Genomic DNA, 70,021 nt, shown 5'->3' with positions numbered 1-70,021 from the left:
AAATGTGTATGTGTCTGCTTATTTGTGTGTGTGCTTTCTATGCATTATTGAAGTTTTTATTGTTAGTGTGTTTATGGGCTTGTATTGTTTCCAGTTATGACTTTATTTGTATGTCTTGATCCTGCTTGTGCATCATAGATATGACACAGAGGCCACCATCTACTTTGACGAAGGTGCAAGGAACTCAAAACGACAACTGTTGGAGTCAAAAGCGTTGGATGTATGGCTACTCTCTTCGTCTCTCTAATTTAACAGAGATTTTGGTTAGGTTTTCAGTTGGTTAGACAATGTTTGGAAATAAGGAGGTCGAGACTAGTAGTGGTTTTTAAGTTTTAGGAGCCTCCAAATTATTTTCAATACCACATTACTCGTGTCCCTAATCTCAAAATGAAGGGCATGATAATTAAGCCTGAACTTTCTCCCTCAGGCCCCCTATCAAAAAGTTCTATAATGTGCACCAAAACATCATTCCCGAAGCACGACTCCATGTAATTAGTTACCAAAACCTGAAAGAGACAAAGATCACTATGAGAAACTGAATTGACAAGTGGAGCTTGCTTGTTATGCAATAATCGAAAGTAGCATTGCCTGATCTTTATAGTTCATTTTGTCTTTAGACCCAACTGATTAAACAGTGGGTTGGATTCGGTGAGCTTGATTTGAGGATTCATAGCAGCGCCACGTACTGATGCAAATTATCATACTTCTAATCTCGCTTTGCTCTTAATTTTCCAGTTTGTTTACCGTGCATACACGACCATGTTGGGACATGTACGTTCCAAAGCGCTTGAAGCTTTTAAAGTGAGGCTGGAGCAATCATTAAACAAAGGAAGAGGATTTGCTACATATGCTCGTATCTGTACTCACTCTTCCATGCTTGAGTTTGACAAAGGATGTGCAGGTAATTAACATGCTTGTCCACCAAACAGAACCTTTGTTATTAGTACAACTTAACATGTTTCTCCTTTCAGATGCTTCCGTAATACAAGCTAATTGGGATGCTTCAAGAGTTCGCGAAAAACTTCAACGTGATATAGATGCACATGCATCATCCGTTTGTAGTGCAAAGTTGTCAGAATTGAATGTCAACTATGAGGTAATGTTACGATAATCTATTAAAATCTTGGTTATTATATGACTGAGAATACTTTTAAAGTCAAGTCGATAATTTGTTGTCGCTCAAATTTCTCAACGAAAATAACTTTTAAATTTTCAGCAACAACTGTCTGCATCTTTAACTGGAACAGTAAAGACTCTACTTGAAACTGGTGGAAAAGACACTTGGGCTTCAATAAGAAAACTTCTTAATCATGAAACTGAAGTTGCAATATCAAAATTTTCAACTGTAGTTGCCGATTTTGAGTTGGACAAAGCAACAATTGCCAAAATGTTGCAACATTTAAGGGTTACTCAAGGAATGTGGTGGAGAAAAAAACAAGGGAAGAGGCTACGAAAATTATGATCCACATGAAGGATCGGTAAAGGACTTGTTGTCAATATATTTTCGCTTCTTTCTTTGTTGTCATTTTGATTGCTTATCATTTCTGTTAAAATGTCTCAGGTTTTCAACAGTCTTGAATTATTACAGTGATTCAATGCTTCGGGTTTGGACTGGTAAAGAAGAAATTAGAAGTATTACCAAGGATGCTCGCTCTGCGGTAATCATTGGGAACTTTTATGGAAGATTAGTTATCTGTCCGTTTGTGTTAACGTTTTGTTTTAGTTTATGAAGCTTTTGTCTTGCTTGCAGTCTATGAAGCTTTTGTCTGTCATGGCTGCCATCCGCTTGGATGAGAAGCCAGATAATATTGAAAAAGTTCTCTTTTCTTCTCTAATGGATGGAGCTGTTATTGTTTCATTTTCACAAGATAGGGAAATCGGAGCTTCCGTAGACCCTCTTGCCTCAAGCAATTGGGAAGAGGTACCATTTAATGTGTTTTGCATTATCTGTAAACTTTTTATCTGATCAAACTGGTTCCTTATTAAAGGTTAAATTTGAACTAGGTTTCTGCAATGAATACCTTAATTACTCCAGTGCAGTGCCATTCCTTGTGGAGACAGTTCATAGCAGAGATTGAGAATAGTGTCAGTCAAGCTATTTCAGCACATGTACGTTTTATAACTTCTCTTACCTTACACTTAACTTCAGTATGTTTTCATTTTCATTTCAGCCGTGCTCCTTCAAGAATAAATGGATTTTGTTTTTCCTAAAACTCTTGCTTGGATTTAAATTTTGGAGATATGAAATATTGGTGTATTTTCTTGCAAATGCAACGGTAACTAGTAGTATAAACTTGGGAATAGAATGTGTGCATTGCGTATGACATTTGGGACGAAGTTCTTATTGATGCTGATTGGATTTGGTTAGTAGTGAAAATAAAAGAAACATCGTATATATATGAGGTTCTGGAACATATGGAAACACTTACGTCTTGTTTGGAACTTCTTCTCTAGGAAGTACTTCTGCTCATAAGAGCTTTTAAATAAAAATTCCAAGTGCTTACTGCAAAAGCACTTAAAGCGCTTCCTGCAAAAGCACTTAAAGCGCTTCTAAACTTTTTGCCAAACACTGTCAGAAGCACTTTTAGCCCTTCTAGATGCACTCCCAAGTAGGTCCTTAATATTGAAAAATGAGCTAAGTCATGTATGGTGTTTTTCCTTCTAAATGAATATTGATTATTTTTTAACTATATTATGTTTTATGGTATTTTTCACTGGAATATATTTTTTCACATATTTTTAGTACGCCTTGAAATGCATAAAATGCTTACATCTCAGGTTTCTCACGGGATGTAAAACACCTCTGCTTAGGCCTTAGTGTTTTCAAACTTTGCTTCTCATATGCATAGAACATATACATAAGTAATTATGTTAATGATTTAATTAGGTTATGTCTGCTACTGTTCGGTGTGAAGAGATAGCCAACCAGAAATTCAGTCGGTTGATCTTCGATGAGGTATGTACTCATTTATCTCTGGTTTTTTAGATGCTTATATTTAATATGATCGAGAAGGTTTTATCGTTTATTCCTTGAATGAACATGATTTAGGATTGGTTGGCATTGGAAGAAGCTGTCCAAATTGGCCCCATACAAGGTTTTGGGAAAAGGCTCAGCTCCATTTTAAGCACCTATCTTTCTAAGTATGTTTCACTCTGGTTTAAATATGTGAGTTCAAAATTCCAAAAATGAACAAGGATTGGTTGTAACTATCTATGTTCGTGATTTTCGTATAATTAAATTATGAGAGGGGGATTTGGTGGAACATCTACATAGAAGGAGAAAAACTATGTTTCCTTTCTTCTTCCCTTTAGCTAGCGTTGTACTTTGCACCAGTTTTGTTTTGTTTAATCTTTTCTTTAACGTATGAAGTATTGTTCATCATTTGTTTCATTTTAAAAGAAGGAGGTTTGGAAAACCATATACTAGTTAAGTATAGGGTAAGTCCATTTTACGTTTCTAAAATGAATCATATGCTATTAGAGCCCATATATCTACTATTACCGTAGTCATAGTAGTTTTACATTGTCTGTTGGATTGACCACTTATTCAAATAAGTTTCAATTCACTTTTTTGCATGCTACGTACTATGTCCACTTTTTTTTGTCTAACCACTAAAACCAGCAAGTACGTACATAGTTTTTCCTGTTAGAGTATAGTGCTTTAGATTGTGACACATGTCATAATCTTACTGTAGTAGTTAATTTGTTTGTTATCTGTAACTATATAGAAGACTTTCTCATGTAATTACTGATTGATAAAGTGAATATATCAGATTGTTCTCTCTAGCTTCTCTCTCTAGCTTCTCTCTCTCTCTCTCTGCTCTTGATTCAATATACAAGATTATAGTATATGTTTGATCTGCTGATATAGATTAACATGGCATCAATCGCCATTGTTGCTTACGCTTGAAGTTTTTCGATCCTCTGTTGCTTCCGCATTCTCTGATTCGGCTCATTGTCTTTCTCCGATTCAATACTTCGTCTTCTCCACTTTCTGCTTTCTGAAATTTCTAGGGTTTCGTGTTTATATTCCTTTCTTGATCGGTCCTTTCTGAATCTTGCACAGCAAGTGTTCGTTGTATTGTCTCACTCAAGTGTTGATCTTGCAATCCCGATGGTGACTACTTCGCAGCTTCAGTTGCTTCAATCTCCAATTACGGCCCTTATTTCCTCCATTTCTACGTCTGTTAATGTCAGGCTGGATGATTCGAACTACCTCAATTGGAACTTTCATATGCAACTTTTGCTTGATAGCAATGGAATCATGGGGTATGTTGATGGTTCGATCCCTTGCCCATCTCAACACGATTCGACCTCTGATGAATCTGGTATCATTTCTTCTTCTCCAACTGATGAATATATCGTATGGAAAATGCATGATAGAGCTATTATGCAATTGATCACTGCAACATTGTCACCTATTGCTATGTCATGTGCGATTGGTAGCACTAGCTCCAAGGATATGTGGATTAGGCTAAAAGAATAATTTTCCACTGTATCTCGGACTAGCATTTTTCAGATGAAATATAATTTGCAAACAATTAAAAAGGGTTCTGATTCAATATCTCAATATCTTCATCGCATTAAAGAAGCTAGGGACTATCTTTCTGCTGCTGGGGTATACTTTGCGGATGAGGACATTGTCATTCTTGCCTTGAATGGACTACCTGCTGAGTATAACACTTTCAGATGTGTTTTCAGATGTGTTATACGGGGGCGTGAAAGTGTGATTTCCCTGAAAGATTTTCGCTCACAGTCACTTGCAGAGGAAATCATTGTTGAACATTCAGTTCATCCTCCTCTTTTGACAGCTATGGTTGCTAATACAAGTTCTACTTCCACAAAAGGGCCTCCTTTTCAGCCTTAGAATTTCTCCTCGACTCTTGGTCCATCTCAGGTGGCCACTAGAGGTTTTACACCTTATAATGGGAACATGAACAAGGGTAGAGGCAGATTCACTCAGGGATCTAGATTTTATAATTCTAGACCAGTGTTTTCCCCTATGGCACATGTGCTTCCCAACTCTAATCCTGGAGTTCTTGGTCAATCACCTGGTCAACAATTTGGAAGTCTTTCTGCACCCATGATTCAAATCTGTCAATTATGCAACTCTGAGGGACACACTGCACCATTTTGTGGGGCTTCTCATGAGAAACCCAATTGTCACATCTGTGGTAGAAGTAATCATCCCACCTGGTATTGCTTCTATAATGATAAGGGTCCAAACTATATTGGACTGCATACCACTGCTTCATATTCTCCACGGTCATCCTATCCTGTGCAACCACAGAATTTGCAGTATACTACATATCAAGCTCCTCCTCAGCATTCATCATTCACACCTTCACAGTTTCGGGCTCCGGAACCTTCTCTGCAAGCCATGCACACAGTGCTCAATTCTGCTTCTCAGTCATCCTGTTCTTCAGGTTCCTCTCCGGTGTGGCTCACTGATTCCGGTGCCACCAATCATATGACGGCTGATTTGACTAATTTGTCATTGGCCTCACCGTATCCCACAAATGAAACAATTCATACTGCAAATGGTGAAGGTTTGAATGTGTCTCATGTTGGTCATTCTACTATTCATACATCAGTTTCCCCAATAAAATTGAACTTTGTGCTCTATGTTCCTCAATTAACTCAGAACCTGTTGTCAGTACATCGACTTTGTCTTGACAATAATTGTTGGCTTATATTTGATGCCTTTTGTTTTTGGATTCAGAGCAAAGCCACAGGGAGGATCCTTTACAGAGGCTTGTGCAGTAATGGACTATATCCTATCCACTCCTTGTCCACTTCAACCTCACAGACGCCTTCTCAAGCTAAGGCATTTCTTGGCCAACTTGTTCAGTCTAATCTGTGGCACCATAGGTTAGGTCATCCTACCAATACTGTTGTTTCTCTGATGTTGAATAAAGCTAATGTCCATGTCCCCAAAACCTCATCCCCTATGATGTGTCATACATGTCTAGAAGGGAAATTTAGCAAACTACCTTTTCCACAACATCTCAATCAGTCTGTAACTCCCTTTGAAACTATTCATACTGATTTGTGGGGTCCTGCACCTTGTATATCAGTTGATGGTTATCGATACTACACCATCTTTGTCGATGAATGTACCAGATATTGCTGGATCTTTCCATTAATAAACAAGTCTGATTTGTTCTCTACCTTTGTTGCCTTTTATTCCTTTGTTGTTACTCAATTTTCTGCTCCAATTAAAATTCTTCAAACTGATGAGGGGGGAGAGTATACCAGCAACAAATTGAAAAAATTTCTTCTTGAAAAAGGCATTTCACATCACCTCTCTTGTCCATATACTCCTGAACAAAATGGGGTTGCTGAGAGGAAACATAGGCATATCATTGAAACCACTATCACCTTATTACAAACAGCCAAATTGCCATCTCAGTTTTGGTCCTATGCTTGTCAAACAGCCACATATCTAATCAATCGTATGCCTACTGCTGTTCTTTATAACAAATCTCCTTTTGAGATGTTATTTGGGACATATCCACCACTTACTCACCTTAGAATTTTTGGATGTGCCTGTTTTCCTCTACTCAAACCATATAATAGCACCAAATTACAGGCCAAAACTACAAAGTGTGTGTTTATTGGGTATGCCACCAAATATAAAGGCTATTTGTGCTATCATGTGCCTACAAAGAGAGTGTTTGTCTCTAGGCATGTTATCTTTGATGAACACCATTTTCCCTACACAGACTTATTGCCTACACATTCAAACACATTCACATCACCACAATCATGTCCACGTTCCAATTGTCCTGTGCCTATTGTTACTACCGAGAATGTCGTTGTCACATCCTTTCCAGATTCTACTCCTCCAACTTCTAGTGTCCCTACACCTGCACCATCAGATATACCTGCCTCAATATCCTTAACACATTCTGCCTCCGATTTTCCTGAAGTTTATCCAAGTTCTCAGTCCATTGCTGCTCCAATTCTAGCCTCTTCTCAGATCCCTGTGGCCCATGACATCAGATCTAGTTCTGGATCCAAAACATATGATTTTACACCTGATACTTTACAAGTTGTGTTGTCCATTCCTCCATTCAATCTGCATCCCATGCAAACTAGAAGCAAGAGTGGGATTATTAGAAAAAAGGCTCTCTTAGCAAGTGTTCAGGACTTTGGGGGAACTGATATGTCCTTGGTTGAACCAGTTAGTTACAAGTCTGCAATCAAAGTCCCTGTGTGGTTACAGGCCATGCAAGAAGAAGTTAATGCTTTACATACTCAAGGCACTTGGAGTCTAGTTCCATTGCCAGCAAATAAGAACCTCGTTGGATGTAAATGGATTTTCAAGATTAAGAGACACTCAGATGGGTCTATTGCCAGACACAAAGCATGGTTGGTTGCTAAGGGTTTCAGTCAAGAACCTGGATTGGATTATGGGGAGACTTTTAGCCCTGTGGTGAAGCCTACCACAGTGAGGTTAGTTCTTGCTCTTGTTGCCCATTTCAATTGGCCTCTTCGACAATTAGATGTCAAAAATGCATTTTTGCATGGCATCCTACAAGAGGAGGTCTACATGTCTCAACCTCCTGGTTTTGAAGATCCATCTCATCCTTATCTTGTGTGTAAACTACTTCAATCCCTATATGGGCTAAAACAAGCTCCTAGGGCCTGGAATGAACGGTTTACTCAGTTTCTTCCTTCTTTGGGTTTTGAAAACACATACTCTGACTCCTCATTGTTTGTTAAGCATGTTGGTCACGAGATTGTGGTTCTGCTTCTCTATGTGGATGACATCATTATAACTGGCAGTGCTTCTGGTGCAATTACACAAGTTATTAGTGCTCTTACTACTGAGTTTGATATCAAGGATTTAGGGTTGCTCCACTATTTCTTAGGGATTCAAATCACTAAAACTGCCACTGGTTTGTTTTTGTCACAAACCAAATATGTGGCAGATCTATTGGTTAAATCTGAAATGTTTGATGCTAAACCCTGTGATACCCCATGTCTTCCTTACAACCGGTTACTCAAAGAGGATGGGGATCCTTATTCCAATCCTAAGTTGTATAGAAGTATTGTAGGGGCTCTACAATACTTAACTTTCACAAGGCCAGATATTGCCTTTTCTGTGCATCAAGTCTGTCAGTTTATGCAGAATCCAATGGTATCCCATTTTACTGCAGTTAAACGTATATTACGATATCTCAAGGGCACAATGCAATTTGGTATCTCATATACTATGGGAGATTTGCAGTTAAAGGCTTTTAGTGATGCTGATTGGGCAGGGGACCCTAATGACAGAAGATCTACTACTGGTTTGGTGGTGTTTTTGGGTAACAATCCAATTTGTGGTCCTCTANAGAAGCAACAAACTGTTTCCAGATCATCAACCGAAGCTGAATATCGTGCTTTATCATTTACCTCAGCTGAATTGGATTGGATCAAACAATTATTAGCATTTCTGCACATTCCACTACCTCGTGTGCCTGTCCTCTTTTGTGACAATCTCTCAGCCATTGCCTTATCTTTTAATCCTGTTCAGCATCAAAAGACCAAACACATAGAAATCGACGTGCATTTTGTTCGCGAAAGAGTATCACTGAAACAACTTTCTTTGCAGTTTGTGTCTTCCCAAGAGCAGTTTGCTGATATTCTTACAAAGGGGTTGAGTGGTCCTCTTTTCAGAACTCATTGCTGCAATCTCATGCTTGGTTCTTCACCGCATGCTCTTGAGGGGGGATGTTAGAGTATAGTGCTTTAGATTGTGACACATGTCATAATCTTACTGTAGTAGTTAATTTGTTTGTTATCTGTAACTATATAGAAGACTTTCTCATGTAATTACTGATTGATAAAGTGAATATATCAGATTGTTCTCTCTAGCTTCTCTCTCTCTCTCTCTGCTCTTGATTCAATATACAAGATTATAGTATATGTTTGATCTGCTGATATAGATTAACATTTCCTTGTGAACAGATTCTTAAATGTGTATGTGTCTGCTTATTTGTTAGTGCTGTATGGGCTTGTATTGTTTTTATTGAAGTTTTACATTGTCGGTTAGTTTTGACTTTATTTGTATGTCCTGATCCTGCTTATGCATCGTAGATATGACATAGAGGCCATCTACTTTGAGGAAGGTGCAAGGAACTCAAAACGACAACTGTTGGAGTCAAAAGCATTGGATGTATGGCTACTATCTTCGTCTTTTTAATTTAACAGAGATTTTAGTTAGGTTTTCAGTTGCTTAGACAGTCCTTGGAAATAAGAAGGTCGTGATTAGTAGTGGTTTTTGAAGTTTTAGAAGCCTCCAAATCATTTTCAATACCACATTACTCATTCGTGTCTCGGGACCCCATCGCAAAATGAAAGGCATGATAATGAAAATTGGCTACCTAAACTTTCTCCCTCAGGTAGCCCTATCAAAAAGTTGTAAAATGTGCAGAAAAACATCATGAACGAAGCAGGACTCCTTCTAATTAGTTATCAAAAGCTTAGATTGACAAAGCTCACTCTGAGAACTTGAATTGTCAAATGGAGTTTCCTTGTTATGTAATACTTGAAAGTGGCATTGCCTGATGTTTATAGTTCAGATTGTCTTCAAACCTGAACTTATTAAAGGGTGGCTTGGATTTAGTGTGGTGGGTTTTGAGAATTCATAACAGCCACTAATGTCAGTTATCATGCTTATTTTAGTTTAAATCTCCCTTTACTCTTAATTTTCCAGTTTGTTTACCCTGCGTACACGACCATGCTGGGACATTTACATTCTAAAGCGCTTGAAGATTTTAAAGTGAGGCTGGAACAATTGTTAAACAAAGGAGAAGGATTTACTTTATCTGTTCGTACATGTACTCAGTCTTCTATGCTTGAGTTTGACAAAGGATGTGCAGGTAATTAACATGTTTGTCCACCAAACAGAACCTTTGTTATTAGTACTACTTAACATGTTTCTCCTTTCAGATGCTGCCATACAACAAGCTAATTGGGATGCTTCAAGAGTTCGCGAAAAACTTCAATGTGATATAGATGCACATGCATTATCCGTTTGTAGTGCAAAGTTGTCAGAATTGAATTTCAATTATGAGGTAATCTTATAATAATCTATTAAAGTCTTGGGTATTATATGACTTAGAATACTTTTAAAGTTATGTTGATAATTTTGCAGAGACAGCTGTTTGCATCTTTAACTGGACCAGTAGAGGCTCTACTTGAAACTGGTGGAAAAGACACTTGGGGTTCAATAAGAAAACTACTTAATCGTGAAACTGAAGTTGCAATATCAAAGTTTTCAACTGCAATTTCCGATTTTGAGTTGGACAAAGAAACAATTGCCAAAATGTTGCAACATTTAAGGGATTACTCAAAGAAGGTGGTGGAGAAAGTTGCAAGAGAAGAGGCTACAAAAATTATGATCCACATGAAGGATCGGTAGAGGACTTGTTGTCAATATATTTTCTCTTCTTTTTTCCTTGTCATTTTGGTTGCTTATCATCTATGTTAACATTTCTCAGGTTTTTCAAAGTCTTCAATTGTGACAGTGATTCAATGCCCCGGGTTTGGACTGAGAAAGAAGACATCAGAAGTATTACCAAGGATGCTCGCTCTGCAGTAATCATTGGGAACTTTTGTGAAAGAATATTATCTGTCTTTTTGTGTTAAAGTGATATTTTAATGTCTTTTATTATATATTTATTGCAGGCTTTGAACCTTTTGTCAATCATGGCTGCCATCCGCTTGGATGAGAAGTCAGATAATATTGAAAAAGTTCTCTTTTCTTCTCTGATGGATGGAACTGTTATTGTTTCATCATCACAAGATAGGAGAATAGGAGCTTCTGCATACCTTCTTGCTTCAAGAACTTGGGAAGAGGTACCATTTTATGGATTTTGGTTCATTTGTATAAGTTTTCTATCATCAAACTGGTTTCTTATTAAAGGTTAACTCTGAACTAGGTTTCTTCAAAAGATACCTTAATTACTCCAGTGCAGTGCAAGTCCTTGTGGGGAGAGTTCAAAACCGAGACTGAGTTTAGTGTCACTGAAGCTATTTTAGCGCAGGTATATTTCATAACTTCTTTTGTATGGATTTGAATTATAGAGATCTAACTAGTGATGTATATGTACTTGGAAATGTAATGGGCAAGTAGTTGTAGAAAGTTTGAAATATGATGTGTGCATTGTGCATGACATTTGGGATGGAGTTCTTATTCATGTAGATTGGATTTGGTTTAGTAGTGAAAAAAAGAAACATTGTATATATGAAGTTCCGGAACGAAATACTTAATATTGGAAAATTTATGCATGCTAATATTTTCAACCTATCTTTATGCATGCTAACTCTTGACTTAGTAACGGCAAGTTTATGCATGCTAATATTTTCAACCTATCTTTATGTTTAGAAGCTCAATCCAATCCTGCAAACATAATGTATATGATTCTGTTTGCTTTTGTATTCTTAGGAGGCTTACAAGCGGAGTAACAACTGGTTGCCTCCTCCGTGGGCTATTATGGTGATGGTCGTTCATGGTTTCAACCAATTTATGCTCCTTTTAAAGTAATTATGGCCGTTCAGAGTACTAAGTTTGTGCACATTGTTTAATTATTTGGAATTCCCAACTTGCTTGTCCATACTGTTCCTTTTCTCTTGAAATGAAACAGTGGTTATATTTGTTGCGTCTTTTTTTAGAATAAACGAAAGCTTTTTATTGACAAACAAACAAAAGTATAAAGTAACGTTGTGTCTAATACGGGTAAATCTTGTGGAGTCACCAAAACACATCAACATGTTTAATTGATCTAGAGAGAATCAGGGACAACCCAAATATGACGAAAATCCCCGATTAAGCAACTAGAAGCACATGTACTCAAACTTGCAATCCAAATGAGCCGTGCAACCACATTAACAAAAAATTCCACCCCCATAATATACGTAATAATATCCCAACCAGCAACATGCTTCCAACAAACAACAATACATACTAAAATGGCCTCCGACCTCTAAGTAAAACCTAACATGGGCTATAACAGAGCATCTAACAGATTTAATTTACGACAACAGTTGAGTATAAAGAAATTACTCAAATCCTAATCTACTGATGTACGGTTCGGCCCTTGAACACCGCTTGCAAACTTCCTAAAGCGACTACTGTCTGGGGGGCGCAAAACAAAAAACATGTGAGTGGACAAAACAAAGTTTGCATTTAAGACAACATAATAACCCCACCGTGTAAAAATAATGCTCAAGACATGCAGGTTCATAATTCATAATCAAATGCTCAAAAACATTTTTCTCTGAAACCCATTGAACCTAAAAATCACTCAAACCACAAACTTCATTCCCAAAATTTGTACTGCTCTTACCAACCCACTATGTATACTCTAATTGCTTTACACTCACACCTATATATAGATATAAATATATAAATATAAATATACAATATAATCATCACACTACCTAGGTACCAGGGAAACAATCCAACTAGGGGATTGTTTGGCTAGCTCGCAGGATTTCCTGGTGCTATCCCGCGTCTAGGGATGAGCGGTCCAACCAGGGGACGAAACTCCATAGCTCACGCACCGTAAATACCAACGCCACATGTAGCACCAATACTAAGTCCTACGCGTGCAGACTACATCATCACACACCGGAACTACCAACGCCATGTGTGATGATTCCAAGCAATGTACATAGTCTTACCATACGCTGGAACTACCAACGCCAAGTATGGGAAGTGTCTCACACGCCGGAACTACCAATGTCACGTGTGAGACTAATAATCAAGGGATGGTACTTATATAGTGTAATCATACATCTTCTCTCAACAACCCCTCATACTCAAATTCTTCCACAATCTCACCTCAACAGCCCAAGTACCCCACATATAGACAATATAGCTAGAATTTCCCAAAATCCATATAAACATACTCACGATACTCAAATATGTCTAAACCCAAAATATATTTTCAAAGCTTATAAGGATATCAAATTCAACAACCGAATATATATTATATCCCATATACCATTTAAAACATATGCATAAATATTTCATCAATAAAACCATTCGTATTATTGAAAACAAAGTCCGCACACAAATAGTCCCAAGCTGCCCGCCCTTAAGAGGGTCCCACCTGCTGTGTACGATCGATCGGAGCACCTATTTCCAGATATGAACCCTTAATTAATAAAAAATCACTTTGAAACGGGAGTCAAAAAATAACATTTAAATCCCCAAGTTCCCGGTGCGTGTACTTAAAATGAGATATCCTAAGGTTCGACTCCAGGTTAGGAATTACGACTTGCAGGTGTGATCCGAAAGGTACGGTTGGATCGCTTACAATTTGACGGTTATCGTTAACCCACAACTTCAAATTATTGAATCGGAACATCCGGGGCTCCGATTCATGATCCATGAATTCCTACACGATTCTAAGAGTTCCTTGATTAACATATTTTAATTTGGAAACGATCCAACGGTCAGAACCTATCAAACCCAGATGACGCACAATATGCGAAATCCGTTCGATAGTCAAATGACGTCCGAATTGAAATCCGAGCACACCTACGCGCTTGTGATAACACAAGGATTACAACAGATCAAAATGTGGCTTCACCACCCTTGCCCACGCGCCGCCACACGCGCCGGCTGCGCATGGGTGTGTAGAGTAATTTTCGACGATGGAAAAAATCCACACCACCACTCACCCTTCCTATCCTAGATACTTCTAGAAGAATCACTTTATTCAACTACGAGGAGGTCCAATTTGGATGGCAATCGCCCAGAATTTCACTTTGAAATCCTGCCAAAACCTAGGTTTCAAAATCGGTTTCATAAACTCAAAATCGATCCAATCCATGTAATAGACAGCTAGAACTCGGAAAAAGAGTAAGAACCCACACATGTTTCACCGAGATTTGGGTAGCGGAGGCGGCGGCGCAATGACGGAGAAAATCTTCGATTGAACCAGTCGATATTGTCGGTGAGATTCGAGTTTTTCAATCGGGAAACTGGGGGTTCGGGTTCTGGTTCGGGGCTTTGAGAGGAGTCGATAGGGACCGGTCCAGGCCCTTGTCGTGGTCGGAGCTGAGAGAATTGAAGAGAGAGAGAGTGATCGGGTCGGGGAGAGAGAAAGAGAGGAGAGAGAGAGAGAGAGAGAGAGAGAGAGAGAGAGAGAGACGTGCGCAAGCGAGGAGAGAGAAGAGAGTGTAAAAATCAGATTTTTACCAAACTTTTTCAAAATATTTACAAGTTTGCCACTGGACTTATTTTGGTCGCGAAATCTTTTTTACAACTCCGATTCAAGCCTACCGTGTGTCTACGAACTCGTCTCAATACAACCTACGCAACCATACCCCTTGTTGTCTCAAAATCCTTTCAGATAAGAAAATGATCAAATTACCCCTACCCCAAGGGTAAATTCGTAATTTCACTTAAATAATTTAAATAAGGAATTAAATTTGGAGTCGGGTGTTACAATTTCCACATCAGAAAATAAAAGAATAAAGAAGGCAGTTGTAACATCCCACATTGACCAACGGAGAGGGGGTGATGTGCTTTATATGTACATGCCTGCCTCCATTTAGCATGAGGCCTTTTGGGAGCTCACAGGCTTCGGAGTCATAGAAACTCCGAAGTTAAGCGACTTGGGGGCTAGAGCAATCCCAGGATGGGTGACCTACTGGGAAGTTGCTCGTGAGTTCCTAGAAACAAAATCGTGAAGGCAGAGGGGAGGCCCAAAGCGAACAATATTGTGCTACGGTGGAGCCGATCCTGGGATATGACAATTTGGTATCAGAGCCACTCTGCCGTGTTGTGCGAGTGTGCCAACAAGGACATCTGGCCCCTAAGGGGGTAAATTATAACATCCCACATCGACCAATGGAGAGGGGGTGATGTGCCTTATATGTACATGCCCGCCTCCATCTAGCATGAGGCCTTTTGGGAGCTCACTAGCTTTGGAGTCATGGGAACTTTGAAGTTAAGCGAGTTGGGGGCTAGAGCAATCCCAGGATGGGTGACCCACTGGGAAGTTGCTGGTGAGTTCCCATAAAAAAAATCGTGAGGACAGAGAGCGATGCCCAAAGCATACAATATAGTGCTACGGGGGAGCCGATCCCGGGATGTGACGGCAGTGAATGGAGGGGAGAAGAAGAAAGGGGATGAGAAGATATTGGGAATTTCGACTATACTGTTGCGTAGAGTATGCAGAGATGAGTCCGTTGACACGTGGTGGGCTTGAATCGGAGTTGTAACGGGAGAGATACGATCAAAATACCCTCAATGACATAACCGTAATTTTGGGAAAAATGGTTGGATAAAAATCAGATTTTTCTCTCTCTCTTCGAAACTCCGGCCACCGGCCACGGCTGCGGACCGGATCGGTGCCAAAAGGACCAGCTCGGCCTCGGCGTCACGACCCGGCCCTTCCCTGACATTGGCCGCCGAAAAAAGATGACTTTTGGCCGGTTTTCGCTCGAACTTCGCTGGCTCCGATCTCCCTCCTCCGGCTGCCATTGTTGGCGATCAAGGTATGGTTTCTCACCTACTTTTCATGCTCTAGCTGCTTGTTGGATAGGATTTGATCAGTTCCTAGCGTAGGTAATTCGATTTACGAATTGAAATTCGGCCGATTTTGGGATCGTAATTCCGGTCACTTTGGGTCAATTTTTGAGGTAGGTCTAAGAACAAAAGTGGTTCCAAATAGGGTGTTATACCTAGGGTAGGAGTCTTGAGCCGTGGTTTTGAGATTTTTCGGCGATACGAAATCGCTTTGGGCACCCAAGCGCTGCCGGCGCGTGCAGCGGCCCGTGGGCACTATGGAAAAAGGGTACTAGGTCCCGATGTATGCTCCTGGTTCTCACGAGTGCATAGGTATGCTCAGATTTCAATTTGGATACCGTTTGAGTCTCGAACGGATATCGCCTATTGGGCGTTATCGGTTTGATAGGTTGGGACCGTTGGATGGTCTTGAATTTAATATATGTTATTCTAGGCATTTCTAGGATTGTGTAGGAATTCATGGATCTTGAAGTGGAGCCCCGGATGTTCCGATTTAATAATTTAAAGCTTATGTTTATATTAACCGTCAGATTGCGTGATCGTGAGCGATCTGACTATCCGATCTAGACCAAACTTGCAGGACGAGTGTCCTGAACCTTGTAGAACCCATAGGAAACTTTTGGGATATTATTCTAATAATTGAAGTTATGAAATTTATGTTATGTGCGTGATCGTTGGTCTAAAAATAGTATTATTTTTCAGATTAAATTACTTTGCAGTCTACTATAGATTGGTATCACTAAATTGGGATTACCTTTAGTATTAGTTTAGATAAGTGGAAGTATGTTAGTTTGAAGTGCTATACGCACTATCCTAAGTACCACCCTGTGATTGTTAGGTCTCACGTGGCGTAGGTTATCCTGCTTGCGGACAAGCCCCATACGTGGCGTTGGTAGTTTCTGCGTATAAGGAGATATTGTGATATTATGTTGAGGTCCACGTGGCATAGGTTATTCGGCGTGAGGACAGACCCCATACGCGGCGTTGGAATTTTCGGTGTATGGGGAGATACTATGATTGTTAGGTCACACGTTGCTTAAGTTATCCGGCGTGCTGACATACTCCATATGTGGCGTTGGAATTTTCGGCATATGGGGAGATTATGTGATATTTAGGTCTCGCGTGGCATAGGATTTTCCGGCATTGAGACAGACCCCATACATGACGTTGGAATCTTCGGCATATGGGGAGATGATATGATTGTTAGGTCACACATGGCGTAGGATTTTACAGCATGATGAACAACCCCATACGTGGCGTTGGAATTTCTGTTGTATGGGGAGATTATATGATTAACAAAGAGATGAATATAGTATGAAGAACTACGTGTGGCTTGATCCCTCAGTGAGGGTACGTTGGCAGGACCCGATCCCAATTTCGCTTTGGAATTCGAGCCGGATCCTGTGCGTGTCCGACACCTGGCGTATGTTGGGCACAAAAGACCTTTTTACCCTTCCTGTTACAAATATGTTTAAAACTTCCTTTAGACTTCTGCCGAAAATTCGGCAGAGTCTCCCCTGTAATTTGTCCAAACCCAAAATCTTCCACCTGTTAAACAAGCAAATAATTCTACACCAATTGCCAGAATAACTCAAATAAACATTTCTCAACTCTGGTTCTCAGTTCCAACCAAATATCAGAGCAATTGCTACAAATTTACAGAACTTTAAGTACTTTACAACAAAATCCTACGTGTTTTGGGTGGCGCGAAGGCTAGGGGTGGCCCGTGGTGGATTCCTTCGCACTTCTACAGCCTGGGGGCGAAAAACAAGTTTGAAGGTGTGAGTGGACAAAAATAATGTTCTTAAAAACAATTTATAAGATAGTAACCCCGTTTAAAAATAAATAGGGATGTAAATCTAAAGTTCGTCTGTATTCAAATATAAGGCAGTCAAATCAACATGTATAAGTATTGGTATGTATGCAAATATGGAACGGGCACGAATATCAAGAAACTGATATAAAATGACTGAAAGCAATAATGATATAAAAATACTGAAATTCCTTGAAAACTACCACCTAGGTGTACCCCTGTAAAATCCGTCAACTCCCCTGGCAGGTCTCGGCGACACACAATTTATCCGAGCCGCAAACTGGCAGGATCCAGGGGACTATGGTCAGCCTGATCCGCCGGCAGGTCTCGATCACACAAAGTCGACTCGAGCCGCTCTGGCAGGATGCAGGGGACCGTAGTCAGCCTGATCCGCAATCCTGGCAGGTCTCAGGAACACGAAGTCAGCCGAGCCGCAAATCCTGGCAGGTCTCGGGACACCAAGTTTGTCGAGCCGCAAATCCTGGCACTCACGGTCCGAGCGTCCCCGAAACTCGTGAGGCGATGTCAAGTGCACTGACAGAACTGTAAATAGACTAGATGTCCGTAGGCATCGGTCCATCTGAGGGTAATCACCAAAAAGGGTACATGGTGGTTTTAAAATAAATTATTTTAGGAAAGTTTGATCAATAACTGAAATCTAAAATTATGCTGCTATCTCATCTGACATAAGTCTCAATCTCTGTTTTCTATAATTGTTTAACATGTGCAACTAAGCAGCATAGGATTTTAGAAATATTGCTAAATAAATCGTACTCGGAAAACATGCAATAACACTTATTGAAGATCAAATATGAAATTTAATCCTAAAAATAGTTTAGAAAAGAAAAGTCCACTCACTGCTAGCTGAACCTTTTGAAGGTCCCTCCTGTGGCTCAGTCGGGCTTCTAGTGCCTGATTAACCATGAATATTAAATTAATAAACTGCTCAATAAAAGAATTAAATTAAACACCCTGACCCCCGGCACCTAGAAATGTGTGCAATCATTTTCAAGTCCCTCCTATGCCCACTTCGCTTTTCAGACAATTAGAACGGCTTAAAAGACCCGAAGCTTTACTAAGCGATCAACTGTCAGACCGGCCGATCCGGAATCCCGTGGGGTCCACGATCTTCGATGGCCAATCTGGGATTCTCTAAAGGTTCCTCACAGAGAAAGACCCATATCCTGCGAGTTTGGTCCGAAACGGACGGTCGAATTAGCCAAAATCGCGTTATCGCTTAAAATCGAAACCCTAGCCACAGGGTTCGCGATTTCGGAGTATCCGGGACTCCGATTCGCAATCCGTCGAATCCTACACGATCCTAAAATCGTGTAGAACGACATATCCAAAGTTGAGTGCGATCCAACGGCTCGACGACATTGCACCCAGGAATCGCGCAATATGGAAAATCCGTTCGGGGCTCAAACGGACTCCAAATCAAGATCCACGAAATCCTACGCGCTCGTGACAACACGAGGATAGCAAAACTACACAGAATTGCTACTGTACCCTCACCCACGGGCTGCCACACGCGCCGGCAGCTTGGGTGTCCAAAGCGATAATGGGTCGCCGGAAAAACTCAAAACCGAGACTCCAAACTCCTATCCTAGGTAAAACACCCCATTTGGAGTCAGTTTTGTTCTTGGACATACCCCAAAAAGTGGCCGGAAATGGCCGATCACGGCGGCCGAAGTTCGGTCGATTTTCAATTCGAAAATCGAGTGTTCTACAGCCAAAATCGATCAAAACCCAGGCAACCATCAGTTAGAGCACGAAAAATAGGTGAGAATCCATACCTTACTCGAACGATTTGGTTGAGAAACGAAGGAGAACGAAGAGCTTGAAGAATCGAATGAAAACCGGCAGTTTTCGCCTGATTCCGGCGAGCTCCGGTCGGTGCAGGGGCTGAGACCGGTCGGGATGAGACGGCGGCGGCGAGACGGAGCTATTGGTACCGGTGTCGAAGGTCACCGTGCCCTGTGGCGGCGGCTGGACGAATGGAAAGAGAGAGGGGTGGCGACGGTGTCGCGAGCGGGAGGAGGAGAGAGAGAGAGGAGAGAGAACTGAGGAGAGAGAAGGGAGAAAGGGATAAAAATTTGACTTTTTCCAATTTACCGTTTTGCCATTCGCAGTATTTTGACCGTATTTTCTTCGTTACAACTTCGATTCGAGTCAACTCCGTGTCTACGGACTCGTTTCGTCGTGCTCTACGCAACGGCGTAAGCGGAATTGCCAAATTCCTTCTCGGTCAAAAAGTTAACTTTATTAATTAATGCGAGGACAAAATCGTCTTTTTCTTATAATAAATTAATACTAATTTTTAGATATTTTGTTTTGGGTTATTACATACGTAGGTAGCCTAAGATAACTAGGTGCAGCCGCAGACATAGATGTGATTGTGTTAGGAGGTTAAAACCTCGTATGTTGGAATTGGAGAAGTTAAAGGATGTATGTTGTATTTAGTATTCATAATTCATATTATTTAAGTGAAATTATAAATTTACCCTTGGGGTAGAGGTATTCTGGTCATTTTCTTACCCGAAAAGAGTTTGGGGCAGTGACTAGTATTTTTGGGTAGATTGTACTGAGATGAGTCTGTAGACACATAGTGGGCTCGATTCGGAGTTATAACGAAGAAGTTATGGTCAAAACATCACCAGTGGCAAAATCATAAATATTTCAAAATGGGTTTTTAATTAAAAAAAAACTGAAAAACCCTATCTCTCTCTCTCTCCCGTCGCGAACAGCCCCCCTTTCCTTTCGTTTTTCACATCGGCCACCTTCCAAGGCTGTCGCCGCCGCCACAGTCTACGACCGCCTCGTGACTGGTTTCTAACCGCCACCTCTCCCTCGTCCTTTCCCGACGGGTCTCAGCCATCCCCGTCCACTGTGCTCGCCGGAATCCGTTGAAAACGAGCCGATTTTGACAAAACATCTCACCGCTAGATCTCTCTCCTCTGGCCATCAATTCAGACGAGTAAGGTATGGATTTCTACCTATTTTCCATGCTCTAGCTGATGGTTGGGTAGGATTGCATTGATTTTTAGCTTAAGTCGTTCGATTTTGGATTTGGGTTTGGCTGGTTTTGGGATCACGATTCCATCCACTTCCGGCAGTTTTTGGGGTAGGTCCAAGAACAAAAGTGGTTCCAAATAGGGTGTTATACCTAGGGTAGAAGTTTGGAGCCGTGGTTTTGAGATTTTCCAGCAATGCGTAATCTCTTTGGGCACCCAAGCGCTGCTAGGGCGTGCGGCGGCCCGTGGGCATTGTAGAAAAGGGCACTATGTCCCGACGAAATCTCCTGGTTCTCACGAGTGCGTAGGTGTGCTCGGATGTCAATTTGGATATCGTTTGAGTCTCGAACAGATATCTCCTATTGCGCGTTATCCGGGTTCAATAAGTTGGGACCTTTGGATGGTCTCGAATTTAATATATGTTAATTTAGGTATTTCTAGGATCGTGTAGGAATTCACGGATCGTGAATTGGAGCCCTGGATGTTTCGATTTAATAATTTAAAGTTTATGTTTATAATAACCGTCAGATCGTGCGATCGTGAGCGATCTGACCGTCCGATCTTGACCAAACTTGTAGGACGAGTATCCTATACTTTGTAGAACTCAGAAACTTTTGGATCATAATTTGGAGGTCGTGGGCCCCGTGGACCCGTTTGACCAAGTGGGGGTAGTTTGACCCTTGATTGACCTTGAGTCTTCTGAGGTAGTTTTACCTTCCTAGAAGGATTATAATGACCCTAATGATAGGTCTTGAGCATTGTTGAGTCATGTTGAGTAGGTTGGAATTTTTAGGCATATGAATTTAATGGTTTATGGAAATCCATTTTTAGAATTAATAGTTAATTTAGCATTTTTGATAAAGTATTGATGATGGGTGGGTACTTGGAATGTTGTTGAGGTTTATATAATATTAGAGTTTAACTTATATAATTAAATATAGGTATAATTGTATGAAAAGAGTTTAGAATGTCAGTTTGAAGTGCTATACGCACTACCCTAGGTACCTCCCCGAATTTTGATTACACTATACGTACCACCCTGTGATTGTTAAGTCCCACGTGTCGTAGGTTGTCCGGCGTTCGGACAGACCCCATACGTGACGTTGGTAGTACCGGCATATGGGGAGATATTGTGATATTATGTTGAGGTAGCGTGTGAGATCCCACATCGACCAAACGGAGAGGGGGTGATGTGCCTTATATGGCACACCTCGCATCCTCATAGCGTGAGGCCTCTTGGGAGCTCACTGGCTTCGGGTTCGTAGGAACTCCGAAGTTAAGCGAGTTGGAGGCTGGAGCAATCCCAGGATGGGTGACCACCCTGGGAAGTTGCTTCGTGAGCTCCCAGAAACAAAACCGTGCGGGCTGGTGAGAATGTAGCCAGGCCCAAAGCGGACAATATCGCGCTACGGCGGAGCCGGTCCGGGGTGTGACAATTTGGTATCAGAGCCACTCTGCCGTGTGGTGCGAGTGTGCCGACGAGGACGTCGGATCCCTTAAGGGGGGTGGATTGTGAGATCCCACATCGACCAAACGGAGAGGGGGTGATGTGCTTTATATGGCACACCTCGCATCCTCATAGCGGGAGGCCTTTTGGGAGCTCACTGGCTTTGGGTTCGTAGGAACTCCGAAGTTAAGCGAGTTGGAGGCTGGAGCAATCCCAGGATGGGTGACCCCCTTGGGAAGTTGCTCCGTGAGCTCCCAGGAACAAATCCTTGCGGGCTGGTGAGAATGTAGCCAGGCCCAAAGAGGACAATATCATGCTTGGTAGAGTTTGGGTAGTCCGATGCGCCACTCTGACCTTGGTGAGGCCTTTTGGGAGCTCACTGGCTTTGGGTTCGTAGGAACTCCAAAGTTAAGCGAGTTGGAGGCTGGAGCAATCCCAGGCTGGGTGACCACCCTGGGAAGTTGCTTCGTGAGCTCCCAGAAACAAAACCGTGCGGGCTGGTGAGAATGTAGCCAGACCCAAAGCGGACAATATCGCGCTACGGCGGAGCCGGTCCGGGGTGTGACATAGCGCGTGGTGTAGGTTATCCGGCGTGTTAACAAACCCCATACGTGGCGTTGGTTGTAACGACGTATGGGGAGATATTGTGATATTATGTTGAGGTCGTACGTTGCGTAGGTTATCCGGCGTGTTGACAGATCCCATACGTGGCGTTGGTTGTTCCGGCGTATGGGGAGATTATGTGATAATATGTTGAGGTCGCATGTGGCGTAGGTTATCCAGCGTGTTGATAAACCCCATACGTGGCGTTGGTAGTACCGGTGTATGGGGAGATATTGTGATATTATGTTGAGGTCGCACGTGGCGTAGGTTATCCGGCGTGTTGACAGACCCCATACGTGGCGTTGGTTGTACCGGCGTATGGGGAGATTATGTGATAATATATTGAGGTCGCACGTGGCGTAAATTATGTGATAATATGTGATAATATGGGAGATTTTTAATAAATGGGCCGGGCATCGGAGTGATGTCGGGAATTCCGCAAGATTCGTTTCGAGTTTTGAAAAATTCAGGGTGAGTCTTGTCAGCAGACTTGGCAGATTAAATTAGCTAGCTAGCATTAATCAACATGTCAAAACTTTTATTTATTAAATTCTTTTAATCATGCATGCATCAACAGTACCTTTTCACAAAAGTAATTCCTTTGTTTTACTACTAAATTAAAATTACTAATATGAACAACCATGCTCGACCAAAAAAAAGTTTAAAATAAAAAATAGTTATATTAATTATAAGGTAGTAAACACGAAGCTTTCAGTGTAGAGTAGGGAGAGAGAGAGAGAGAGAGAGAGTAGGTGGCGAATCCTAACTCCAGTTCCTCTGTCTACATTTTTTTTCATTTACTCTGTTTATTTGCTCTTCAAGCAAGAAGCTTCACTTCTCTTTTCTTTTTTTTTCTTTCTTTTTTGTCAAAAAGCAAGAAGCTTTACTTACTGAGAAGAATAATGCTTGAGTTTCAAAGGAAGCATAGAATCTGGGTCGTCCTGCTCTTCAAGTTTGTATAAGTCGGTGCTTGAAAGTTGGAGCCTTTAAGGCTGCCATATTTGGGCTCTCAGAGTTGGAGATTTTGAGAGTATTGTATTGATGGAGGAAGATTGCTGCGCCACGCAACTCATCTATGGAGATGGTAAGTTTAATGCTGATGGGCTCGACAGGTTCGTCAAGGAAGTGAAGCTTGCTGAGTGTGGAGTCTCCTATGGTGTTGTAGCTATCGTGGGTCCTCAGAGCAGCGGTAATTAAAATGAAGCTTTTTTACTTTAATCAATTTAATTGATTGAGCTTGAGCAATATGGCGCAATTAATTGCCTATGAAATCACAGGGAAGAGCGCTTTACAGAACCATCTGTTCACTACAAAGTTTAAGGAGATGAATGCAAACAGTGGAAGGTTAGTTTCTGAGCTTTTCAGTTGATCATATACTCAATTTTCTATTTTTGTTTTTAGATTAGGTGCTATATATGTGTGTCTCTGTTTACTTCAGGAACCAAACTACGAAGGGTATATGGATAGCAAAGTGTGTTGGCATTGAGCCTTGCACGATTGCCATGGATTTGGAGGGTACTGATGGCAGGGAGAGAGGCCAGGTAATCAGCTTTTTGTTAAAACCCCATTTATAAAAAATCAGATTTAATCGCTCTTTGTGCTTCCTGCAATTATATTATCTTCCAGGATGATACATTCAAGAAGCAAAGCACCCTATTTGCTCTGGCAGTTTCAGACATTGTGCTGATAAATATGTAAGCTTACTTTGCGTAGTTTGTTTTAGCAAGACAAAGTTGGTTTGAAATTGGTTTTCAACATCTATAATCCTTGGAAAGAAGCTTTTGATATCATTATTGCTTATTGAGTGTTTAATTAGGACTTTGCCTTTCATGAATACAGCAAAGGCTATTCAAATTATGCACCCATAATTAATGGTCCTCAATCACAGCTGACGAGGCAGGAAATGTTCAAAAGGTGGGCTAGCTAAAATGTACATTAAATCATATCAATCATATCATATGCATGCTTGTTCATAGCTCTATTAATTAATTTTCAATAAGCTTTAATGTAAAATACATATTAAATGCAATCGAAAAACACATACTATCAAAATGAAAATGTACTCATAATTGAAAGTGTAACTATGTTAGAGGTATGCTTCATGCGACTATAACTAGCTCCCTTTGTTGCATGCCACGTGGTGATAGAATTTCAAGAACATATAAAATCAACAAAAATAATTCTTTTCCCGTTTTACCCTCTCACACAATTAATGCATGAATTTTCTCAACTACTTCTGCCCTTTCGTTTCTCTTCCCGTTTAATACTCGTATCACTTCCGTATATATATATTTTCATAATACTTCCGTTTCTCATACATGTCTTAATGACTCGGTAAAATACCATTTTTAAAAAAAGCAAATGTACAATACACGTATATACATATTTTTCACTTTAATACACTTGTTTTTACAAAATTTTGAATAATACAGACAAAATTCATGTATTATACCCATATTTTTTTCACATATTATTGAATTAAAATAATATATATTAAAAGCTTTAAATAAATTATATTAAAATATTATATAGTGGGCGAACTTTACAGTTGTATCTTGCAAAAGTTTTACTGAACAAAACACGTGTGTATGTTATTCTTACTTTTCTCGTTCCATATTTTACTAACTAGGCTATCCACCACAAGAACAAAAATCCTGCATTGATCCCATCTTCTTTCTCAGATTCCATCTTCTAGAAATTGATTCTTCTACCAACAAATAATAAAACAGGGAATCCACCCCTTTTGGTAACACTGTTGGCGCTCGATTTGTTTTTTTTCATAAATAATAAGTTATATGGTTGTGTTGGAGTTTTTACCCCTGGTTCAATAAAAAAACCGAATAAAAAAAGATCTATGTTTGGTTGAGGCGAAAAATAATGAAAAAAAACAAATTATGACTAAGCAAAACCCAGTTTTAATCTTTTCATTTTCCGATTGTCTTTTCCTTGAGCAATTACCAACTTTCACTGTTAAAAAAAAACTGAGGCTAAAGAGAAAGAGGGTGGAGACAGAAAAAGGTTTAGGAATTTTATGGGTTTAGAAGGAGAGAGTTGTGCTCAATATTTTCTTGGACTGGGTGTTCGACCTGGAGCAACTGGTTCTGGATTTTTGGCTCTCGAAGAAGAGAAAGAAAGAGAACAGCGTGGTGAGAGAGAAAAGGAGAAAGGAAAAAGACAAACCTTTACTTGAAACATGACTTTTTATCAGGAAATCAAGTCAATATGATATCACACGTATATATGTATTTTGAAATTAATTTAAGATATTAATTGGAGATTTGGATTATATATGTATATATAGGTCTCTTGACGGGCAAGACAAACCTTTTCTTGAAACATTTTTTCAGGTACTCTAGAACCATGTCTATATCTCTACTGTCTATCCAGCATTGAATGTCGGTTATTGAAATTCTGGTTTCGAATTTATATAGGTTGTGATGAGCTTTGGCATCCCCCGTAAAACGACGTTATTGTTTGTAATACACGATGATTCAAAGGTCTGGGGCATACTTTTTGAGCTTATTAACGGATTATGTTGTCCTCTATAATTTTCTTGTTCCATATTAAATTTTACTTGTTTGTGGGTGTTTGTACTTTAGACCCCGTTTCAACATTGGCACCCTGGTTCGAGGAAATTTATACTGAATGTATTATTCGGTAAAGCGCTAGAGGAGGTAATTTTGTCTTCCGCGCTATGTTGTTTTTATACCTTAGTTGTTCTCTTCGTATCTCTCATATATTGTAAATTCTGCAGATATGGAATGGAGTTCCGAAGCCCCAAGCCCATAAAAGTACCCGCTTCAGTGATCTCTTTAGTGTGAGATCTCTTATATCCTTCTCTACTCTCTGACAGCTTGTGTTCTTTTTAATGTCTTCATTAGAGCTTGTGTTCTTATTGACATTGATAACAACATTCTTTGACGTGAAGGAAGAAGTAGTTGTTATGTCTAGTTATGAAGAGAAGGAGAAGTTTAAGGAGGAGGTAACCTCTCTACTATCAGAAGGGTTGTATATGTTTATTCATTCACGCGTGTGGTAGCATCCACTACAGGGTTGTATATGAAGCTTGTTTCCTAAGTATATGAAGAATTGATAGACGTCCTTCCTATCAGAGAAAACACAGTTCTTATATTTCCTAAGTAAATCCATTCATTGTAAAAGTTTACTATGATACTTACGGGTTATGTCCCGTATCCTGCAGGTTGCTCAACTGAGGCTGCGGTTGTCCCATTCTATTTCTCCAGGTGGGTTTGCTGGTGATAGAAGGGGTCTTGTCCCTGCCTCAGGATTTTCCTTTAGTGCACAACAGATTTGGAAAGTAATCAAAGAGAACAAGGACCTGGATCTTCCCGCTCACAAGGTTAATTTCTTAGTTTCTTTTCTTTCCGTTAGAAAATAATTTGTGGTCTTCACTTAACATATACTGTTGATGATTTAATTAGGTTATGGTTGCCACTGTTCGGTGTGAAGAGATTGCAAACCAGATATTCAATCAATTGATATATGATAAGGTATGTACTCATTTATCTCCATTTTTGAGATGCTTGTATAATATCAGGAAGGTTTTATTGGTCATTTCTTGGATGAACATGAATTAGGGTTGGTTGGCATTGGAAGAAGCTGTCCAAACTGGTCCTGTACAAGGTTTTGGTAAAAGGCTCAGCTCCATTCTAGGCACCTATCTTTCTAAGTAAGTTTCACCCTTGTTTAAATATGTTAATTTAAAATTCCAAAGGTGAACTGTCTGTGTTTGTGATATTCTTATAATTAAATGATGAAAGGAGAGGGATTTGTTAGAACATCTAAGTAGGAGAAGAAACACGCTATGTATCCTTTATTTTCTCTTTAGACGGAATTTATGTACTCTACACCACTTTTGTTTTTAACTTATGAAATATATTGCTCTTCATTTGTTTCATTGTAAATTGGTGGCATAAGATGTGAGGAAGTGCGTACACTAATAATATGCTTTAAAATTCTTTTTTCCCCCTCTAGTTGTAGTAGTTTCAGGTGATCTGATTGTTTCTCTCTCTCTCTCTCTCTCTCTCTCTCTCTCTCTCTCTCTAAAGTAGTCATTCCACACTTTTTATATCGTTGTGCCTACTACAAGAAAAAACTTCTTTTTGCTACCAAATGTTTGGCCACCAACACAACTTTGGTCACCCAATAGGGTTATTAGCGAGGAACTTCTGTGATTTCGTGCCAAAATTTTTGTCAGATTTAGGCATGGGTTAAGAATTCAACCAACAGATTGGTGACAAAATCTTTTTGAAGGGCGTCGAAAGGATTTGGTCGCTTAAAGGTGTTTGCGACGAAAATCAATTTTCCTCGCCTGTTACTTTCGGCCATGAGTCTTCAGTGACAGCCTGGCGATGAAATGTGTTGGTCGCCAAAAGGTTTTTTTCTTTCTTGTTTGTTCTAATTAACCAAACATATATCCTTATGTAAGAGGAAATATTTTTGCTCACCACTTTAACCCAAGGTATATACTAAGCACCCTTCTTAATACTTGATATGTGTCCTTAAGTATAACAATGGTTGACTTTTACTTTGATTTATGTAATCATGGTTATGCTTATAGACACGTGTCAAGTGTTGAGAAGGGTGGTGATTATACACCTTGCGTTAAAGTGGTGAGAAAAAATACTCCCTATGTAAGGGTTCCTTTTTTTGTATTCCTCCAGGTGGAAATAATTATGTCAAAAAATAAAACTTTATCCACTCAAAGTTCTCAGGAACCATACTAAACACGGGGACTAGGGATTAATACTTATGGCCCGATCGACACTCTTCCTTGCCAAAGTAGGAACAAAATCATTTATTATCCATATAAACTGCTTTCAAATAATCCTTTTATCTGAAATTTTTTTTTTTTGGGTCATGCTTTTTGTCTGTAGTTTTGGGTAGTAAGTTAAAATGAAATCATTGTACTGTATATAATAGTCGAAATGTTGAATTAGTGTATTTCTGTTTTATACTTCTGAAATATCAATATCAGATCCTATTAGAGCCCATATATCTACTATTACCTTATAGTTATAGTAGTTTTACATTGTCAATTGGATTGACCACATATTCAAATAGGTTTGAATGCATTTTTCATATGTTACCTAGCAAGCACCAAGCAGCGTTGCCGAGGTGACAGATTATTAAACGTGTATGTGTCTGCTATTATTTGAGTGTGCGTTTTCTATGCATTGGAAGTTTTATTGTTAATGTTGTATGGGCTTTTGTGCTTTCTAGTTCTGACCTTATTTTGTATGTCTTGATCTTGCTTGTGCATCATAGATATGACATAGAGGCCATCTACTTTGACGGAGGTGCAAGGAACTCAAAACGACAACTTTTGGAGTCAAAAATGTTGGATGTATGGCTACTCTCTTCGTCTCTCTAATTTAACAGAGATTTTAGTTAGGTTTTCAGTTGGTTAGACAATCCTTGGAAATAAGGAGGTCGAGACTAGTAGTGGTTTTTAAGTTTTAGAAGCCTCCAAATTATTTTCAATACCACATTACTCGTGTCCCTAATCTCAAAATGAAGGGCATGATAATTAAGCCTGAACTTTCTCCCTCAGGCCCCCTATCAAAAAGTTCTATAATGTGCACCAAAACATCATTCCCGAAGCACGACTCCATGTAATTAGTTACCAAAACCTGAAAGAGACAAAGATCACTATGAGAAACTGAATTGACAAGTGGAGCTTGCTTGTTATGCAATAATCGAAAGTAGCATTGCCTGATCTTTATAGTTCATTTTGTCTTTAGACCCAACTGATTAAACAGTGGGTTGGATTCGGTGAGCTTGATTTGAGGATTCATAGCAGCGCCACGTACTGATGCAAATTATCATACTTCTAATCTCGCTTTGCTCTTAATTTTCCAGTTTGTTTACCGTGCATACACGACCATGTTGGGACATGTACGTTCCAAAGCGCTTGAAGCTTTTAAAGTGAGGCTGGAGCAATCATTAAACAAAGGAAGAGGATTTGCTACATATGCTCGTATCTGTACTCACTCTTCCATGCTTGAGTTTGACAAAGGATGTGCAGGTAATTAACTCGCTTGTCCACCAAACAGAACCTTTGTTTATTTGTACTACTTAACATGTTTCTCCTTTCAGATGCTTCCGTAATACAAGCTAATTGGGATGCTTCAAGAGTTCGCGAAAAACTTCAACGTGATATAGATGCACATGCATCATCCGTTTGTAGTGCAAAGTTGTCAGAATTGAATGTCAACTATGAGGTAATGTTACGATAATCTATTAAAATCTTGGTTATTATATGACTGAGAATACTTTTAAAGTCAAGTCGATAATTTGTTGTCGCTCAAATTTCTCAACGAAAATAACTTTTAAATTTTCAGCAACAACTGTCTGCATCTTTAACTGGACCAGTAAAGACTCTACTTGAAACTGGTGGAAAAGACACTTGGGCTTCAATAAGAAAACTTCTTAATCGTGAAACTGTAGTTGCTATATCAGAGTTTTCAACTGTAGTTGCCGATTTTGAGTTGGACGAAGCAACAATTGCCGAAATGTTGCAACATTTAAGGGATTACTCAAGGAATGTGGTGGAGAAAAAAGCAAGGGAAGAGGCAACGAAAATTATGATCCACATGAAGGATCGGTAAAGGACTTGTTGTCAATATATTTTCGCTTCTTTTTTCGTTGTCATTTTGATTGCTTATCATTTCTGTTAAAATGTCTCAGGTTTTCCACAGTCTTCAATTATGACAGCGATTCAACGCTTCGGGTTTGGACTGGTAAAGAAGACATTACAAGTATTACCAAGGATGCTCGCTCTGCGGTAATCATTGGGAACTTTTATGGAAGAATAGTTATCTGTCCGTTTGTGTTAACGTTTTACTTTAGTTTATTTGATTCTATCTTTCTTGCAGTCTATGAAGCTTTTGTCCGTCATGGCTGCCATCCGCTTGGATGAGAAGCCAGATCATATTGAAAAAGTTCTCTTTTCCTCTCTAATGGAAGGAGCTGTTACTGTTTCATCTTCACAAGATAGGGAAATCGGAGCCTCTGTAGACCCTCTCGCCTCAAGCAATTGGGAAGAGGTACCATTTAATGTGTTTTGCGTTATCTGTAAACTTTTTATCTGATCAAACTGGTTCCTTATTAAAGGTTAATTTGAACTAGGTTTCTTCAAAGAATACCTTAATTACACCAGTGCAGTGCCAGTCCTTGTGGAGACAGTTCATAGCGGAGACTGAGAATAGTGTCACTCAAGCTATTTCAGCACATGTACGTTTTATAACTTCTCTTACCTTACGCTTAACTTCAGTATGTTTTCATTTTCATTTAAGCAGTGCTCCTTCAAGAATAAATGGATTTTGTTTTTCCTAAAACTCTTGCATGGATATAAATTTTGGAGATATGAAATATTGGTGTATTTTCTTGCAAATGCAACGGCAACTAGTAGTGTAAACTTGGGAATAGGTTGGTTGCATTGTGTATGACATTTGGGATGGAGTTCTTATTGATGTAGATTGGATTTGGTTGGTAGTGAAAATAAAAGAAACTTCGTTTATATATGAGGTTATGGAACATATGGAAACACTTACGGCTCATTTGGAACTGCTTCTCTATGCTCATAAGCGCTTTAAAAAAAAAAAAAATATCCAAGTGCTTCTTGGAAAAGCACTTAAAGAACTTCCAAAATTTTTGCCAACCACTGTCAGAAGCGCTTTTAGCCTTTCTAGATGCATTCCCACATAAGTCCTTAATATTGACAAATGAGCTAAGTCTTGTCTGGTGTTTTTCCTTCTAAATGAAAATTGATTATTTTTTAACTATATATTTTTTTTTCATGGTATTTTTCACTAGAATATGTATTTTTCACATATTTTTAGTACGCCTTGAAAGGCATAAAAGGCTTACATCCTATGTTTCTCACGAGAGGTAAAACGCCTCTGCTTAGGCCTTAGCGTTTTCAAACTTTGCTTCTCATACGCATAGAACATATACATAAGTAATTCTGTTACCGATTTAACTAGGTTATGGCTGCTACTGCTCGGTGTGAAGAGATAGCCAACCAGAAATTCAGTCAATTGATCCTCGATGAGGTACTCATTTATCTCCATTTTTTAGATGCTTATGCTTAATATGACCGAGAAGGTTTCATTGCTCATTCCTTATTCCTTGGATGAACATGATTTAGGATTGGTTGGCACTGGAAGAAGCTGTCCAAATTGGCCCCGTACAAGGTTTTGGTAAAAGGCTCAGCTCCATTTTAAGCACCTATCTTTCTAAGTAAGTTACACTCTGGTTTAAATATGTGAGTTCAAAATTCTAAAAATGAACAGGGAGTGGTTGTAACTATCTATGTTCATGATTTTCATATAAATGAAATTATGAAGGGAGGGGGATTTGGTGGAACATCTAAGTAGAAGAGGAAAAACTATGTTTCCTTTCTTTTTCCCTTTAGCAAGCATTGTACTTTGCACCAATTTTGTTTTGTTTAATCTTGCTCTTTAAGAAAAAAAACTTATGAAGTATTGTTCATCATTTGTTTCATTGTAAAAAAAGGAGATTTGGAAAACCAAATACCAGTTAAGCATAGGGTATGTCAATTTTATGTTTCCAAAATGTATGCTATTAGAGCCCATACATCTACTATTACCATATAGTCATAGTGGTTTTACATTGTCTGTTGGATTGACCACTTATTCAAATAGGTTCAATTCACTCTTTCGCATGCTACGTGCTATGTGCATTGTTTTTTGCCTAACCACTAAAACGAGCAAGTACGTAGTGTTTCCTTGTGAACAGATTCTTAAATGTGTATGTGTCTGCTTATTTGTGTGTGTGCTTTCTATGCATTATTGAAGTTTTTATTGTTAGTGTGTTTATGGGCTTGTATTGTTTCCAGTTATGACTTTATTTGTATGTCTTGATCCTGCTTGTGCATCATAGATATGACACAGAGGCCACCATCTACTTTGACGAAGGTGCAAGGAACTCAAAACGACAACTGTTGGAGTCAAAAGCGTTGGATGTATGGCTACTCTCTTCGTCTCTCTAATTTAACAGAGATTTTGGTTAGGTTTTCAGTTGGTTAGACAATGTTTGGAAATAAGGAGGTCGAGACTAGTAGTGGTTTTTAAGTTTTAGGAGCCTCCAAATTATTTTCAATACCACATTACTCGTGTCCCTAATCTCAAAATGAAGGGCATGATAATTAAGCCTGAACTTTCTCCCTCAGGCCCCCTATCAAAAAGTTCTATAATGTGCACCAAAACATCATTCCCGAAGCACGACTCCATGTAATTAGTTACCAAAACCTGAAAGAGACAAAGATCACTCTGAGAAACTGAATTGACAAGTGGAGCTTGCTTGTTATGCAATAATCGAAAGTAGCATTGCCTGATCTTTATAGTTCATTTTGTCTTTAGACCCAACTGATTAAACAGTGGGTTGGATTCGGTGAGCTTGATTTGAGGATTCATAGCAGCGCCACGTACTGATGCAAATTATCATACTTCTAATCTCGCTTTGCTCTTAATTTTCCAGTTTGTTTACCGTGCATACACGACCATGTTGGGACATGTACGTTCCAAAGCGCTTGAAGCTTTTAAAGTGAGGCTGGAGCAATCATTAAACAAAGGAAGAGGATTTGCTACATATGCTCGTATCTGTACTCACTCTTCCATGCTTGAGTTTGACAAAGGATGTGCAGGTAATTAACACGCTTGTCCACCAAACAGAACCTTTGTTTATTTGTACTACTTAACATGTTTCTCCTTTCAGATGCTTCCGTAATACAAGCTAATTGGGATGCTTCAAGAGTTCGCGAAAAACTTCAACGTGATATAGATGCACATGCATCATCCGTTTGTAGTGCAAAGTTGTCAGAATTGAATGTCAACTATGAGGTAATGTTACGATAATCTATTAAAATCTTGGTTATTATATGACTGAGAATACTTTTAAAGTCAAGTCGATAATTTGTTGTCGCTCAAATTTCTCAACGAAAATAACTTTTAAATTTTCAGCAACAACTGTCTGCATCTTTAACTGGACCAGTAAAGACTCTACTTGAAACTGGTGGAAAAGACACTTGGGCTTCAATAAGAAAACTTCTTAATCGTGAAACTGTAGTTGCTATATCAGAGTTTTCAACTGTAGTTGCCGATTTTGAGTTGGACGAAGCAACAATTGCCGAAATGTTGCAACATTTAAGGGATTACTCAAGGAATGTGGTGGAGAAAAAAGCAAGGGAAGAGGCAACGAAAATTATGATCCACATGAAGGATCGGTAAAGGACTTGTTGTCAATATATTTTCGCTTCTTTTTTCGTTGTCATTTTGATTGCTTATCATTTCTGTTAAAATGTCTCAGGTTTTCCACAGTCTTCAATTATGACAGCGATTCAACGCTTCGGGTTTGGACTGGTAAAGAAGACATTACAAGTATTACCAAGGATGCTCGCTCTGCGGTAATCATTGGGAACTTTTATGGAAGAATAGTTATCTGTCCGTTTGTGTTAACGTTTTACTTTAGTTTATTTGATTCTATCTTTCTTGCAGTCTATGAAGCTTTTGTCCGTCATGGCTGCCATCCGCTTGGATGAGAAGCCAGATCATATTGAAAAAGTTCTCTTTTCCTCTCTAATGGAAGGAGCTGTTACTGTTTCATCTTCACAAGATAGGGAAATCGGAGCCTCTGTAGACCCTCTCGCCTCAAGCAATTGGGAAGAGGTACCATTTAATGTGTTTTGCGTTATCTGTAAACTTTTTATCTGATCAAACTGGTTCCTTATTAAAGGTTAATTTGAACTAGGTTTCTTCAAAGAATACCTTAATTACACCAGTGCAGTGCCAGTCCTTGTGGAGACAGTTCATAGCGGAGACTGAGAATAGTGTCACTCAAGCTATTTCAGCACATGTACGTTTTATAACTTCTCTTACCTTACGCTTAACTTCAGTATGTTTTCATTTTCATTTAAGCAGTGCTCCTTCAAGAATAAATGGATTTTGTTTTTCCTAAAACTCTTGCATGGATATAAATTTTGGAGATATGAAATATTGGTGTATTTTCTTGCAAATGCAACGGCAACTAGTAGTGTAAACTTGGGAATAGGTTGGTTGCATTGTGTATGACATTTGGGATGGAGTTCTTATTGATGTAGATTGGATTTGGTTGGTAGTGAAAATAAAAGAAACTTCGTTTATATATGAGGTTATGGAACATATGGAAACACTTACGGCTCATTTGGAACTGCTTCTCTATGCTCATAAGCGCTTTAAAAAAAAAAAAAATATCCAAGTGCTTCTTGGAAAAGCACTTAAAGAACTTCCAAAATTTTTGCCAACCACTGTCAGAAGCGCTTTTAGCCTTTCTAGATGCATTCCCACATAAGTCCTTAATATTGACAAATGAGCTAAGTCTTGTCTGGTGTTTTTCCTTCTAAATGAAAATTGATTATTTTTTAACTATATATTTTTTTTTCATGGTATTTTTCACTAGAATATGTATTTTTCACATATTTTTAGTACGCCTTGAAAGGCATAAAAGGCTTACATCCTATGTTTCTCACGAGAGGTAAAACGCCTCTGCTTAGGCCTTAGCGTTTTCAAACTTTGCTTCTCATACGCATAGAACATATACATAAGTAATTCTGTTACTGATTTAACTAGGTTATGGCTGCTACTGCTCGGTGTGAAGAGATAGCCAACCAGAAATTCAGTCAATTGATCCTCGATGAGGTACTCATTTATCTCCATTTTTTAGATGCTTATGCTTAATATGACCGAGAAGGTTTCATTGCTCATTCCTTATTCCTTGGATGAACATGATTTAGGATTGGTTGGCACTGGAAGAAGCTGTCCAAATTGGCCCCGTACAAGGTTTTGGTAAAAGGCTCAGCTCCATTTTAAGCACCTATCTTTCTAAGTAAGTTACACTCTGGTTTAAATATGTGAGTTCAAAATTCTAAAAATGAACAGGGAGTGGTTGTAACTATCTATGTTCATGATTTTCATATAAATGAAATTATGAAGGGAGGGGGATTTGGTGGAACATCTAAGTAGAAGAGGAAAAACTATGTTTCCTTTCTTTTTCCCTTTAGCAAGCATTGTACTTTGCACCAATTTTGTTTTGTTTAATCTTGCTCTTTAAGAAAAAAAACTTATGAAGTATTGTTCATCATTTGTTTCATTGTAAAAAAAGGAGATTTGGAAAACCAAATACCAGTTAAGCATAGGGTATGTCAATTTTATGTTTCCAAAATGTATGCTATTAGAGCCCATACATCTACTATTACCATATAGTCATAGTGGTTTTACATTGTCTGTTGGATTGACCACTTATTCAAATAGGTTCAATTCACTCTTTCGCATGCTACGTGCTATGTGCATTGTTTTTTGCCTAACCACTAAAACGAGCAAGTACGTAGTGTTTCCTTGTGAACAGATTCTTAAATGTGTATGTGTCTGCTTATTTGTGTGTGTGCTTTCTATGCATTATTGAAGTTTTTATTGTTAGTGTGTTTATGGGCTTGTATTGTTTCCAGTTATGACTTTATTTGTATGTCTTGATCCTGCTTGTGCATCATAGATATGACACAGAGGCCACCATCTACTTTGACGAAGGTGCAAGGAACTCAAAACGACAACTGTTGGAGTCAAAAGCGTTGGATGTATGGCTACTCTCTTCGTCTCTCTAATTTAACAGAGATTTTGGTTAGGTTTTCAGTTGGTTAGACAATGTTTGGAAATAAGGAGGTCGAGACTAGTAGTGGTTTTTAAGTTTTAGGAGCCTCCAAATTATTTTCAATACCACATTACTCGTGTCCCTAATCTCAAAATGAAGGGCATGATAATTAAGCCTGAACTTTCTCCCTCAGGCCCCCTATCAAAAAGTTCTATAATGTGCACCAAAACATCATTCCCCAAGCACGACTCCATGTAATTAGTTACCAAAACCTGAAAGAGACAAAGATCACTCTGAGAAACTGAATTGACAAGTGGAGCTTGCTTGTTATGCAATAATCGAAAGTAGCATTGCCTGATCTTTATAGTTCATTTTGTCTTTAGACCCAACTGATTAAACAGTGGGTTGGATTCGGTGAGCTTGATTTGAGGATTCATAGCAGCGCCACGTACTGATGCAAATTATCATACTTCTAATCTCGCTTTGCTCTTAATTTTCCAGTTTGTTTACCGTGCATACACGACCATGTTGGGACATGTACGTTCCAAAGCGCTTGAAGCTTTTAAAGTGAGGCTGGAGCAATCATTAAACAAAGGAAGAGGATTTGCTACATATGCTCGTATCTGTACTCACTCTTCCATGCTTGAGTTTGACAAAGGATGTGCAGGTAATTAACACGCTTGTCCACCAAACAGAACCTTTGTTTATTTGTACTACTTAACATGTTTCTCCTTTCAGATGCTTCCGTAATACAAGCTAATTGGGATGCTTCAAGAGTTCGCGAAAAACTTCAACGTGATATAGATGCACATGCATCATCCGTTTGTAGTGCAAAGTTGTCAGAATTGAATGTCAACTATGAGGTAATGTTACGATAATCTATTAAAATCTTGGTTATTATATGACTGAGAATACTTTTAAAGTCAAGTCGATAATTTGTTGTCGCTCAAATTTCTCAACGAAAATAACTTTTAAATTTTCAGCAACAACTGTCTGCATCTTTAACTGGACCAGTAAAGACTCTACTTGAAACTGGTGGAAAAGACACTTGGGCTTCAATAAGAAAACTTCTTAATCGTGAAACTGAAGTTGCTATATCAGAGTTTTCAACTGTAGTTGCCGATTTTGAGTTGGACGAAGCAACAATTGCCGAAATGTTGCAACATTTAAGGGATTACTCAAGGAATGTGGTGGAGAAAAAAGCAAGGGAAGAGGCAACGAAAATTATGATCCACATGAAGGATCGGTAAAGGACTTGTTGTCAATATATTTTCGCTTCTTTTTTCGTTGTCATTTTGATTGCTTATCATTTCTGTTAAAATGTCACAGGTTTTCCACAGTCTTCAATTATGACAGCGATTCAACGCTTCGGGTTTGGACTGGTAAAGAAGACATTACAAGTATTACCAAGGATGCTCGCTCTGCGGTAATCATTGGGAACTTTTATGGAAGAATAGTTATCTGTCCGTTTGTGTTAACGTTTTACTTTAGTTTATTTGATTCTATCTTTCTTGCAGTCTATGAAGCTTTTGTCCGTCATGGCTGCCATCCGCTTGGATGAGAAGCCAGATCATATTGAAAAAGTTCTCTTTTCCTCTCTAATGGAAGGAGCTGGTACTGTTTCATCTTCACAAGATAGGGAAATCGGAGCCTCTGTAGACCCTCTCGCCTCAAGCAATTGGGAAGAGGTACCATTTAATGTGTTTTGCGTTATCTGTAAACTTTTTATCTGATCAAACTGGTTCCTTATTAAAGGTTAATTTGAACTAGGTTTCTTCAAAGAATACCTTAATTACACCAGTGCAGTGCCAGTCCTTGTGGAGACAGTTCATAGCGGAGACTGAGAATAGTGTCACTCAAGCTATTTCAGCACATGTACGTTTTATAACTTCTCTTACCTTACGCTTAACTTCAGTATGTTTTCATTTTCATTTAAGCAGTGCTCCTTCAAGAATAAATGGATTTTGTTTTTCCTAAAACTCTTGCATGGATATAAATTTTGGAGATATGAAATATTGGTGTATTTTCTTGCAAATGCAACGGCAACTAGTAGTGTAAACTTGGGAATAGGTTGGTTGCATTGTGTATGACATTTGGGATGGAGTTCTTATTGATGTAGATTGGATTTGGTTAGTAGTGAAAATAAAAGAAACATCGTATATATATGAGGTTCTGGAACATATGGAAACACTTATGTCTTGTTTGGGATAGCTTCTCTAGGAAGTATTTCTGCTCAAAAGTGCTTTTAAATAAAAATTCCAAATGCTTCCTGGAAAAGCACTTAAAGCGCTTCTAAATTTTTTGCCAAACAAGCACTTTTAGCCCTTCTAGATGCACTCCCAAGTAGGTCCTTAATATTGAAAAATGAGCTAAGTCTTGTCTGGTGCTTTTCCTTCTAAATGAAAATTGATTATTTTTTAACTATATATTTGTTTTTCCTTGTATTTTTCACTAGAATATATTTTTTTCACATCTTTTTAGTACGTCTTGAAAGGCATAAAAAACTTACATCTTATGTTTCTCACGGGAGGTAAAACGCACCAGCTTAGGCCTTAGCATTTTCAAACTTTTCTTCTCATACGCATAGAATGAAAGGACCCGCCCCGAATTTTCCCAAAAACCCGAGACGAACCCTTTGGAATTCCTGACATCACTCTGATGCCGGGCCCACTTACTAAAGACCGAGACTTTCTGCCGAAATTTTGGCAGAGTCGCCCCTATAAATTGGACATTTCCCAAAATTTATACCTGCATGAAAACACAATTTATATTCTCAACTGGCAGCATGCACAATATAATTTCATGCAATTCATGCAAATGCCCTTCGGCCTTCCAATAATTCTCAACCAACTACCAACAATTTCAAATACCCCTTTATGACTAATATTTAGTCTGCGGCTGCACCTAATAACCTTAGGCTGCCTACGTACCCTCACTGAGGGATCAAGCCACACGTAGTTCTTCCATAAAACCTAATTCCACACTCAAGTGATACCTCAACTCCTTTCTCTGTATTACACAAAATCTCCCCATACGCCGGTACAACCAACGCCACGTATGGGGTCTGTCAACACGCCGGATAACCTACGCCACGTGCGACCATGCCATACTATCACATATCTCCCCATACGCCGGAACAACCAACGCCACGTATGGGGTCTGTCTCAACGCCGGATAACCTACGCCACGCGAGACCTGCACGTCATATCACATAACTCCCCATACGCCGGTACAACCAACGCCGCGTATGGGGCCTGTCCCAACGCCGGATAACCTACGCCACGCGGGACCTCAACATCATATCACAAATCTCCCCATACGCCGGTACAACCAACGCCACGTATGGGGCCTGTCTCAACGCCGGATAACCTACGCCACGTGAGACCTGAACATAATATCACATATCTCCCCATACGCCGGTACAACCAACGCCACGTATGGGGTCTGTCTCAACGCCGGATAACCTACGCCACGCGAGACCTGACTTTCACTTGGTAGTGCTAGTAGTTAATCCAAAATCCGGGGAGGTATTTAAGGTAGTGCATATAGCACTCCAACTGACATTCTAGACTCTGTTGTATCCTTGTACAACCATATAATTATATTTTAATTCTAATATTGCGTAAGCCCCAACAATAGTCTAGTACCCGATAATCCCCCTAGGACGGTGAGATTACTTCGGGAGACTCACGGTCAACCAAGGGTCAAACTACCCTAACCCTGGTCAAACGGGCCCACGGGGACCACGACCTCCAAACTCCGATCCGAAAGTTCCTATGGGCTCTATAAATTATAGGACACTCGTCCTACCAGTTTGGTTCAGATCGGACGGTCGGATCGCTCACGATCGCACGATCTAACGGTTAATATAAAAGATAAACTTTAAAATATTAAATCGGAACATCCGGGGCTCCGATTCACCATCCGTGAATTCCTACACGATCCTAGAAATACCTAGTTTAACATATATTAAATTTGGGTCCATCCAACGGTCCCAACCTATCGAACCCGGATAACGCACAATAGGCGATATCCGTTCGATAGTCAAACGATGTCCGAATTGAGATCCGCGAAATCCTACGCGCTCGTGACGGCACGAGGACCTCAAAACTGGACAGAGACGCGCCGCCCACCTCGCCCACGCGCCGCCACACGCGCGGGCAGACCGGGTGCCCAAAGCGATAACGCTTCGCCGGAAAATCTCAAAACCACGGCTCCAAACTCCTACCCTAGGTATAACACCCTATTTGGAGCCACTTTTGTTCTTGGGCAACCCCCAAAAAGTGGCCGGAAATGGCCAAACACGGCGGCCGAAGTTCGGCCGAATTTCAATTCGAAAATCAAATTGCCTACGCTACGAATCGATCAATTCCTACCCAACCATCAGCTAGAGCATGAAGAGAGGATGAATTTTCATACCTTGATCGCCAGAAATGGCGGCCGGAGGAGGGAGATCGAGCTCCTTGAATTTTGGGTTAAATTCGGTCGGATTTTTGCATTTTCCGGCGAGCACAGGTGGTTCCGGTGGCTGAGATTGGTCGGGATGGAAAGAGGAGGATGGCACGGTTCTTTTGGGACCGGTGCCACCCCAAGTGGTGGCCGGATGCGGCGGCGGCGGCCCAAAAACCGCCGCTGTGAACAGTAACTCGGGGGGGGGGGGCTGTTCTGCGCAGGGAGAGAGAGAGAGAGAGAGGGAAAAATCAGATTTTTATAAAAAATCCCATTTCGAAATATTTACGGTTATGCCACTGAACTTGTTTTGCTCGTAACTTCTTCGTTCCAACTCCGAATTGGGCCCACTACATGTCTACGAACTCGTCTCAGTGAGACCTATCCAAAAATACAAGTCACGGTCCCAAACTCTCTCCGGTTAAAAATATGACTAAAATACCCTAAAATAATTAAATAATTAATTACGGGTTAAATTCGGGAAAATTTGGGGTCGGGGTGTTACATAGAACATATACATAAGTAATTCTGTTATTGATTTAATTAGGTTATGGCTGCTACTGGTTGGTGTGAAGGGATAGCCAACCAGAAATTCAGTCAGTTGATCTTCGATGAGGTATGTACTCATTTATCTCCGTTTTTTAGATGCCTATACTTAATATGATTGAGAATGTTTTATTATTCATTCCTTGGATGAACATGATTTAGGATTGGTTGGCATTGGAAGAAGCTGTCCAAATTGGCCCCGTACAAGGTTTTGGTAAAAGGCTCAGCTCCATTTTAAGCACCTATCTTTCTAAGTAAGTTACACTCTGGTTTAAATATGTGAGTTCAAAATTCTAAAAATGAACAGGGAGTGGTTGTAACTATCTATGTTCATGATTTTCATATAAATGAAATTATGAAGGGAGGGGGATTTGGTGGAACATCTAAGTAGAAGAGGAAAAACTATGTTTCCTTTCTTTTTCCCTTTAGCAAGCATTGTACTTTGCACCAATTTTGTTTTGTTTAATCTTGCTCTTTAAGAAAAAAAACTTATGAAGTATTGTTCATCATTTGTTTCATTGTAAAAAAAGGAGATTTGGAAAACCAAATACCAGTTAAGCATAGGGTATGTCAATTTTATGTTTCCAAAATGTATGCTATTAGAGCCCATACATCTACTATTACCATATAGTCATAGTGGTTTTACATTGTCTGTTGGATTGACCACTTATTCAAATAGGTTCAATTCACTCTTTCGCATGCTACGTGCTATGTGCATTGTTTTTTGCCTAACCACTAAAACGAGCAAGTACGTAGTGTTTCCTTGTGAACAGATTCTTAAATGTGTATGTGTCTGCTTATTTGTGTGTGTGCTTTCTATGCATTATTGAAGTTTTTATTGTTAGTGTGTTTATGGGCTTGTATTGTTTCCAGTTATGACTTTATTTGTATGTCTTGATCCTGCTTGTGCATCATAGATATGACACAGAGGCCACCATCTACTTTGACGAAGGTGCAAGGAACTCAAAACGACAACTGTTGGAGTCAAAAGCGTTGGATGTATGGCTACTCTCTTCGTCTCTCTAATTTAACAGAGATTTTGGTTAGGTTTTCAGTTGGTTAGACAATGTTTGGAAATAAGGAGGTCGAGACTAGTAGTGGTTTTTAAGTTTTAGGAGCCTCCAAATTATTTTCAATACCACATTACTCGTGTCCCTAATCTCAAAATGAAGGGCATGATAATTAAGCCTGAACTTTCTCCCTCAGGCCCCCTATCAAAAAGTTCTATAATGTGCACCAAAACATCATTCCCGAAGCACGACTCCATGTAATTAGTTACCAAAACCTGAAAGAGACAAAGATCACTCTGAGAAACTGAATTGACAAGTGGAGCTTGCTTGTTATGCAATAATCGAAAGTAGCATTGCCTGATCTTTATAGTTCATTTTGTCTTTAGACCCAACTGATTAAACAGTGGGTTGGATTCGGTGAGCTTGATTTGAGGATTCATAGCAGCGCCACGTACTGATGCAAATTATCATACTTCTAATCTCGCTTTGCTCTTAATTTTCCAGTTTGTTTACCCTGCATACACGACCATGTTGGGACATGTACGTTCCAAAGCGCTTGAAGCTTTTAAAGTGAGGCTGGAGCAATCATTAAACAAAGGAAGAGGATTTGCTACATATGCTCGTATCTGTACTCACTCTTCCATGCTTGAGTTTGACAAAGGATGTGCAGGTAATTAACTCGCTTGTCCACCAAACAGAACCTTTGTTTATTTGTACTACTTAACATGTTTCTCCTTTCAGATGCTTCCGTAATACAAGCTAATTGGGATGCTTCAAGAGTTCGCGAAAAACTTCAACGTGATATAGATGCACATGCATCATCCGTTTGTAGTGCAAAGTTGTCAGAATTGAATGTCAACTATGAGGTAATGTTACGATAATCTATTAAAATCTTGGTTATTATATGACTGAGAATACTTTTAAAGTCAAGTCGATAATTTGTTGTCGCTCAAATTTCTCAACGAAAATAACTTTTAAATTTTCAGCAACAACTGTCTGCATCTTTAACTGGACCAGTAAAGACTCTACTTGAAACTGGTGGAAAAGACACTTGGGCTTCAATAAGAAAACTTCTTAATCGTGAAACTGAAGTTGCTATATCAGAGTTTTCAACTGTAGTTGCCGATTTTGAGTTGGACGAAGCAACAATTGCCGAAATGTTGCAACATTTAAGGGATTACTCAAGGAATGTGGTGGAGAAAAAAGCAAGGGAAGAGGCAACGAAAATTATGATCCACATGAAGGATCGGTAAAGGACTTGTTGTCAATATATTTTCGCTTCTTTTTTCGTTGTCATTTTGATTGCTTATCATTTCTGTTAAAATGTCTCAGGTTTTCCACAGTCTTCAATTATGACAGCGATTCAACGCTTCGGGTTTGGACTGGTAAAGAAGACATTACAAGTATTACCAAGGATGCTCGCTCTGCGGTAATCATTGGGAACTTTTATGGAAGAATAGTTATCTGTCCGTTTGTGTTAACGTTTTACTTTAGTTTATTTGATTCTATCTTTCTTGCAGTCTATGAAGCTTTTGTCCGTCATGGCTGCCATCCGCTTGGATGAGAAGCCAGATCATATTGAAAAAGTTCTCTTTTCCTCTCTAATGGAAGGAGCTGTTACTGTTTCATCTTCACAAGATAGGGAAATCGGAGCCTCTGTAGACCCTCTCGCCTCAAGCAATTGGGAAGAGGTACCATTTAATGTGTTTTGCGTTATCTGTAAACTTTTTATCTGATCAAACTGGTTCCTTATTAAAGGTTAATTTGAACTAGGTTTCTTCAAAGAATACCTTAATTACACCAGTGCAGTGCCAGTCCTTGTGGAGACAGTTCATAGCGGAGACTGAGAATAGTGTCACTCAAGCTATTTCAGCACATGTACGTTTTATAACTTCTCTTACCTTACGCTTAACTTCAGTATGTTTTCATTTTCATTTAAGCAGTGCTCCTTCAAGAATAAATGGATTTTGTTTTTCCTAAAACTCTTGCATGGATATAAATTTTGGAGATATGAAATATTGGTGTATTTTCTTGCAAATGCAACGGCAACTAGTAGTGTAAACTTGGGAATAGGTTGGTTGCATTGTGTATGACATTTGGGATGGAGTTCTTATTGATGTAGATTGGATTTGGTTGGTAGTGAAAATAAAAGAAACTTCGTTTATATATGAGGTTATGGAACATATGGAAACACTTACGGCTCATTTGGAACTGCTTCTCTATGCTCATAAGCGCTTTAAAAAAAAAAAAAATATCCAAGTGCTTCTTGGAAAAGCACTTAAAGAACTTCCAAAATTTTTGCCAACCACTGTCAGAAGCGCTTTTAGCCTTTCTAGATGCATTCCCACATAAGTCCTTAATATTGACAAATGAGCTAAGTCTTGTCTGGTGTTTTTCCTTCTAAATGAAAATTGATTATTTTTTAACTATATATTTTTTTTTCATGGTATTTTTCACTAGAATATGTATTTTTCACATATTTTTAGTACGCCTTGAAAGGCATAAAAGGCTTACATCCTATGTTTCTCACGAGAGGTAAAACGCCTCTGCTTAGGCCTTAGCGTTTTCAAACTTTGCTTCTCATACGCATAGAACATATACATAAGTAATTCTGTTACTGATTTAACTAGGTTATGGCTGCTACTGCTCGGTGTGAAGAGATAGCCAACCAGAAATTCAGTCAATTGATCCTCGATGAGGTACTCATTTATCTCCATTTTTTAGATGCTTATGCTTAATATGACCGAGAAGGTTTCATTGCTCATTCCTTATTCCTTGGATGAACATGATTTAGGATTGGTTGGCACTGGAAGAAGCTGTCCAAATTGGCCCCGTACAAGGTTTTGGTAAAAGGCTCAGCTCCATTTTAAGCACCTATCTTTCTAAGTAAGTTACACTCTGGTTTAAATATGTGAGTTCAAAATTCTAAAAATGAACAGGGAGTGGTTGTAACTATCTATGTTCATGATTTTCATATAAATGAAATTATGAAGGGAGGGGGATTTGGTGGAACATCTAAGTAGAAGAGGAAAAACTATGTTTCCTTTCTTTTTCCCTTTAGCAAGCATTGTACTTTGCACCAATTTTGTTTTGTTTAATCTTGCTCTTTAAGAAAAAAAACTTATGAAGTATTGTTCATCATTTGTTTCATTGTAAAAAAAGGAGATTTGGAAAACCAAATACCAGTTAAGCATAGGGTATGTCAATTTTATGTTTCCAAAATGTATGCTATTAGAGCCCATACATCTACTATTACCATATAGTCATAGTGGTTTTACATTGTCTGTTGGATTGACCACTTATTCAAATAGGTTCAATTCACTCTTTCGCATGCTACGTGTGCATTGTTTTTTTGCCTAACCACTAAAACGAGCAAGTACATAGTGTTTCCTTGTGAACAGATTCTTAAATGTGTATGTGTCTGCTTATTTGTGTGTGTGCTTTCTATGCATTATTGAAGTTTTTATTGTTAGTGTGTTTATGGGCTTGTATTGTTTCCAGTTATGACTTTATTTGTATGTCTTGATCCTGCTTGTGCATCATAGATATGACACAGAGGCCACCATCTACTTTGACGAAGGTGCAAGGAACTCAAAACGACAACTGTTGGAGTCAAAAGCGTTAGATGTATGGCTACTCTCTTCGTCTCTCTAATTTAACAGAGATTTTAGTTAGGTTTTCAGTTGCTTAGACAATCCTTGGAAATAAGGAGGTTGTGATTAGTAGTGGTTTTTAAGTTTTAGTGGCCTCTAAATTATTTTCAATACCACATTACACACTCGGGTCTCAGGAACCCATCTCAAAATGAAAGGCATGATAATGACGATTGGCAGCCTAAACTTTCTCCCTCATGTGGCCCTAAAAGTTGTAAAATGTGCAGGAAAACATCATTAACGAAGCATGACTTCTTCTAATTAGTTACCAAATGCTTAGATTGACAAAGCTCACTCTGAGAACTTGAATTGAGAAATGGAGTTTCCTTGTTATGACTTGAAAGTAGCATTGCCTGATGTTTATAGTTGATGTTTATAGTTCAGATTGTCTTTAAACCAGAACTTATTAAAAGGTGGGTTGGATTTAGTGTGGTGGGTTTTGAGAATTCATAACAGCCACTAATGTCAGTTATCATGCTTATTTTAGTTTAAATCTCCCTTTACTCTTAATTTTCCAGTTCGTTTACCCTGCGTACACGACCATGCTGGGACATGTACATTCTAAAGCGCTTGAAGATTTTAAAGTGAGACTGGAACAATCGTTAAACAAAGGAGAAGGATTTACTTTATCTGTTCGTACCTGTACTCAGTCTTCTATACTTGAGTTTGACAAAGGATGTGCAGGTAATTAACATGTTTGTCCACCAAACAAAACCTTTGTTTTTAGTACTCCTTAACATGTTTCTCCTTTCAGATGTTGCCATACAACAAGCTAATTGGGATGCTTCAAGAGTTCGCGAAAAACTTCAACATGATATAGATGCACATGCATCATCCATTTGTAGTGCAAAGTTGTTAGAATTGAATTTCAATTATGAGGTAATCTTATAATAATCTATTAAAATCTTGGGTATTATATGACTTAGAATACTTTTAAAGTTGTGTTGATAATATGTTGTTACTCAAATTTCTTAACGAAAATAACCTTTAATTTTGCAGAGACAACTGTCTGCATCTTTAACTGGACCAGTAGAGGCTCTACTTGAAACTGGTGGAAAAGACACTTGGGGTTCAATAAGAAAACTACTTAATCGTGAAACTGAAGTTGCAATATCAAAGTTTTCAACTGCAATTTCCGATTTTGAGTTGGACAAAGAAACAATTGCCAAAATGTTGCAACATTTAAGGGATTACTCAAGGAATGTGGTGGAGAAAGTTGCAAGAGAAGAGGCCACAAAAATTATGATCCACATGAAGGATCGGTAGAGGACTTGTTGTCAATATATTTTCTCTTCTTTTTTCCTTGTCATTTTGGTTGCTCATCATCTATGTTAACATTTCTCAGGTTTTTCGGAGTCTTCAATTGTGACAGTGATTCAATGCCTCGGGTTTGGACTGATAAAGAAGACATCAGAAGTATTACCAAGGATGCTCGCTCTGCAGTAATCATTGGGAACTTTGTGAAAGAATAATCTGCCTTTTTGTGTTAAAGTGATATTTTAATGTCTTTTATTATATATTTCTTGCAGGCTTTGAACCTTTTGTCAATCATGGCTGCCATCCGCTTGGATGAGAAGCCAGATAATATTGAAAAAGTTCTCGTTTCTTCTCTGATGGATGGAACTGTTACTGTCTCATCTTCACAAGATAGGAGAATAGGAGCTTCTGCATACCTTCTTGCCTCAAACACCTGGGAAGAGGTACCATTTTATGGATTTTGGTTCATTTGTATAAGTTTTCTATCATCAAACTGGTTTCTTATTAAAGGTTAACTCTGAACTAGGTTTCTTCAAATGACACCTTAATTACTCCAGCGCAGTGCAAGTCCCTGTGGGGAGAGTTCAAAACAGAGACTGAGTTTAGTGTCACTGAAGCTATTTTAGCACAGGTATATTTTATAACTTCTTTTGTATGGATTTGAATTATGGAGATCTAACTAGTGATGTATGTACTTGGAAATGCAATGGACAAGTAGTCGTAGAAACTTTGAAATATGATGTGTGCATTGTGCATGACATTTGGGGTGGAGTTCTTATTCATGTAGATTGGATTTGGTTTAGTAGTGAAAAAAGAATGAAGTTCCGGAACGAAACACTCAATATTGGAAAATGAGCTAATTCTTGACTTGGTAACGGCAAGTTTATGTATTCTTGTTTTTCTACAAAGAAAACCCGGCATCCTAATATTTTTAACCGATGTTTATGTTTAGAAGTTCAATCTAATCCTGCAAACGTATGTATGATGCTGTTTGCTTTTGTATTCTCAGGAGGCTTACAAACAGAGTAACAACTGGTTGCCTCCTCCGTGGGCTACTATGGCGATTGTCGTTCATGGTTTCAACCAATTTATGCACCTTTTAAAGTAATTATGGCCGTTCATAGTACTAAGTTTGTGCACAGTGTTAATTACTTGGAAGTCCCAACTGTCTTGTCCGTCTGTCAAACAATGTTCCTTTTCTATTCAAATGAAACAGTGGTCCTGTTTGTTGCATATTTTGTTTAGAATAAACGATTAGTTTTTATTGATAAAAAAATGAAAGTACAAAGTAACGATGAGTAAAACAAAACGGTACAACATATTTAATTGATCTGAAGAGAATCAAGCACAACTAAAATTTGACTAAAATCCTCGATTATGCAACTAGAAGCACATGTACTCAAACCTGCAATGCAGATTTGCCGCGTAACTACAGAAACATCAAATTCGTATTGAAAGCCAAAAGCTAAATAGAAATAAAATAACCTAAAGATAAGACAAACCACAACAAACTTCTAAATAGTTCATGAGTTATTAGGCTTAAACAAACTCCAACAGAGCAACCCGAAGAGAGACATAGCGCCATATCAGCTATCGTAAACTCGACGCAAGCCGACATCGTCCTTAAATGCATGGGCCAAAAGATGACAACTATTTCATGGCCATAACATCATTTCAAGGCAAATACTTCCACATCACAAAACAAAATAACTAAGAAGGTGGGGAAGGGAGGGAAGGAGAGGTGAGGTGACGAGGAGAAGAAAGGGGAGGCGGGTAGAGAGGGAGGCCACTGTGGGAGGGTGGCTGAGATTTTACCTTAGGGTTTTTCTGTCACAATAGTATACTCCTTATTGAGTTTAAACCAAAGCTCCCTAGTTTTATCTACAAGGGGGAGGGAAAATTCTCTCTCACACGCTACCAAAGTGTTATGATGGTTAAAATATAAAACTACTTGTTTGTCAATCAATACCATTTTCCACTAGTTTTTGTTTTGATTTTTATTTTATAAAAATGATATTCTATTTTAATATACTCTAACCTACGGGAGAAGAGATTTAAACTCGGATGCATAGTGAAAAAAATATTCACTCTAACCAACTTAGCTAAGCTGACCCCTGCTGGCCATGTAAGTTTTATTCTTAAGAATGCAGCACGAGCAGAGGACATTGAGAAAATGATAAAACTGGACATAAAGCCCATCACTCCCTACTAGGCTTTACCCAAACTGCATCTTGGCCTTGTTACCAACCAGATTTCATGTGGGCTGTAAACAAACTTTTTCATTTTCGAAGAATAAAAAAGTTGAATATACCGGTAGTTACTTCCCTCGCATGATATAATTTCCAATTTCGAGAGGATTTACTTGACACAATTCGACCTAAATTCCAATTATCTAAATACCATCTAAGTTAATTTCATAAATACTAATCACCCTTCCTTTTAAATTCTTTTTCCTTTTTTCTCACATATACTTTAAATATTGAAATTCAAAAAAAAAATTTCTCATATTTGCTTAAGCAGCCTTGACATATTAAATTAGGTAACATAAAACCAGAAAATGTAGTTACATTATATCAGCGTGTCAAAACTTTTATTTATTAAATTCTTTTAATCATGCATACATCAACAATACCTTTTCACAAAAATAATTATTCTTTTTTGTTTGGACACAAAAGTAATTATTGCTTGTGGATGAACAAAAATAATGTGAAAATAATGTAATTATATTTTTTAAACAAATAATATAAATTATACGGCGGTAAAATACACCGAAGTAAATTTATTTGACAAGTGACCGATAAACACGAAGCTTTCATTGTAGGAGAGAGAGGATTTAGGTGGCGAATACAATTCTGCCACCAACGATAATACAAACGAATTCAACGACACATCGCCAATTTTCTTGAAACCAGGAAAAAAAAAATTCAAATAGGAGAAGAAGAAGAGATCTCGATACTATGAAAAATCGAGATTAGAAATTTAGAAGACACCGGTCCCTCTCTCTACTCTTTACTTTTTTATTTACTCTTTTTGCTCTTCAAGCAAGAAGAAGCTTTACTTACTCAGAAGAAGAAGAAGGCTTGAGTTCAAAGGCAGCATAGAATCTGGGTCGTCTTGCTCTCCAAGTTTATATAAGTCGGCGCTTGAAAGTTGGAGCCTTGAAGGCTAGATTTGGGCTCTCAGAGTTGGGGATTTTGAGAGTATTGTATTCATGGAGGAAGATTGCTGCGCCACACAACTCATCTATGGGGATGGTCAGTTTAACTCCTCTGGGCTCGACAGGTTCGTCAAGGAAGTGAAGCTTGCTGAGTGTGGACTCTCCTATGCTGTGGTTGCCATCATGGGTCCTCAGAGCAGCGGTAAAAGAAAGCTTTTTTACTTTAATTAATTTAATTGATTGAGCTTGAGCAATATTGGGGTAATTAATTGCCTATGAAATCACAGGGAAGAGCACTTTATTGAACCATCTGTTCCACACTAAGTTTAGAGAGATGGATGCATACAGTGGAAGGTTAGTTTCTGAGGTTTTCAGTTGGTAATATACTCAATTTGCTTTAGAATAGATGCCAAATGTATACATGTATGTATTTACTTCAGGAGCCAAACAACTAAGGGTATTTGGATAGCCAAGTGTGTTGGCATTGAGCCTTGCACGATTGCCATGGATTTGGAGGGTACCGATGGTAGGGAGAGAGGCGAGGTAATCAGCTTTCTGTTAAAACCCCATTTGTTCTTTTTTTGGCGAGGGATATAATAAGAGCTATTAATGCCTAGTTCTATTCACATTTTAAACTTCTCATAACTTCTATATGTAAAATGTAGTTGTTCTCAGATTAAATCGCCCTTCATGCTTCCTCAGAAATTCTGTTATTTTCCAGGATGATACTACATTCGAGAAGCAAAGCGCCCTATTTGCCCTGGCAGTTTCAGACATTGTGCTGATAAATATGTAAGCTTGTTTTTTAGTTTATCTTGGAACTACCTGGCTGATAACGCACATTACTTTGCATAGTTGATGGGCATATATGTAGTGGTTACCTCCAATTTGTAAGTGGGTTGTAACTTGTTCTGGTAAGTGTTATGTCAAATGAGCAGACGTGTCTATTTAAGATTGTCACATGCATTGGTATCTCGTGTCAGTTTGTTTTAGCAAGACAAAGTTATTTTCAAATTGGTTTTGAACATCTATATTCCTAGGAAAGAAGCTTCTGATATCATTTCATTCTCAGTGAGTGTTTAATTAGGACTTTGCCCTTCATGAAAACAGGGGCTATTCACATTAGGAACTTTTAATTCAGAGTCCTGAAGTTGTTTGACATTTGAAGATAACAGTATATACGTAGGCTCATAGTGACAACCATATACCGTCTACATGACTTCTTATCTGGAAAGTCATGTCAATACATATTTTTTGATTGCACATATACATGTAATTTAAAATTAATTTAAGATATTAATTGGAGATTGGATTATATATAGGTGGTGTCATGATATAGGTCGCGAGCAAGCTGCAAACAAACCTTTACTGAAAACAGTTTTTCAGGTACCCTTGAACCATGTCTATATCTCTACTATCTATTCATTTAATGTCAGTTAATGAAATTCTGGTTTTGAATGTATATAGGTCATGATGCGCTTATTCAGCCCCCGTAAAACGACGTTGCTGTTTGTTATACGTGATAAAACAAAGGTCTGGGCATACTTTTTCAGCTAATTAACAGGATGTATCTAATTATGTTACCTTTGTGCAATATTTTCTTGTTCCATATTAATTTTTTTTCTTGTTTGTGGCTGTTTGTTTAGACCCCGTTTGAATATCTAGAGCCGGTTTTGAGGGAAGATATACAGAAGGTAATTTGTCTTCAACGTTATGTTTTTTTTATCCCTTAGTTGTTTTTTTCTTATCTCTCAGATATTTTAAATTCTGCAGATATGGGATGGAGTTCCGAAGCCCCAAGCCCATAAAAGTACCCCCTTCAGTGATTTCTTTAGTGTGAGATCTTTTATATCCTTCTCTACTCTCTGACAGCCTGTGTTCTATTTAATGTCCTCATTAGTCAAAGCTTATTGTTGCTGAGTACAACATTCTGTGACGTGAAGGTAGAAGTAGTTGCTTTGTCCAGTTATGAAGAGAAGGAGGAGAAGTTTAAGGAGGAGGTAACCCCTCTACTATCAGGAGCAATTCGTTATGTCCAAAATCATATTGGCCATTATATTTCTCTTTTTGTGGTTTCCGATTTCTGGGGAAACATAATCGTTTGATTTCCTTCACATCAGGGGAAACATTTCTTATATTCCAAAGTAAATTTACTGTGATCCTTACTGTTATGGCCTGTATCATGCAGGTTGCTCAACTGAGGCAACGCTTTTTCCATTCTATTTCTCCAGGAGGGCTTGCTGGTGATAGACGGGGTGTTGTCCCTGCCACAGGATTTTCCTTTAGTGCACAACAGATTTGGAAAGTAATCAAAGAGAACAAGGACCTGGATCTTCCCGCTCACAAGGTTTCTTAGTTTCTTTTCTTCCCATTAGAAAATTATTTGTGGTCTTCACTTCTCATATGCCTATGACATATGCATAATACTTAAATGATTAAATTAGGTTATGGTTGCTACTGTTCGGTGTGAAGAGATTGCCAACCAGAAATTTAATCAGTTAGTCTTTGATGAGGTATGTACTCATTTATCTCCATTTTTGAGATGCTTAGCCTTCTAATATGATCTATAAGGTCTTATTGGTCATTGATTGGATGAATATTATTTAGGATTGGTTGGCATTGGAAGAAGCTGTCCAAACGGGTCCCGTACAAGGTTTTGGTAAAAGGCTTAGCTCCATCCTAGGCACCTATCTTTCTGAGTAAGTTTCACTATGGTTTAAAATTCCAAGGTGAACAAGGGGTTGCAACTGTCTCTGTTTGTTATTTTCTTTTAATTCAATGATGAAAGGAGAGGGATTTGGTGGAACATCTAATTACGAGAAGAAACACTATCTTTCCTTTCTTTTCCCTTTAGACAGCATTTATACTCTGCACCGATTTCGTTTCTAACTTACAAAGCATTGTTCTTCATTTGTTTCATTGTAAAAAAAAGACTAGGAAAACCTAATACCATTTAAGTGTTGTTACTTTTACTCTCTTAATTTAAAGTTTTCTTTTAATTCAAAAACATGTGTTAAAATTGAATATATATTGGTGGAGAAAGATATGAGGAAGTACATACACTATTAGATGCTTAAGATCATTTTCTCAGGTTGTAGTAGCTTCACGTGATCTGATTATATTTGCTTGTTTTCAGTCATCCCCCCCGGCTCTCTCTCTCTCTCTCTCTAAAGTAGTCATGAGGCTTTTTATTTTGCAACACTCTCATTCCCAGCCATATATATTAGATTTTTTGTTCTGATGAACCACGCTTGTGTGCCTTATTTAAGAGCTCCATCTTCTGTATTTCCACCAGCAGAAAGTTAATTTTGTCAAAAAATAAAACTTCTCCTAATGTTTATCAAAAAAGATAAAACTTCTCCTAGGTGATAGTACTTATGGCGCGACAATAAGTAATTTTTTTATTATCCTTCAACTGCTTGCAAGGAAGCAACCAAATGCTATGAGTATGATGTAAAGTTCTTAATATTTGATGGGCCAGACATTACTCTGTTGGTTATTTCACACTATAATAACAAAGCAACCAATGTAGCCATACTGCTTTTCAGAGAATAATTCTTTTTATCTGTGTAGTTTTGGGTAGTATAGTGTATCTCCATTTTATGCTGCTATTACCTTATATTTGCAGTAGTTTTACATTGTCATTGGATTGATCACTTTAAAAAAAAATTTGGATGCATTTTTCACATGTTACTCTGTCCACTGGTTTTGGCTTGACTACTAAAACTAGCGAGTAGTGTCTCGGTGTTGAGGGATTCTTAACGTGTGTATATGTGCTTATTTTGTGTGTTTACTATGCGTAGGAAGTTTAGTTGTTGGTGTTGTACTTTTTTTAATTCTGGCTTTATTTCTATGTCTTGATCTTGCTTATGAATGATAGATATGACATGGAGGCCGTCTACTTTGACGAAGGAGTAAGGAACTCAAAACGACAATTGTTGGAGTCAAAAGCATTGGATGTATGGCTACTCTCTCTCTCTAATTTAACAGAGTTTGTAGTTAGGTTTTCAGTTTCTTAGACAATTCTTGGAAAATAGGGAAGTCATGATTAGTGGTGGTTTTTTCATTTTTAGAAGCCTCCGAATTAATTGCTCTACTGTTGACCCCAATGTCAAAATGAAGGGCATGATAATGAAGTGTATTGGCAACATAAATTTTCTCCTTCTGGTAGTCCTGTCAAATAATTATGTAAAATAAGCTGCCAAGCATCATTGCTGAAGCTTGACTCCATCTAATAATTACATACGAGAAGTTTAAAGTGACTATAGAGCTTGCTTGTTATGTAATACTCAAACAGTAACATTGCCCGATCTTTATAGTTCAGGTTCTCTTCAAACCCAAACTAATTAATGTGCAGGATGAATTTTGTATCGTCGGTTTTGAGAATTCATAGCAGCCACTGATTTCAATTATCATGCTTATTTTAGCTTAAATCTTGTTTTCCTATGAAATTTCCAGTTTGTTTACCCTGCATACACGACCATGCTGGGACACCTACGCTCTAAAGCACTTGAAGATTTTAAAGTGAGGCTGGAGCAGTCGTTAAACAAAGGAGGAGAATTTGCTTCATCTGTTCGTACCTCTACCCAGTCTTCCATGCTTGAGTTTGACAAAGGATGTGCAGGTTATAGAATTTTTGCAGGTAATTAATATGCTTGTCAACCAAAAAATCTTTGTTATTACTTATCTTTTATGCTCTTTCAGATGCTGCCATACAACAAGCTGATTGGGATGCTTCGAGAGTCAGGGAAAAACTTAAACGTGATATAGATGCTCATGCATCATCCGTTCGTAGTGCAAAGTTGTCAGAACTGAATATCAATTATGAGGTAATTTTCTGATAATGGAGTAAAGTCTTGGTTACACGCCGGATGATACTTTTAAAGTTATGCTCATATTATTTGTTACTCAAAATACTCAATTCCAATACCCTTTAATTTTGCAGAAACAACTTTCTGCATCTTTAACTGGACCTGTAGAGGCACTACTTGAAACTGGTGGAAAGGACACTTGGACTTCAATAAGAAAACTTCTTAATCGTGAAACTGAAGTTGCAGTATCGAAGTTCTCAGCTGCAGTTGCTGGTTTTGAGTTGGACAAAGATACATCTACCAAAATGATGCAAAATTTAAAGGATTATGCAAGAAATGTGGTTGAGAAAAAAGCACGAGAAGAGGCTGCAAACATTATGATCCACATGAAGGATCGGTAGAGAATTAATCAACAAACTTTCTCCTTTTTTTCATTGTCAGTTTGGTTGCTTATCACCTTTGTTAACATTTCTCAGGTTCTCGACAGTCTTCAATTATGACAGTGATTCAATGCCTAGGGTTTGGACTGGGAAAGATGACATTAGAAGTATTACCAAGGATGCCCGCTCCGCGGTAATTATTGGAAACTTTTATGGAAGTATAGTTTATCTGTCTATTTGTGTTTAAGTGATATATTATTGTATTTTATGATCTCTTTCTTGCAGTCTCTAAAGCTTTTGTCGGTCATGGCTGCCATCCGCTTGGAGGAGAAGCCAGATAATATTGAAAAACTTCTCTTTTCTTCTTTGATGGATGGAACTGTTACCGTTTCATCTTCGCAAGATGGGAGGATAGCAGCTTCTACAGATCCTCTTGCCTCAAGCACTTGGGAAGAGGTACACCATTAATGCGTTTTGGTTTCTCTGTATAATGTTTGTATGGTCAAACTGGTTTCTTATTTAAGGTTAACTTTGAACCAGGTTTCATCAAAGGATACTTTAATTACTCCAGTACAGTGCAAGTCGTTGTGGAGACAGTTCAAGGCAGAGACTGAGTATAGTGTCACTCAAGCTATTGCAGCCCAGGTATATTTTTAATTTCTTTTATCTTAAATCTAACTTCAGTAGTGTAATTGTTCTTATTATCATTAAAATGGTGTTGCATGAAGAATAAATGGATTTTATTTTTCAATGTTTTGCAAAATTTTAAATTAGGAAGATATGGATATTGGAGTATGCTCTTGCTAAAGTAATGGGCAACTAGTTGTAGGTACTTGGAATTAGGATGTGTGCATTGTCTTCAGATGACATTTCTTTGTTCTTATTTATGTAAATTAGATTTTCTTTAGTATTGAAACAAAAGATTGTATATATGATGTTCCAGAACATATGGAAATCTGAATATTGAAAAGTGCACAAATTCTTGACTTTTTAACGGCATAGTCTCATTGGATCAACTTATTTTCAAGTTCAATGCATTCTTGTTCTACAAAGGGGACCCTAGCATTCTAATATTGTTAACAAGCTCCCTACCTTTATGCTTAGTAGCTCAATCTAATCCGGCAATTTTAATTATGCTGCTGTTTGCTTTTGTTTTTTCAGGAGGCTCACAAGCGGAGTAACAACTGGTTGCCTCCTCCATGGGCTATTATGGCGATGATTGTTCTTGGTTTTAATGAATTTATGCTCCTTTTAAAGTAAGTTTATTAAGAGTACTAGGTTCTCCACATTTGTTAATTGCTTGGATGTCCCTAAAGTCTCTCCCATCTGTTAATCACGTGGCTTTTCCCTTCAAATGAAACAGGAATCCTCTCTACCTCATGGTTCTATTTGTTGCATTTTTAATTTCAAAGGCCTTATGGGTACAGATGGACATTGCGGGAGAGTTCCAACATGGCACTGTGAGTATATAATTGAGTTTTTACTGGAATTTCCTTGTTTAATCGGGGTTCTAATTTTAGTTTCCTTTTTTTGGTGTAAACAGCTGTCAGGAATACTATCTATTTCATCGAGGTTTCTTCCAACTGTCATGGATCTTCTAAGAAAACTTGCAGAAGAAGCTCAGGGTAATCCAGCACCTGAAGCACCCAGGCGGCCAGTATCTGTTGCTTCCCGGAGTCATAGAAATGAAACACCTCCGCCAAACACAATATCAAGTTCAATTCCTGAGTCATCTGTGTCGTCTAATATCTCGTCATCGGATGGTGACATCGAATACTCAAGCCCTCCCTTGAGACAAAGGCGACCTATGAATGTTCAAGAAGTTGAACCGTTGTGATGTATATGCTCTATGTTGTCTGTAACCTGTGTATCAAATTAGAATTACAACGCTGTTGTCGCGTTAGTTTTCTTACTTTTTTGATTTTATTCTTGTTCGCAGTTGATGAAATAAATGGGGGTTGCTGAATACCGTGGTCTTACAAAATAGTTTAGCTGTTATTGATGTTTCTAGGTGAAGGTAGAAATTAGATTGTAAAATCTGTGCACCACATATTTCTAAATTTATATGGTAATGAAATATCATTTAAAAACCTTTCGTCTGCTTTCTTGAGAACTTTTTGTCTACTTTTTCGTCTAGTTAATAGTTATTATGCAACTGAGCAGGAACTTTCTCTTGACTAAAACAACTCTAATTTCAAGCTGACCTGAAAATCTTGACCAAAAAATATTGAAAAGACCATTTTCGTGGGGTTTGAGTTGAGCAAGTCTCTACCATTATGCAGTTGGCCAAAAGGAAGCACAAGTTGTTCGTTTGTGATTAAAAAAAAAAAATTTATAAAAAAAACATACAGAAGTGAAACTTGCTCATCTCAACTCAATTGCTATTCCTTAGTTCAAGAAGAGACTAGGAAACCAAAACCTTATATACATTGTGGTGTTGTCTTTTGGTATAATTTTTTTGGTTTTTGCTCCTTTTGTATGAAAATGTAATCATTCTCTGGTTCTGGGCTGATACAAGACAAATTTTATGGAAAAACAATTGTCTGCCGGAAATTTTAACCATTAAAAAAAGTGAGGTACAAAATTAAGCACGAGCAAGATCCCTCAACTAGGCCCGTGGACAACATTATGGTCTTTTCTCCCTAGACAATCATCTAATTATTGTTCAAGGTGTGATACATATGTTTTATATGAACATGAAATACATAATATTAACGTTGTGTTATCTGCATGAAGTTCCGGAACATATGGAAACACTTAATATTGAAAAATGAGCGAACTCGACTTGGTAACGGCAAGTAAATGTTGTCTTGTATTTTCTGCAAAGATAAACCAACATCCTAATATTTTTAACAAACTACCTGTCTTTACGCTTAGAAGCTCAATCTAATCATGCAAACTTATGCATGATGCTGTTCGCTTTTGTATTCTCAGGAGGCTATTATGGCGATAGTGGTTCTTGGTTTCAATGAATTTATGCTCTTTCTAAAGTAATTATAGTCGTTCAGAGTGTACTGATCAGTTTGTGCACACATTTATTTAAAGTGCCTATTGCGGATGCTTTTAGTTGTCTAGTTATTATACAATTGAGCATGGAAGTTTCTCTGGACTAACACAGCTCAAATTTCAGACTGACCTAAATATGTATCCATAAGTTTGACAAATTGCTTTATACGATTGAATATTTTCTTAGTTGTATTGCTGAATATTGGATTTGGCCATAAGTTTGAAATGATATATTTTGGCCTTGAATTTGAATGTGATTTTGAGTCACATATTGCATGTGGCGATGTCTGTTTGTTGTTTTGGATATTTTGTCGGTGTGTAGTATTCTGGTTCTCTTGCGTTGTGAGCGATATCCATTATGTATTGTCCGGTCATCGAGCAGTGCAAGTATACAGTGACATTCGGGTAACTCTCCGCCATTGTTTTACTCGATTATTGCAACATGCTGGTGTTTTGAGAAATAAAATTATAACTATTTTTACTTAGTCGGGAGACCAATGTCGTACATGTTGCTCATCCCTATAACTGCATTTTCTTATGCATGTGATGTGAGCCTGAGGAGTTGTGTGGTAAGGACCTAACAGTAGCGACACTTTGTTTGATTTTGTGTAATTTTGATTTCATTGTGACATGACTCGTATTAAATCAAAATCAAAATTTGATTATTTTGGCCCACCTTATGACTTCCGTTTCCGCAATATTTACAGTACTTTATTTTTTTTTTAACTCAAATACCTTACGTTCTATTTAGAATTTAGTTTTATGATACTCAGTTCTAGCATTATAACATTGCGTTGTAACTGTTACAGGGGCGACCCTGAGGGTATGCAAGCAGTGGCGGATTCATGAATTTTTCAGAGAAAGTGTAATTTTTAAAAGACTAAAAATTCACAAAGAACTCAAGCAAGGTCCAAAGTTCAAGTCTAATATCCTTGTAGTGTGTTAAAAAAAAGGGCTAAAAATTCAAAAATTAATTTAGACAACCAATGCCCTTAGAATTTAAACAATACTAATGTCATTCATAATTCAAACAAATAAGAGTTCTACGTGTATTACTAATTGATTATAGTCTGTATACTGTATGGAATATCAATTAATATGAACAAAATCAATGCCAGTGACACAATTAGTTTACCAAAATTCATATCAAATATGAACAAAATCCATGTCAATTACATAATTAATCTAACCAAAATTAATACCAATTAATCTAACCAAAAGCACATGTGATTTGGAGGTTACGAGATAAAAGTACATGTGATTAAAAGTTTGGGATAATTTTCAGTGAATTGTTTGGCACACATGAGTTTCTTATGAATTTTTTAAGTTAGGCTGATTGGAAATGGACATGTGTCAGCTTGCTATTGGACCATTTAAAAAAGAATCAAAAGTGAGAAGAGGGCAGAGTCAGTCGGACCATTTAAAAAAGAATCAAAAGTGAGAAGAGCGCAGAGTCAGTCTTCTTCCTTGAAAAACCTCTGCAACTCATCTATAGTTCTAGAAAAATTTCGAAAATTCATAACTTTTGTTGTGAAGCTCCAATTGATAAACCGTTTTCTCCTACACACTCGTGGGATCGAGATCAACAATCTAAGGAAAATATTAAGGGTCTCACACAACAGCAAACAAAATAACATCTTTGAGGCATTTAGTCGAACAATTTGTGGGCACTAGCAAATGGGCAAATTCCGACATCCACAAGGAAGTTTCCGGAGAGGGGAGGTGCATGCACCTCCTTGCTCCTCTGTGGATCCGCCAGTGTATGCAAGTGGTGTCATTGCACAGGGCCCTTGGTTTTTGAGAACCCCCGAAATTTGTGTGTATAATATATATATATATATATATATAGAGGAGCAAATTTTTGACACAAATACGTTTCTTGATGTGTGATATAATATGCTGGTTGGCTTTTGTATTATAAAGAAGAAAGTGGCTTTTGTTTTTGCTAAATGGGGTTATTTAGGCAGTTGTTTCTGTCCCAGTAACAATATAGAGGATCAAATGGGGTTTTCCTCCGCGCAACTCCAAATTTGGTAATTTTTAAGGTGAAAAAATAAAAAATAAAAACCAGTGGTCATGACTCATTCTAATTAAGCCACTGAAGAAATCCCAAGAATCTCAAATTAATGCCCAAGATGCTAAAATTTTACTAATCTTCACTCATCATCAAGCATTCCTGAACAATTGACATCAGAAGTTGACTGCTTTTTATATTGCACGCAGTAGTTATTAAGAAACTAAAACAGCTATTATAAGGTGAAGAAATTACAAGAATGCAGATTAGCATGTAATTCTGTTTTAACCCTTTAACAGATCTCTTTGGGAACAAAAATGCCGTTCTGTTAATAGGTTCGCAGAAAACAGAACAAGATTCGATTTCATGGCCTTCTCTTGTTGCGTAGTTTAGTGATGGTCAGGTCTGCTCCTCCAAACCCATCCATTGTTGCATTTGCTGAAGGGAACTCAGCTCGAGCCGTCAAACTACAGGGATTAAGAAAAATAAATAATATTAATTAGCCAACTAGACAGAGATGGTGAATAAGAAATCAAAATGATAGTGAATAAGAAATCAAACTATAGCATCATCTCAGTGGACTTTGGTCACAGCATGCACATTTCCTTAATGATACTTCAAATCAGAATACGATTGAATAAAAGGATTTAAAGTAATTTGAAACAGGCAGGAATTTGTTCTGAGCAATTCTAAAATTTTCATTCCTTTTGTTTGCACTTTAACCAATTATTCCAATTTTCTAATCAAGTGCTGAGGATGAAATAAGTCATACCTAGTATTTTTATATTTGGAAAGGACTAACACCAAACTTTTCTCCCAACCTAAGTGGCACGGTTTCATACTGAAACCATCCTTTCAAAACATGCATGCAGACTGGTATCATACTGAAATAAATAAGCCTTCACCTGCTTCTTAAAACAACACATGGCATGCCCACTCGCTCAGCTCCTGCTACACCAGACTGGCTTCCTGCAATAAGAACACAATCGCATACTGGTACTCCAGCATTTTCTGCCCCAGCCCGCAAGGTAGCAATGACCTTCTCTAAGCTGGAAAACAATTAAAAAGTCAAATAGTGGTTGGAATCAGTACAAGCAGAAAAGTAATTTGGTGATAGAACAGACAATATATTACCCTAATCAATCATATGAGCAAGAATTAATGGGCCATCTGATAGACGCTAAAATACTCAAATTGAGATCAAGATAAGTCATTGCTAAAAAGAAAAAAATAATAAAAGACATGAACTTGCTCAGCATTTCCTACCATAGAAGCAAAAATTAACTATTAAATATATTCATATCATATGGTGCATTATTTCAGGTCTTCAGCACTAATGTAAGCAGAATCAGACATAAAAGTGACAAGTTTCTCTTTTAAACCCTGAACATCAGAAACCCCATAAAACAAAAATAATAGATAGACACAAACCAATCCTTGAAGGGATCAAATTAGCTAACCTTTCAGATGGGGTAGTATCAATCTCTACATTCAGCTTTAGCAATGATGCAACCTCCTCTGCAATCCTTTGTTTCTCAGCAGAAACTGACCCAGAAAGCAAGAAGAGAGCCCTTTAGTACCCAACCTTCTGCACTGAAAAAATGTATATCACAAAACATATACATGACTATTAACGCGAGATAAAGAGCCTACCTGCTTTTATTGCCTCCTTAGCTAGTTGCTCATCCATACCAGAGGAAAAGTCGTTACTATTTGCTAATTGGCCATACAAACTCTGATCAACCTCCTTATCTCCAACGATCTTTAGCTTTGAAATTCTTTCCATGCCAAGCTTTTCAGCAATTGATCTAACATTTATAAAGAGATAATTGGAGTATTAGCTTAGTCCTAAACCATGCATAAAGCATGCTGAACTAGAACTCGTAGGATGGTGGTAAGGATTAATAGATAGTATCAGAAGTCCATCAAAAGAGACTAAATTCATTAAAGTATTTATTAAGCAGTAGAAAATCATATCTTCATGAAGGCTATGAATGGAACTTTATAAACTACTCAGTTTGTCTCAGTTTACCTGAGACAAGGTGATCCCTCATGAGCAGGGTCTTGAGCCTGTTGCAAACCTCATTGGATAAACTTATGGATTTTTTTTATATCTATGTTGTAGCAAGGGTAAAAGTTATAAATCAATAAACCTTTTTAGGCTAGCAACAAGACACTAAGTAACTAGTCGCATTTGTCAGTTTAATCTGTGCTAAAAGCTAAAAATTCCCAGCAGCCCTTGGTAGCCGAAGCGCAATTGCTTACCTTTAAAAAAAAAAAAAAAGTTATCCAGCTTATACACGTACGTATGTATGTGTATATGTGCCTGTCTGTGTGCTCTTATTTACAATTTTTTCCAAATTATTATAGTATTTAAGTAGTAAACAAGATGACGTCTCCAAAAGCAACAATGGAAAATTGTATATACGGTCAGGCGACTTTAGAAATAGAAATTTGGAAGAAAAACAATTTGCACTTATAGTCATAGCAGCAGTGCATTTATAACGTCTCCAAAAGCCAGAGCATGTTGGTAATCGTCTAGAAACTTATGAACAAAGATAAACATAAAAACGAGAAGAAAAATTGTTTGTCATTACCTGGCAATTTCATCCCCACTCTTACTATAGGCTGTCAGAATGACCACAGGTATTCCTTCGTTGTATGCATCATCGATAAATCTGCAAATGAAAGGAGAAAACAAGTGTAACTGTTAAATACTCATGGAGAAAAAAGAAATTCACAAATGGGCAACCAGACATGGCATTCACGAATATATGAAACCTCATGAAAACTCAAGTGAAATTATTATCTATAGTATGGTTATTCTTACTTTCTCTAGATTTGGGGTTATCAGTTTATCTGGACCATAAACCAAAGTAATTTCAAATCATTTTGATTAGTCATCGAGAAGAATAAGACGCCTGACATGTCTAACACGTCGTCTTAGCCAAATTTCTGAGAACAGAAGTCTGGTAGAGAGTTTTAGAAGTAATATAACAGCACTTTGATATGTAGTGGTGGCCAAGCCAGCTTCAATTTCATATCGTTCCTTTGCCAACATTTTAGCAGGATCTTTTAGCATAAATGTTGATCGTGACATTAGGAAAATTTTATGCTCCATGTATTTGAATATTTTGAGAACCAATAAAAAGGTTTAGCACATGGTTTTGGTCTAAGCTATTCATATCTGAAGAAGTAAAATATCATGTCGAAATTTAGTATCAGTAGTATATTTGGTATATGATCATAAAACTTATAAAATATGAAGGAGAAAAATAAGGTAGCATACAGCATAAAACCCATTGTGACTAATATTTTACGAATTCGAACAATAATTATGATATTCCAGATAATTCTTCACTGCAATAACCTTCAATTTAAGTCTTAGAAAGCAACACTAACCACAGAACCACATTATATTCCTATGATCTTAGAGAATTAATTCGAAATTTAATACAGACTTTTTAAGTTTCAAATGGATTAGTGATTTAGAGGGAATACAAAATTAGATGCATAATTTACAATTAACTAGGATGAGAAAACTTACTCTTCAACTCCAGGTCGTAAAGGTAAACTTTCTGACATCAAAAACTCATCCATCGCAATTTTCTGTAAAAAACAAACCAATTATTATTAGCTACTTTCATTATAAATAGGGCAGAGCTAAAAGATTGTGTGATCATATCTCAGTAAATTTGAAGCTTTGCATGATTTAACTACATGCTTAGCCATTCTTTCATCACTGGAATAATTATTTGAACTGAGATAATACCCGAACATCCATACAACACATAATGTAGGTCCAACATCCGGAATAATAGTGTTATATTCCGTTCGTCAGATTAAACAAAATAAGCTATCAAGTGAAACCAGACTTTGAAGTTATCTCAGAGAAGCTATTTCTTTTGTGTAAAAATGATATAATTCACAGGTTCAAGAGGAACATAAAAATTCTAATTCTTAATTTTTCCTAAGCTACTTTAAAGCTATGGTTATCTATATTCGGTCTGCAACTTATCTATATAAAAATAAGGTTCTGTTGTTTTTAAATCAGGATTGCAACTTACCTACCCTGGAAAAATATACAAACAGTTCTCTTAACATAGGAAGGGGATTATAACCGAAAGCAGATTTCATCTCAGACCTGCAATTATAAATTCCGCCATATTTTCGTTTCCTCCATAGTATATGCAACTATATGATCAAAATGGTGATTCAAACACTATAACTTCCATTTGTGCATATCCTGCTTGCCAGTGGAATCCTCAACATTAAGGAAGCTTTGAAACGATCAGTGATCAAAAGTTTATCAACCTGGTAAACTTGAACCATGCAGCCCAAGTAAAGCTAATTAAATCCTAGTAATATACCTTTTGTGTTAATGACCTAAGTCTAGACTTGAATCTCAGTTGTTAGATCAGACATCAATATGAGATGCATTCCTAAAACCTAACTTAAGCCCTTAATTAGACGTCATCTTAGATATGAAATACCTTGTTTTGCAGAACCTTTTTCACAAATGACGCCTTCTCACTTGTGGGCAATGAACTAGGCCAACCAGTCTGCAAGACAGATCATTGATTTAAAAGAAAAAGATACATAATGAAGGAAATTTTCAAAGAACTACCTTAAGCATTCATACTTTTCAAAGACAACACAAGAGTAACACACCCGATTGAAATACAAATTCAGCATCTTTTCCTCATCACCAGCACTCTTCCTGAAAAATTAGCATAAACTACCGTGAACAACCTTAGGCATAAAAGTTGATAAGACCTTAATTAATCCAAACATTTTCAATTCTTTTTTTCAAACCAAATAAGAAGAAAACAAGACAAGGCATAATTGTGCAGCAAAAAAGCAATCTGAGGCAGAACTTTGTGATTTTCCATATGTAAAAAATTTTATGACCCAGTTGCAGACACGGCAATGTTATTCAACTCACTCATATGTAAAAAAAAAAGCTTGAAGCAAGTCAAATAAATTACTTAAAGAAATAAAAGAACCATGTTTACAGAGAATCTTTTACACATAATTTTTATTTCACACCTCAGGAGGTCCAGATAAACAGGTTCTGTCCAACTTGCACAGTCAAGCCCAAGCTTTCGAAATGCTGACAATATATCACAAGAAGGCACGGTGAGATAAACACATAAAACCCATACTCAACAATTAGCTATTGAATTCTTTTACACAATATGCATATACTGACTGCATTTGCTCACCAGCATTGAAGGTTTGTCGGTTCCCCAAGCGGTATGCATCCATAAGGACCCTGAAATAAAGACAATGCGTCATGGAAAAGTCTTCAAGAAATCCCAACACCTATCGAAAAAACGATGCAGCAAACAATAGCTCCAAAGAAACAAGAAAACGCGAACGAGAAAACAAATTAAACAAAATGCTTGAACTCGAAGTAAGAGAAAAAGAAAATATCACCCGTCAACTTCAAGAAGAACTGCGAGTTTCTGAGATGGATTCTGGTCCTGGGAGCCGGAAATCGAGCTGAAAGCAGTGAAACGATCGCAGTGCTGACATTTTCCCGGGAAAGTCGAATTTCTCGGGAAAGTGGAGAAAAATGGAAGGGCCAAGCTGAGATTGTGCTTGGATGAAGGCCATGAAGCGAACAAGTGGGTGTAAATGGCGTTGGCTGGAAGAATGAAGGTTGAAAATGGCTGAGCTCTGAGAATTGAACAAGAAGCGAATTCCATGGCAGTTGGTCTGTTGGCGTCCACGGTTTGTTGATTTTTAGCTGTCTGTGGAAGGAATAATCAGCTTTATAGAAAAAGCTTTCTTTGCAACGAAATGACTTTTATGCCCTTATACTCGGGCCGGGTCAACCCGGGAAAAGCTTAATTGGAATTGGGCCTTGGACACAAAATGCTAACACCGTTGCTTAACAGCCTAACCATCTAACGGAATTAAAAACTAACTAAACACGTGGTTAGCACGTGAGCTAACGACCCCCGACTCCAGCTGTCTTCAGTCAGCAGAATATGCCGAGGTGATGATGACGTGAGCAAAAGGTCATAATTATAGAAAATAAAAATAAAATATTGCACGCAACCAACAATCCTTATCTCGCTACTCGTGTGTTGGAGTATTGAAGTTGCTAACGTAAAAATAAAATAAAATTTTATGGAAATTGGAAAAGTCAAAACGCATGCCGTCGTTGATCACCTGAGTTTTCGGGAGGACTTGAATGTTAATTATTTTATGCAAACTGTCTCAATCCATAGATTGAAAAAGATTTCTTGCACTGTTTTAGTAGTTTTGGTCAGCAAAAATTAAGTTTCTTAATTTGGAAATACACTTCTTTAATTAAAAGCCATCACTCCGGAGAGTTTAATCTGACTTTATATGCTCACCACATCAATTCATCCATTTTGTCTTACTAGAGCTTTTAACCTGCTTGTCAATGTTAACAAAAGAAAATTCTTTCATTAGTCTTTAAGTTACTTATTATCACGTGGAAAGTGAGATAGAGAAAAAAAATTATTCATTTCTAACCCTGCTTAGAGACTTAGCAATGGAGTACTGTCTATGACAAAGATGGGATGGCAGATGAATTCAAGGTTTAATTTTCCTTATACATTTTTTTTAAATTTTAAAAGAAAAAAGGAACATAAATACTTTAGAAGCTTCGACGTGAAAGATAACAAATATATATGCCTTACTATAAACTTATATTATTAATCGGTTAATTTGTGTATAAATATGTAATTCAGGTTTACAGTCTATTAATACATTTATCTCATAAAACAAATAAATATAGCAAAAATACATTATAACTTGGCTATATGTAATGTAAGTATGATGATTTTGGATAAGGATGACTTAAACGATTCATGGTGTGTATGCTCCAACTTAGTTAGCTAGCCTACAAACGTACATTGATTTCTAAAATAAGTTATCAAGAAGATATTATGTTTCAACCCCAAAATTAATTAATTAATTAATTAATTTCAATAATTATACATATATATATATATATATACCATGAATTCTTGTCGGTTGAGTACATACACCGATTTGGGGAATTGATACAACTAGCAACCGTCGATCAGAGAAATGAAAAACCAATCAACAATCGGTCAAACAATCTTGGCAGCAGCCACCCAAATCACAATTGGCATACATAAAGTATAATTAAAGGAAATGAAATCTGTGTATGAACCTACAAGTAATGTTTATAGGTTTAGATCAAAAGTCGCTTAAATGTATCTAACAAAGTTGACCTTTTTTGTAAAGATCCTAATCAAGTTAATTTTTCCAGGTGAAAGATTTTATTCTTCGGTTACATGCATGTGTGTGTGTGTATATACATGAATAAATAATTTTATATACGAAATCCAATTATTGGGCCTTAATTTAAGGATTTCTCTGTACATGAATGCATGGGGTGATGAAAATGACATTAACCACATGTATGAGACTTAGTACAAACAGTTTATAATAAGGTAATACTAGTGAGACGGTATTACCGTCGCGTGATGTTATTAGTTTACTAATATTATACTATACTTTAATATGTTCGTCATCTACTCATTATAATTAACACCTAAATTAGTACTATACAATAAGTTTTTTAAAGCGTCTACATTGCATGCTCCGAAAATTTGACAAACCGAAAACCAGTTTCTCACTCTCAAATAGGAAATAAACATAGGGTTGCGGTTTACATAATCGCCACAACTAATAAATGGCAAATTTAGTCAAAATTGTTCCTTTCAATGACTACTCTTCCTTTAATTTAGCCAACATTTTCAAAACCAATACGTCACATTGTTTTATTTCTCTTTCACTTGGTCCAAACATCTGACCCAATTGAAGACAATCATGAGATGATAGTCGCGACCTTTTTGTTCTCCACCCAAAACTGACAAATTCATCTTTTTCAGTCAAGCACACGACTTTGACCAAAGCACTCTCTTCACACTATAAGAAGGTTAATTGGCTTTAAGCCCTCAAATAAATGGATCAGAAAACGCCAATAGGAAGAAACTATACAGAAATGGAGGTTCAGAATATGATGAGTGATTCAAACAACATTAAGGAAGATGCAAATTTGCTTCCTGGGTATCGTTTTCATCCCACTGATGAAGAGCTTGTGAGGTTTTATCTTCGGAGGAAGGTGGAGAACAAACCCATTCGTCTAGAACTCATCAAACTTATTGATATTTACAAATATGACCCTTGGGATCTTCCAAGTATGCTCCTCTCCGTTTCTCTTCATTTATATTTAGATTTGATGTAGATAACTTCTACTCAATGTTTGTTCATATATATGATTTTGGTTCTCCATTGTTGAAAATGCAGAAGCTAGCGGCATTGTTGGGGGCAAGGAGTGGTACTTCTTTTGCAGAAGGGGAAAGAAGTACAGAAATAGCGTAAGACCCAACCGGGTCACAAAATCAGGGTTTTGGAAAGCCACTGGCATTGATAAGCCTGTATATTCTGTTGGTGACTTTCACAGTTGCATTGGCTTAAAGAAATCCCTAGTCTACTACCGGGGAAGTGCTGGAAAGGGTACCAAAACAGACTGGATGATGCACGAATTCCGCCTTCCGGCTAGTTCAAGCAAGGATGACACTTCTAACATCAAGAACTATACTCAAGAAGCTGTACGTTCTCTTTATATAATAACATATATGTTAAATAGCTATTAGATTCTCTCTTACTTTCCCGTTTCTTAATTATAAGATATTTGGCATGTTATGTTATCAAACTATGAATTTAGACCACACTTTCAATCCACCTATAATCAATACTTCAGATGCATGTTTTTGTTATTCTCTATATATAAGAGATGGTATAACTAACTAGTTCTTTCATATAATTGCAGGAAGTTTGGACACTTTGCAGGATTTTGAAGCGAGATAATAATTATTCTTGCAGAAAGTATGCATCAAATTGGCAAAAGGCAACTTCGAATCCAAAGCAAATTGTGGCTGACTCAAGTTCTAAACCATGCAGTCCTGAATCGGATATAAGTTTTGGTGCTTTGGCTGCTAATAAGGATCAATTTGAAAGGAGCCCTATTTTCTATAACGATCATGTGTACGAAGGAAACCGATTTTCCGCAGGTGATCAGCTGAGCTTAAAAGGTGAAGTTGATCCAATGGTGAACTCATACATAAGCTTTTCGAATCCAAAAGAAGATGAGATGTTAACATCAGATGGAAACTGGGATGAGCTAAGACCAATGGTCGACTGTGTTCTAAATCCATCACTGCTATATAGTTGCAGGTAGTGGAAACTATTCTCTCTAACCTTGTCGTAGTTAGTGGATTAGAGACCCATAAAGAATGAGGACTACGGTAGGGTCTTGTCTCCATGGTTTTCCCTTTTCGCTCTTGGATATGTTAATGCTTCTCTACATGAATAATATTATAACTTTTTCCATTCTGTTAAGATATATCCAGGGGCGGCTAGGTATAGACCCGAAGTTGTCATGGTCTGGCCTCCTCCGTATAGCACTTTCATCATAGTAGTTTGAACCTTTAAAAAAAAAAAGCCACCATAAGCTCTTCTTCTTGTTCAGAAGAAATTTAAAAAAGAAAAAAAAAAATTATGTATCAGGGGCACACATAATTAATTATTATGTTGAAGTCAATGTTTCTGTATGTATGACTTGGATGTTTTATATATGGGTGCG

The 70,021-nt window shown here is 37.9% G+C and overlaps 6 protein-coding genes across 6 annotated transcripts in view; 5 read left to right on the top strand and 1 right to left on the bottom strand.

Annotated features, from left to right (window-relative positions):
* Positions 1-11,602, top strand: part of LOC117623874 (protein ROOT HAIR DEFECTIVE 3 homolog 2-like) — a 16,017-nt gene extending 4,415 nt beyond the window's left edge. The window contains exons 7-14 of the mRNA XM_034354883.1: positions 9,088-9,166; positions 9,707-9,872; positions 9,943-10,067; positions 10,148-10,410; positions 10,494-10,590; positions 10,681-10,851; positions 10,935-11,039; positions 11,441-11,602. Coding sequence (XP_034210774.1) covers positions 9,088-9,166; positions 9,707-9,872; positions 9,943-10,067; positions 10,148-10,410; positions 10,494-10,590; positions 10,681-10,851; positions 10,935-11,039; positions 11,441-11,539 — 1,105 coding nt within the window. The 3' untranslated portion in view covers positions 11,540-11,602. The remainder of the gene's footprint in view (positions 1-9,087; positions 9,167-9,706; positions 9,873-9,942; positions 10,068-10,147; positions 10,411-10,493; positions 10,591-10,680; positions 10,852-10,934; positions 11,040-11,440) is intronic.
* Positions 11,603-23,456: 11,854 nt separating this feature from the next.
* On the top strand, positions 23,457-32,451 carry LOC117625178 (protein ROOT HAIR DEFECTIVE 3 homolog 2-like). The gene is made up of 22 exons (XM_034356784.1): positions 23,457-23,604; positions 23,693-23,759; positions 23,854-23,956; positions 24,042-24,109; positions 25,717-25,762; positions 25,847-25,912; positions 26,015-26,089; positions 26,170-26,232; positions 26,344-26,397; positions 26,617-26,775; positions 26,858-26,926; positions 27,014-27,105; positions 28,704-28,782; positions 29,298-29,463; positions 29,535-29,659; positions 29,780-30,042; positions 30,126-30,222; positions 30,314-30,484; positions 30,567-30,671; positions 31,424-31,492; positions 31,588-31,679; positions 32,343-32,451. Exons 1-22 carry the CDS (start codon positions 23,457-23,459, stop codon positions 32,449-32,451), a joined length of 2,286 nt encoding a protein of 761 aa, XP_034212675.1.
* A 512-nt stretch (positions 32,452-32,963) lies between these two features.
* LOC117625177 lies at positions 32,964-48,202 on the top strand. Its single transcript, XM_034356783.1, has 34 exons — positions 32,964-33,105; positions 33,177-33,301; positions 33,422-33,684; positions 33,768-33,864; positions 33,956-34,126; positions 34,209-34,313; positions 35,066-35,134; positions 35,230-35,321; positions 35,985-36,066; positions 36,582-36,747; positions 36,819-36,943; positions 37,064-37,326; positions 37,410-37,506; positions 37,598-37,768; positions 37,851-37,955; positions 41,077-41,145; positions 41,238-41,329; positions 41,993-42,074; positions 42,590-42,755; positions 42,827-42,951; positions 43,072-43,334; positions 43,418-43,514; positions 43,606-43,776; positions 43,859-43,963; positions 44,716-44,784; positions 44,880-44,971; positions 45,631-45,712; positions 46,257-46,422; positions 46,493-46,617; positions 46,738-47,000; positions 47,084-47,180; positions 47,268-47,438; positions 47,522-47,626; positions 48,005-48,202. Exons 1-34 carry the CDS (start codon positions 32,964-32,966, stop codon positions 48,101-48,103), a joined length of 4,512 nt encoding a protein of 1,503 aa, XP_034212674.1. The 3' UTR covers positions 48,104-48,202.
* A 1,634-nt stretch (positions 48,203-49,836) lies between these two features.
* Positions 49,837-57,438, top strand: LOC117623871 (protein ROOT HAIR DEFECTIVE 3 homolog 2). The gene is made up of 22 exons (XM_034354879.1): positions 49,837-50,354; positions 50,440-50,506; positions 50,593-50,695; positions 50,874-50,944; positions 51,475-51,538; positions 51,620-51,685; positions 51,799-51,846; positions 51,926-51,988; positions 52,096-52,152; positions 52,341-52,499; positions 52,597-52,665; positions 52,760-52,851; positions 54,033-54,111; positions 54,611-54,776; positions 54,857-54,981; positions 55,098-55,360; positions 55,440-55,536; positions 55,629-55,799; positions 55,884-55,988; positions 56,505-56,599; positions 56,707-56,803; positions 56,887-57,438. The coding sequence occupies exons 1-22, from the start codon at positions 50,207-50,209 to the stop codon at positions 57,178-57,180; spliced, it is 2,499 nt and encodes an 832-aa protein (XP_034210770.1). The 5' UTR covers positions 49,837-50,206; the 3' UTR covers positions 57,181-57,438.
* Positions 57,439-60,467: 3,029 nt separating this feature from the next.
* On the bottom strand, positions 60,468-66,093 carry LOC117623748. The gene is made up of 11 exons (XM_034354707.1): positions 65,803-66,093; positions 65,589-65,638; positions 65,413-65,476; positions 65,035-65,083; positions 64,857-64,925; positions 63,911-63,972; positions 62,961-63,041; positions 62,017-62,171; positions 61,824-61,908; positions 61,269-61,412; positions 60,468-60,830 (listed from the first exon to the last, which is right to left on the bottom strand). Exons 1-11 carry the CDS (start codon positions 66,072-66,074, stop codon positions 60,728-60,730), a joined length of 1,134 nt encoding a protein of 377 aa, XP_034210598.1. The 5' UTR covers positions 66,075-66,093; the 3' UTR covers positions 60,468-60,727.
* Positions 66,094-68,352: 2,259 nt separating this feature from the next.
* LOC117625995 (transcription factor JUNGBRUNNEN 1-like) lies at positions 68,353-69,693 on the top strand. Its single transcript, XM_034357606.1, has 3 exons — positions 68,353-68,573; positions 68,683-68,987; positions 69,209-69,693. The coding sequence occupies exons 1-3, from the start codon at positions 68,378-68,380 to the stop codon at positions 69,614-69,616; spliced, it is 909 nt and encodes a 302-aa protein (XP_034213497.1). The 5' UTR covers positions 68,353-68,377; the 3' UTR covers positions 69,617-69,693.
* The last annotated feature ends 328 nt before the right edge of the window (positions 69,694-70,021 follow it).

This window comes from Prunus dulcis, chromosome 4, assembly GCF_902201215.1.
Source record: "Prunus dulcis chromosome 4, ALMONDv2, whole genome shotgun sequence".
NCBI lineage: Eukaryota > Viridiplantae > Streptophyta > Magnoliopsida > Rosales > Rosaceae > Prunus > Prunus dulcis.
This window is presented reverse-complemented; position numbering and strand designations above follow the sequence as displayed.

What these genes read in the sequence shown, in the direction of transcription:
- LOC117625178 (XM_034356784.1), top strand. Translation starts at nt 23,457, where the DNA reads ATGGAGGAAGATTGCTGCGCCACGCAACTCATCTATGGAGATGGTAAG. An exon ending in CGTGGGTCCTCAGAGCAGCG is followed by an intron (nt 23,605 to 23,692) that starts GTAATTAAAATG and finishes ATGAAATCACAG; the next exon opens with GGAAGAGCGCTTTACAGAAC. An exon ending in TTCTTGAAACATTTTTTCAG is followed by an intron (nt 25,763 to 25,846) that starts GTACTCTAGAAC and finishes GAATTTATATAG; the next exon opens with GTTGTGATGAGCTTTGGCAT.
- LOC117625177 (XM_034356783.1), top strand. Translation starts at nt 32,964, where the DNA reads ATGTTGGGACATGTACGTTCCAAAGCGCTTGAAGCTTTTAAAGTGAGG. An exon ending in ATGATCCACATGAAGGATCG is followed by an intron (nt 37,327 to 37,409) that starts GTAAAGGACTTG and finishes AAAATGTCACAG; the next exon opens with GTTTTCCACAGTCTTCAATT. An exon ending in AATTGAATGTCAACTATGAG is followed by an intron (nt 42,952 to 43,071) that starts GTAATGTTACGA and finishes TTAAATTTTCAG; the next exon opens with CAACAACTGTCTGCATCTTT.
- LOC117623871 (XM_034354879.1), top strand. Translation starts at nt 50,207, where the DNA reads ATGGAGGAAGATTGCTGCGCCACACAACTCATCTATGGGGATGGTCAG. An exon ending in ATGGTAGGGAGAGAGGCGAG is followed by an intron (nt 50,696 to 50,873) that starts GTAATCAGCTTT and finishes GTTATTTTCCAG; the next exon opens with GATGATACTACATTCGAGAA. An exon ending in CTCAAGCTATTGCAGCCCAG is followed by an intron (nt 55,989 to 56,504) that starts GTATATTTTTAA and finishes TTGTTTTTTCAG; the next exon opens with GAGGCTCACAAGCGGAGTAA.
- LOC117623748 (XM_034354707.1), bottom strand. Translation starts at nt 66,074, where the DNA reads ATGGAATTCGCTTCTTGTTCAATTCTCAGAGCTCAGCCATTTTCAACC. An exon ending in TTACGACCTGGAGTTGAAGA is followed by an intron (nt 63,042 to 63,910) that starts GTAAGTTTTCTC and finishes TTTCATTTGCAG; the next exon opens with ATTTATCGATGATGCATACA. An exon ending in TGTGTTGTTTTAAGAAGCAG is followed by an intron (nt 60,831 to 61,268) that starts GTGAAGGCTTAT and finishes TAATCCCTGTAG; the next exon opens with TTTGACGGCTCGAGCTGAGT.
- LOC117625995 (XM_034357606.1), top strand. Translation starts at nt 68,378, where the DNA reads ATGGAGGTTCAGAATATGATGAGTGATTCAAACAACATTAAGGAAGAT. An exon ending in TGACCCTTGGGATCTTCCAA is followed by an intron (nt 68,574 to 68,682) that starts GTATGCTCCTCT and finishes TTGAAAATGCAG; the next exon opens with AAGCTAGCGGCATTGTTGGG. An exon ending in AGAACTATACTCAAGAAGCT is followed by an intron (nt 68,988 to 69,208) that starts GTACGTTCTCTT and finishes ATATAATTGCAG; the next exon opens with GAAGTTTGGACACTTTGCAG.